The following is a 71,661-nucleotide window of genomic DNA, read 5'->3' as shown; positions in this document are numbered from 1 at the left end:
ACGTGTCTTTTGTAAATGCCAGTTTAACTAAATATCACAATTAGGACTCAAGTGTCAAGTGAGAATGTTCCCCATATCAGTCAAAACAAATGCCTTAGAAAGTTTTCTATCTTTGAGACATCTTACTGGGTACAGCAGCACACACCTAAAACCCCAGCTGTAGGAGGATTCCTGAGTCCAGGAGTTTGAGGCCAGTTTGAATGATATAGTGAGATTCCCATTTCAAAAAAGTGCCTTTCATTTCGTGAATATGACTTAAAATTAATCTGATTATACTTAAATGGGCTTGTTCAGGACTTAAACCAGTACTTGGAGTGCTTCATTTTATAACTTCCGAGTCTGGGGTACCTACCTACAATACAATATTAGTGTATTTTTAATAGGTCCTTTTCCTTTGAGGTAGCTTTTTACAATGTGTAATGTGGGCCAGAAGTTACAATATTTCCTATATGAAGAAAATAAGTAAATTTTATGTGCCACAAATACATCACTTTTTTTGGAGGCAATACTCTGAGATAGTATCTGATTCTATAGTTCATGTTGCCCTTGAACTCATTGTGTAGTCAGACTGGCCTCAATCTCACAGTGATCCTCCTGCCTCATTCTCCTGAGTGCTGGAATTACAGCCATGTGCTGCCATACCTGGCCAGTTTTCATTTTTAACTGAAAGTAAATGTAGATAGAAAATCAGAAGTTAGATATTACATTAAATCTTCAAATGCTGCTTGTGACATTGATATGTTGAACTGAATTTGTTACCGAGTGCACACATTTCTCAGTGACCATCCTGGTATGTTCTGTTTACATAGTTGGTGGAATTATCTAAGGCTCAAGATATAGAGGCAGGAGATGGCACCACATCAGTGGTCATCATTGCTGGCTCTCTCTTAGATTCCTGTACTAAGCTTCTTCAGAAAGGTGAGTAGGAAATGCTTTATTGCTGAATAAAAGGGCAGAAAAATTGTGTTTTATTTTTAAGACAAGCATTAGAAAAAGCAAAATTATTCTTAATGAGATGGTATGGTATGAGATTTAATGTAGAATAACTTTATTATGGGGGCTGTGGATTTAGTTCAGTGGTATAAGTGCCTGCCTTGTAAGCAGGCAGTCGTGAATTTAATCCCTGGCACCGATTTAAAAAAAAAAAAAAAGAATAAATTCATTATGAATTAATTTTGCTGTTTGACTTCTAATTTTTGCTAGGCTTCTTTTTATTCTTTGGTTCTTTTTGTGTTTTTTTGGTTCTTTTTGTTCTTTGGTTCTCTTTGTGTTTTCAGAAATAAATGATGATGTTTTCCTTAGACTGATTACTTGGGAAAGTAAGGATTTTGGTTTAGCAAATAATATGCATTTACTTATAAATGCATGATGTTTTGAAAAGTATAAAAAATGATTTTGATCTTAAGTATCATACATATCTAATTGATCTGTTGCAAAGTGAAAGTAAATTACAAGGCTAAATTAGCAGTTAAGGTTACTTAAGCCTTTATTTTTATGACTAATGCATAAATTAGTTTCATTGAGTGTTTATGGGCTAGGGATGTAGCTCAGTTAATATGGCATTTGTCTTACATGCACAAGGCCCTGGAATCTATCCCCAGTACACACAGACAAAAAAGGAAAGTGTGATGGCTTTGACATTTTTCATGAGAAGAACATTTAAATTGTGACAAATAGTTCATCTGTTATAATTAAATGACTAAGCTTTTATAAATAACAGGTATTCATCCAACCATCATTTCCGAGTCATTCCAGAAGGCTTTGGAAAAGGGTCTTGAAATCTTGACTGACATGTCTCGGCCTGTGGAACTGAGTGACAGAGAAACTTTGTTAAATAGTGCAACCACTTCATTGAACTCAAAGGTGAGAAAAGTGCTAAGACACAATAGTTAACACAATTTAAGGTGTGTTGCTTTTATTGCTATGATTCTTAATCAGCATATAAACATTATTGTCAGTATGTAAACAATGTCTCAAGTGACAGAGTGACTAAATGTATAACACATTAGTTGTGGTGCTGGGGATTTAGCTCAATAGCATAAATTCCTGCCTGGCAAGTGCAAGGTTGTGAGTTCAATCCCTGGTACCAAAAAAAACATTAGTTGTGATGTGATATGAAAGATCCATAAGACTAATACAAAGGTTAGACTATTTCATTACCTTTTTCTAGTATTTCATTTTAACAGTGCTTTAATCTGGCTAAATAATTTGCCAGGCTTGAACTTGCCTGTTAGAAACATTTGTGCCTCCCTTAAGGACTGCCATAGAATTTCTCTTTTAAGTACAGGATGTTTGTTTGTTTATCAGTACTAGGGGTTGAACCCTCACAGGATATAGTACCTAGCTACATCCTCAGCTCATTTTGTTTTGTTTTTTGAGGTAAGATCAAGTTAGCTAGGGATTTAACTCAGCAGCATAAGCGCCTGCCTGGCAAACAAGGTTGTGAGTTCAATCTCCAGTTACCCCCCCAAAAAAAACATATCAAGTTGCCAAGGTGGACTAGAACTTCAAATCCTTCTTGCTGTGCCTTCTAAACAATGGGAATTACAGGCATGCACCGCCGCACCCAGCTACATTTTACTGAATATATTAAGTGTGCTAAGCATTGTCCTAAGTGTTATACTCTTCAGTACTTTAAGATTTGGTAGTCATTTTCCAATTTACAGGACAGTAGATCTGAAAAAATAATATATGTAAGGTCTGTTAATAAAGAGGTACACTGAATTTGAACCCAAGATGGACTGCGTATCCAAGGTCTGTCTCTTAACTAATACTTTCGGTGCTTTTCTCAGTTATGAGACTAAAGCAGTGATAAACTTTAAATTTCTTAGAAAATTTAAAATGAAATAAATTCAAAAAAATTGAATAATTAAAAATGTTATGTCACCATCTGTTTCTGTTCTTTGTCTTCACTTACCCTTACTTGTTTTCCCTTTATTTTGGAATACTATACATTAAACTTGGGCCTCTCCCAGACTAGGCAAATCAGCATTAAATCTATATGTTGAGGGGCTGGGGATTTAGCTCAGCGGCATAAGCGCCTGCCTTGCAAGCAAGCAGTCGTGAGTTCAATCCCCGGTACCGATAAAAAGGAAAAAGACAAAAAAAAGAATTAAGAAAAAAAAAAATCTATATGTTGATTTCCTTAAATATTAAGAAGACAGATATTTTAAGTGACACTAAACGATACTTGTTTAATGTCCTTAGAACTTTATATATATAGTATGATAATTACTAGCACTAATCAGAGACTTTATATTTAGTGCTGGTTCCACCACTTGAGTTGTATGAGGTTGAATAAGTTAGTGTGTAGGAAGTGTTAAAACCATTGTCTGACATAAATAAATTGTCAACAGATGTTAGCCTTTTACTTCATTAGCCCCTCATGTCTCCTGAGCACTTACTCATTTTAGGCAGAAAAGCTAATTGGATGTTTTTGGATTTTTTTGTAAAACTACAAGTTTATACAACCCCAAAAGTAAGAGCTAAAAGAAGGCATACACACATATTTTTATTTTGTGCCTCTGATCACAATCTGAGTAGGAAAGGTATCTTCATGTGGTTCCTTCTCCCTGCTCAGAAAAAGTGATTAGAGCTTGTGAATATCTTTGTCTTTGAAACTTAACAGCATTTTCTATTGTGAAGGTAACTTTTTTTCCCCTCTTAATCTAGGTGGTCTCCCAATATTCAAGTCTACTTTCTCCAATGAGTGTAAATGCGGTAATGAGAGTGATTGACCCTGCCACAGCTACTAGTGTAGATCTCAGAGATATTAAAATAGTTAAGAAGCTTGGGTAAGCATCTCTAATTACAACTTCAGTATTGTCAGAAGTAAATAGGTTAAATGTGTGTTAGCTACCCACAATGAGTGTAATTATTAATGTACTGCAAACATGTGCTAATGAGTTTTTGTCGCAGGGGGGTGTTGGGGGTTTTTTTGTTGTTGGTTGGTTGGTTTTTGTTTTTATTGAGACAAGGTCTTGCTATGTAGTTCAGGCTTGCCCTTAAACCCACTATGTAACCTAGGCTGACCTTGAATTCACAGAGATCCTCCTGACTATCTGAAGTGCAAGTATATGAATACACCCAACTAGAATTTTAAGAATTTTTAAAAATGTAAAAATCTCAAGATGGGGGCTGGGGATTTAGCTCAGCGGCATAAGCGCCTGCCTTGCAAGCAGGCAGTCGCGAGTTCGACCCCTGGTACCGATAAAAAGGAAAAAGACAAAAAAAAAACAACAACAACAAAAATCCCAAGATAAAACTCATAGTTTTTGGAGTGGGGTGGTAGTTCTTTTTATTTTTTTGTAGGGTTATTTTGTTGTTTTTGAGATAAGAGTTTTGCTATACAATTCAGTCTAGTCTTGAACTCACCTTGTAGCCCAGGCTGGCCTCACACTACAGCAAACCTCTTGCCTCAACTTTCCGAGTGCTGGGCTTACAGGTATCACCACCATGCCCAGCTTCCCCCCCGCCCCTTTGGTACTGAGAATTGAACTCATGACTACAGGCTTGCAAGGCAGGTGCTTACACCACTGAGCTAAATCCCCAGCCCCATGCCTGGCATTTTTTAATGGGTTTATTTTCTTGGAAGTTTTGTTAGTATGGCAATCTCCAGGTTCTTTGTATGGTCCCTTACAACAGTGATGGATCTATAAGGTTTAGGAGTTACGTACTAATAAAATGTGAGACTGAAGCACATTTTATTGGATTGATAATTTCTGTTAAACTCTTAACTACCTTTTAATTGTCCCTTGCTTGTTTTTTTCTCTTAGGGGGACGATTGATGACTGTGAGTTGGTGGAAGGGCTAGTTCTTACCCAAAAAGTGGCAAATTCCGGCATAACCAGAGTTGAAAAGGCCAAGATTGGGCTCATTCAGTTTTGCTTATCTGCTCCCAAAACAGATGTAAGTACAATCCAGACAAAATTGGTTTTTCTGTTTACTATCTAACTTGTAATATGTTCATTAAAATAAAAATAGAAAATGGTGATAGTAGTGATTTGAAAAAATGAGCCTGGCAAGGTGGCACAGCACTTGGGAGACTGAGGCAGGAGGATTGCTGTGAGTTTGGGGGTGACCTGGGCTACATAGTGATAACTGTGTCTCAAAAAATCAAAAAGAAAAAAACTAAAAATAAGTATCAGTCAAACTTGACCAAAAGTAGAAAGTGTTGGTACCACAATGGATAAGCTTAAAGACTATTGGATATTCATTGAAATTGTGATTTACTTCACAAATGACTTCACAGAATAAGGGACATTTATGAAACTAAAAGATAAGTGTTCATGGACTTTTCAGGTTCTTTATAGCTTGCAGATGTTTTATGTTTGTACGAAAGGAAACTTAAACCAAATTTTCTGTCTATACCATGCAGGAAACAGCTTTTACTTAATGTATTCCTGTGTCTTATTATATAAATGCTGTTATTTAAAGGGGATTGCTAGTACTTCAGATTTGTTCTCATAACTGCCTGAAGTGCCCTACAAGTTTTCTGTTAACTATTTTGTTTCTCAGACGTTTAGTCCATACAAAAATTATTGTTATTTGCTGGACACAGTGGCCCAAACACAGCCCATGATGGACAACTCAGACTTAGTGACACCCTGCCTCAAAAGGGGACAAGGATGTTATTCAATCCAAAGGTTTTGGGTTCAGTCTCTAGTACTACCCCCCAAATGTTTAAGGATGCAACTGTAATAAATATATTTGTTTGAGGTGGGTACCAACAATCAAACTCAGAACATTCCACTTGTCAGGCAGGCACTTGTGCCACTGAACTAACCCTTTACCTTTTTATATTTTTAATCAAAAAACTTGTACAAAGTTCAGATAGGTTGGGCATGGTGATGTACACCTGTAATCCCAGCATGAGGAAGGTACCACGGTGAGTTTGACACCAGCCTAGGCTGGATAGTGAGTTCAAGGACAGTTGCTACATAACTGGACACTGTTTCCACCAAAAAAAAAGTCCAAATAAAGATAGCAATGAATAAATTTGAAAGCAAAAGTCTCAAGATGATGTGAATGTATATTGTTGCAAACATTTTTCCTGTGTCTATATAGTTTAATTTTTAGTATTTTGTTTTAAAAATACACATAGTATTTTCATTTAAGAATTTTTCAATTTTATTTCCTTAAAAAAGTAAACATAAAACTCTTCACTTTTCATCCAAAAACTCTTGTTCTAGGAATTAAATCTAAGACTGAAAATGCTTGAGTGTGTAGCTACCGTTTTGAGCTTAACAATGCAAATTGTTATTATGTTCTTTTCCTAAACAGATGGATAATCAGATAGTAGTTTCTGACTATGCACAGATGGATCGAGTACTGCGAGAAGAGAGAGCCTATATTTTAAATTTAGTGAAGCAAATTAAAAAAACAGGATGTAACGTCCTTCTCATACAGAAATCTATCCTAAGGTACCAGAGTATTTGTTTTGTTCGGCCTTAAGATTTGGGATACCAGTGAACAGTTGAGGTGGCTAGAGTCACTAGAAGAAATTCATTGAAGCTTAGTTTTATAGCATCATTCTATTTTGATTAATAGTGGATTGTATTTCCTTTGTAATCATAGAAATGTGAGATCCTATGAACTTTGTAGACCAAGATTTAAATATAAAGTTAAGTGGAAAGCCTTATTTTTTTTTTCTAATCGGTACAAGGGATCGAACTCATGACTGCCTGCTTGCAAGGCAGGTGCTTATGCCACTGAGCTAAATCCCCAGCCCCGGAAAGCCTTATTTTTAAAAAACTAATTTTAATCTAAAATTAGTAAGTTAAAGAAGCATTTATCTAAAGACTCATGATTGATTGCTTTAAAATTTTGAAGTTCTTTGAGGGAATGCTTTTGCTGGTTCACAGATTGAAAGAATTCTCAAATTTGAAATAATTTTTTCCCCTTTCAGTGTTTTCCTCTAATAATTAGACACATTCCTCTTCATGGGTATTTTGTGCCAAAAGTACTAATGATGTTTGTTTTTAACTTTTTTTATATTATTGAGAAAAGATAAAACAATTTTATAACAATAATAGAATAACAGTAGTTTAAACATTGCATATTATCATCTTAAGAGTATTTACTCAGAGTACAAGATATAGGTATTAAAAAATTCTCCCAGTCAATAAGAGTATGAACCTATCTTTTTCAGTAAACTCTTAATGGACACTAATAGTATAACTGACTTGTGTTTTTTCCCTTTTTCCCCTTTCACCCACCCTAGTTCCTTTCTCCTTTTGAACATTTCACAGTATCTGTTATACATTTTACTCTTTCAATTTCTCATACAAGGGACACAATACGATGTTAATCCGTGTGAGTCAGATTTCACTTATGAGTACGGTCTCATGTTGTGTCCATTTACCTATACAAAGTTTTGAGGTTTATCCTTATGACTGAGTACTACTCTGTTGTATAAAAATACATCTTTTTTGATCCATTCCTTGGTTGTTAAGCATTTCGATTGTTTCTGAGATTAGCTATTACAAGTTGTGCTGCTTTAAATGGGTGCATATATCACTGTGGTGTAATGTTTTTAATTCTTCTGAGAAGATACCCAGAAGAGAAATAGCTGAGTCAAATGGGACCTCTAATCCTAACTTTTGGAGGCATCTCCATATTGATTTCCTCAGTGGTTGAACCAGTGTGCCTCCTACCAAAAGTGGAGAAGGGTTTGTTTTTTCCCACAATCCGGCCAGCATTTCTTGATGATAACCATTCTTTGTGGAGTGGATACAGTCTGTTTTAATTTGCATCTCTCGAATGACCAATGGTGTTGAATTTTTCTTATGTATTTATTTGCCATTTGTATTTCTTCATCTGAGAAGTACATATTTGTCTCAGATGCCTTTTATTTATTTTTTTATTTTTTTGGTGCAAGGGATCGAACTCACAACTGCACGCTTGCAAGGCAGGCGCTTATGCCACTAAGCTAAATCCCCAGCCCCTCAGATGCCCATTTTAAATTTTGTTGCCAGGAATCAAACTCATGACCTCACGCTCACCAGGCAGGTACTGTGCTGCTGAGCCAATCACTGGTCTCATATCCATTTTTGGATTGCTTGTTTTTTTGTTTGGGGTGTTTTTGGTACTGGGCATCGAACTCATGACTGCACACTTGCAAGGCAGGCGCTTATGCTGCTGAGCTAAATCCGCAGCCTGGTGATTTCTTTTGATGTACAAAAGCTTTTTAATAAGATGAAATCCCAGTTGTTGACTCATTGAAGTATTTCCCGTGCAGTTTGGATTTTGTTCATGAACTCTGCCTACACCTATGTCTTCAAGATTTTTTAATGTTTAAGTTTGATCCATTTGGCTTTACTTTAGTAGTGCATGGTGATAGACATGGGTCTAGTTTTTGTCTTCAGTATGTAGAGAGCAGGTTTTCCCAACACTGTTAATTAGAAGCTGTCTTTCTTTCATTGAACATTTTTGGCCTTTTTGTCAAAGATAAGGTGGCTGAGTATGTTTATACTTGTGTCTGCATCTTCTAATCTTTTCCACGGATCCTCAAGTATGTTTTGTGCCAGTACCATGCTGATTTTATTTTGTTCATTTATTTATTCCTGATTTTATCAGTAGCTTTTGTTGTGTGATTTCAAGTCAGGAATTTTTTTTTTCCTCAAGGATAAAAATTAAAAAGAGAAAAATCTACAACAAAATCTCAAAACACATCGATCAGGAGACACCAGTGGTACATGCATTGTGCATTGTCATCCCCAAATCATTCACCCAGAGCACAAGATATCTGCGTTAATTGTTGCAACAGTACCAGCACGAATCTTTCTCTTTAGTGAACTCAGAGAGATAATTGTATAACTATTCTTAACTATTTTTTATATACATGTTTTTTTCTTTCAGCTTCTCACACTAATGAAATAATACATGTGTGTCTTATTTCACTAATGAGTATATTCTCAAGTTGCATACATTTACCTATAAAAGTTCTTGTTTATCCTTCTTTATGAAGTATTACTCCATTGTATAAAAAATACCGTATCTTTTTTTATCCATTCCTCAGTCAGTGGGCATTTAGGTTGTTTCTAAGATCTGGGTATTACAAACTGCTACTATGAACATTGGTGCACATATATTGCATGGTATGATACTTTCATTTCTTTTGGGAAGATACTCAAAAGGGAAATAGCTAGGTTGAATGGAACTTCTAGTCCTAGTTTTTTGAGGAATCTCCACACCACTTTCCATAGCAGTTGTGCGAGTCTGCTTGCCCACCAGCAATGGAAAAGGATTCCTTTTTCCCACAGTGCCTCCAACATTTGTAATTGCTTGACTTCTTGATAGTAGCCATTCTTTGTGGAGTAAGGTGAAATCTCATTGTTTTAATTTGCATCTCTTGAATGACCAGTGATGTTGAACATTTTTCACGTACTTATTTGTTGTTTGTATTTCTTCATCAAGAAATGTGTATTATTCTCCGATGCCCACTTTTGGATTGCGTCTTTACATCTAGAAGGATGTAAAGTGTTGTGTTTTTTTAGTTCTTTATACGTTTTTGATGGTGATCCTTTATTTGAGGAACAGCTGGCAAACATTTTCTCCCCTGTGTGAGTTGTCTCTTCACTCTGTTAATAGTTTCTCTTACTGTGCATAAGCTTTTCAGTAGGGTGAGATCCCAGTTGTTGATTCTTTGTGACATTCTGGTGTAATCAGGGGTTTGTTCATGAAGTCTTGGCTTTCACCAGTGTCTTCAAGACTTTTACCTACCCTGCCTCCTAACAACAGATTTAATGTTACTTAAGATCTTTAATCCAGGGCTGGGGATTTAGCTCAGCGGCATAAGCGCCTGCCTTGCAAGCAGGCAGTCATGAGTTCGATCCCTGGTACTGATAAAAAGGAAAAAGACCAAAAAAAAAAAAAAAAAAAAGATAAGGTGGCTTAGTGTGTCTGGAGCTATTTCTCCATCTTCTAATCTGTTCCATTCATCTTCAGGTCTGTTTTTTGTTTTGTTTTGCTTTTTGCCGGTACCACATTGTTTTTATCACAGTACCTTTACAGTATAACTTCACATCAGGGACAGTGCTGCCCCCTCTCTTGTCTTTGTTGCTCAGGATTGCCTTTGCTATTGTAGGACTCTTCTTTTTCCAAATGGATTTTAGTGTTTTCTCTAGTTCTCTGAGATATACCAATGGTATTTTGATTGGGATTGCATGAAACCTGTAGAACAGTTTGGGGAGTATGGCCATTTTCACAATGTTGGTTCTTCCTATCCATGAGCAAGGGATATCATTCCATTTTCTGAGATCCTCTTCAATCTCCTTTTTGAAAATACCATAATTTTCAATATATAGGTCTTTTACTTCCTTTGTTAAGAGTGATTCCTAGGTATTTCTTTTTTTTTTTTGGATGCTGTTACAAAGGGTATAGTGTCACTAATTTCTCTCAGTTTGTTGTTTATATACAGAAGACTATTGACTTTTTTTTGAGTGTTGACTTTATATCCATCTATGTTACTGAATTTGGTTATTAAGTATAGAAGTCTTTTGGTGGAATTTTGGGATGTGCATGTAGGGTTTGTATAGGTAAAGTGCTTAGTGAACAATTGGAAGACTGAATTTTGATCTCAACTTGTGTATTTCCTTGAGTAAATTGTCTCCAGAACACAATCTGATTATCTTTCAGGAGATTATAATATGTACTTTCCATCATCAAGCTGTTAGAAAAATCATTCCAGATAATCTGTGGGAAGGTATAAATTTGTAAAGTCTGAATCACACTTCTAAATTTACAAAATATCAATAAACTTTTGGTTTACCACAGTATTTATTAGGAAAAATATATAGGTACAGTTATATTTTGTATGTTTGATAGTGATGGAGGGGTTACATGTTTCAGAATTTCAATAAAATTCCTTGTAGATTTAAAAATCTTATTTTAAGAATTTTGAGCTTATAAACTTAGACTAATATTAAAACATTTTCCTTTATATTTTAGAGATGCTCTTAGTGATCTTGCATTACATTTTCTGAACAAGATGAAGATTATGGTGGTTAAAGATATTGAAAGAGAAGACATTGAATTCATTTGTAAGGTAAAATATTAATATCTATCATATATCAAACAATAAAAATATTAAGCAGATAAATCTTAGTTTTGGGGTTTATTTTTTCTTAGACAATTGGAACCAAACCAGTTGCTCATATTGACCAGTTCACTGCTGACATGCTGGGTTCTGCTGAGTTAGCTGAAGAGGTCAATTTAAATGGTTCTGGCAAACTGCTCAAGGTAACAGTAGTATAATTAAGCTTTGTTTTCCTGGGTTTTTGTTTTTGTTTAACCTTTACCACAAATACCTAATTGAAAATGTAATTATTAAAGATTACAGGCTGTGCAAGCAGTGGAAAAACAGTTACAATTGTTGTTCGTGGTTCTAACAAACTGGTGATTGAAGAAGCTGAACGTTCCATTCATGATGCCCTGTGTGTTATTCGCTGCTTAGTGAAGAAGAGGTGATGTAAACTTTAGATCACTAAATAATATTTTGAACATTAAACCTTAGGTAGTTTTATCTTTAGAGCATAAAGAATTTGTACAGTTATCTGTTGGATAAAATAATCTAAAAATATTTGTATGTCTCAGAGCTCTTATTGCAGGAGGTGGTGCTCCAGAAATAGAGTTGGCCCTACGATTGACTGAATACTCAAGAACTCTGAGTGGTATGGAATCCTACTGTGTCCGTGCTTTTGCAGATGCAATGGAAGTCATTCCATCTACACTAGCTGAAAATGCTGGCCTGAATCCCATTTCTACAGTAACAGAACTAAGAAACAGGCATGCCCAAGGAGAAAAAACTACAGGCATTAATGTCCGAAAGGTACTAATTTATTGGAACTACTGCAAATTAATATATGCTTTTGAGAACAAAGATGATGCCTTAGTGGAAAATACTGTTCATTAACTCTACTTATTGACTATAACTTTTAGCAAGTTCTGTTTACATTCCTCAGTTGTAATAATAGATAATTAGTAGTTAGATCTGTTGTGGGGGCCAAATTCTTAGCGATTAACACTGTAAATATTAACCATTGCTCCTGTTGTAAGCAATACCTGGTATAGGGATGTAACATAAACACATAGAACAATGACAACATTCTCAGGTTTGTTAATGTTTTATTGAGAAAATACAAGTGGGAGAGGTGATAATAGTTTTTTTTATTTTAATCATGTGGACCTCCAAAGGATGGCACTACCTAGTTAGGGAAAACTATATATGAAGATGCAACTTTGGTTTATAGGAAATTACATACAAAGAAGCAGTGGTTTAAGGTAGGGGGGCCAAGAAGTGGTTCTGCTTGTGTAGAGAGGGACTGTATGTTGGTAATACGGTGGATTTTTAAGGTTGGAAGGATAGGTGAAAGCTAGGATGAAGGTGCCCTTGAGACAGGTATTTGTTTTTCCTCCAATAGCTGGGGCCTACTAATTTTTTTCAAGCAAGAGGTAAGGCAGGTTTTTGTTTTGTTTTTTTGACACTGGGCTCTGTGCTTGCCAGACAGGTGATGTGCTGGGAAAAACATTTTTAAACATACCATACTGAGCCAAGGAGCCATTAACCATGTTGCTGGGATAAGGGGACAAGTAGTAGTGCAGTGAAAAATGTGCCGTAGGAAATGTGAGAGGTGTAAAGGAAGAGTAGGTGAGAGTTAGAAGTTGTTTCAGGGTTAGGGTTAGGGAAACCTAGCATTTAGTTTTTCCAGATTAAAGTTGGAGTACAACCCACAGTGTAGGAAAGAATTAGTAGACTTATTTTATCTTACTGTGCCTAGACAAGGGAAAACTTCTGTTTGAAAAAGTCTTGGGGCTTACTGATGACAAAAGCAGTTGTTGATATGTGTAATTACAGCGCTAAAAGTTATCTGTGCTGATTTGCAGGGTGGTATTTCCAACATTTTGGAGGAAATGGTGGTTCAGCCTTTGTTGGTTTCAGTCAGTGCTCTGACCCTAGCGACTGAAACTGTCCGGAGCATTTTGAAAATTGACGATGTGGTAAGTATATATAGGTTGCAAATTTCCCTACAAGGCCAAACTGCATTTTTTTTTTTAAGGTTTGTGACTGGTGTTTTTAATAAATGTTTGCTAACCATCAAAATAATAACAGATCGTAGTATTTTGCCATCTATAAAAATGAGGGAAAATTTGGATAATTGCCCTGAACACCTTCCAATCTTAAGATTCTAAAAGTAAAACCTATGTTTTTCTCTTATTAGGTAAACACTCGATAATCTGAGTACACTGACTGACTGGCAGCATTTATACTGCCAGTACTGCAACTCAAGTGGAAGATGATCTTGGTATTCCTTGTTGTTCGGAAGATTGCTTCCTCTATGAATTCCTGGGCTTGGTCTTCCGGGTACTGTTTGCTTGAAATTGTATTGGAATAACTAACTATTAAATATCTGATTTCAAATGACTGATTGGTTTATCCCCTCCCAACACTGTATTTGTGATACTTTTGAAAAACTGCATAAGAAATACCACACACACAAAGACATGTGTGTTGGCATTTTAGTGTCTTAATTCTGTTTCTTTTCCTCATACGTATTCTACTTAACCACTTTCCCATTCTGTTTTAAGGATTTTTTAATGCAGAAGGAAAAAAAATAGTACTGATAAATGCTTGTTAGCATTAAAAAGGGTAATAAATGTACATGCTGTGTTTTAAGAACTGAAAATACAGAAAAATTAATTAAAAGGCCTTCCACTACTATCAAAATCCCTTTCTCTAAGAGTACAATGTTTCTTGGGATCCTATAAGTTAATGGTGGGGTAGGGCTGTAGCTTAGTGATAGTTTTTGCTTAGCGCGCTGGAAGGCCTAGATTCAATCCCTAGTACTGTACACTAACAACAAAAAACAAGTGCTCATGTAGCAAATCTTTTTTGTATAAAAGGTATGTCTCATCCAGGAGTCAACTCTTTATAGTATAAAATAACATAACTACCCTTTTCCCTTGCTTTAGCTACCATCTAAACTATTCTGTACACACTTCAGGTTTTTGTTGTTTCTTGCTGTGTGGTTCAGTCTGGCCTCAAAACTCTTGGCTCACACCTCTCCAGTTCAGATTATAAGCATATGTCATCATGCCAAGCAAATTAGTGATCATTTTAAAAGACTTGTAAACTACAAATTTGGTCCATACTATTTTGGGGGTTTTTGTTTTGGCTTTGTTTTTGTGATACTTTGAGACAAGGTCTACAATTCAGGGTGGCCTGGGTTTAACTCATGGCAATCCTGTGTCAGTCTCCCAGAAGCTGGAATTATAGGTATGTGCCATTGCTCTCAGCTCCACAGTATTTTATTTCATAAAATACAACTAACTTTTGACACAGTTAAAACTTGCAAAGAAAAATGTTTCTTAATTGGTTTTGTTAAAATTTGCATTGGTATAAATTAAACCACTGCCAACCTAAAGATCTCAGTTTTATAGAAATTTACTGTATGTAATCTAAGCCAGTTCTGTTTCTGGGAATGGAGGAACATGAGAAAGTTTGTCCAAATACAATTTAAGGAAGGGCAGAGGAAGGTTTTTTGTTTTCCTGTTTGCTCCAGTGCTATTTATTCCTCACAGCTTTTTAAAAAGTTGTCAAGTATGTAGGAAAGTTTTAAATAGTATGAACATTGAATGTGCTCCACTTAAGATTCAACAGTGACTAACATTTTGCCATTTAGTTCTGAAGCATATTTATGTCAGTCACTGTAGTGTGAAAATGTACATAGAAATCTGGGCTGGGGCTGGAACTTGCCAGGAAGCATGCTGTTGATGTAAATCGACCTCACTTTGAGCTTCCTCTTCATACATAAGGCTTTTGTAAGAAGATTGGATAATGCAGGGTTGTGAGTTTGTTGGGGGAGGCAGGTTACTGTGGGTATGATCTGAAGGGTGTATTCCTTAGCTCCTACGTTCAGTTCAGTCTGCTGCTTGGCCTGTATGAAAGTAGCAACTCTTTCCATGCCATTCTCCCCTGAAGACTGTCAACCAAGGACTTGTAATAGTCAAACTAAACCTCTTGAAGTTGGGTCAGGTGGTATCCCAGCAGTGAGAAAGTGACACATGGCAAGCTTGCACAAGTCCTTGAATTTGATCTCCAGCACCACCATCAAAAAGTCAGGGAAGATGGTTAGGGTGTAAAACAAAAGGGACCTAGTAAGACTAGTAAGTTACATGTTTTGTTTGTTTTTACTATAAAGGGTACAGTTAACAAAACTGCATAAGAAAGCAGTGTAAGATACAAATTTCAAAGTTGACCTGAGATCTTCACTATCATATTGTCTCTTGTTTTCTTCCAAATAGTTGTCCATGCATTCCCATACAGCGAATTCATATAAAACAACATAGCATAAAACTGATCAGAACATAATGAGGAAGGCGAATTGCCTGGTTTGAAACCAGGCAATAGGAAAGTCACTAATGGCTGTCATAGACTAGCTCGTTCTCTTAAAAATAGCTGTCCATGTATATTGAAGTTCAACAAAACAAAACAGGCTAAAATAACACCATCAATTAGAATAAAGCAAAAGTATTTGCCTTCAAAGTGATGGTAGAAGGAAATGCCCCCTATTTGGTACATTGCCTATGGTCAGCCTCTCAAGGGATGTCCAGATCACTGGCTCCCACTTGCTGGGGCACAGGGGTGGGGGGGTGGGGGAGGATGTGATACTTGATTCTCAATCAGTACCCAGCAGGCTCACAGACACTCACCAGAGTGGAGGTGTTGCTTGGTTTCTCAGTGCTCCAGGTCCCAGCATAGCATGCAGGTGGCTCCTGTCCTGGGCCGCAGCAGCCTGCCACACTCACAGCTGCTCACCAGGAGGGGAGAGGTTGCTTCAAGCTGTTTCTAATGAATTGACCATTTCACTGCCCAAGTTCTGAAATGGCCAACAGACTACAGAAAGACATCTAAAGGTTCCTGCTTGAAACCAACAGCATCAGGAAGCTGCCGGCCTTGATTTAGGGCCAGAAGTTTTCCATGTTAAGTGGGTAAGAATTACTATATTAAATATGGCACTTAAGCTTGATAAACACCTAAGAATTGTTCTTGAAGTGTCACTTGTAGAGTAACAATTTGTAGAACTAGCTGAAGGTGGGAATAACACCAGGTGTGGAAGAATGGAGTTTTTAATGATGAATTGATCTGTGTGTTTTAAGTTGTATGTATGTGTTGTGTTGTGTGAGCTTTATATGTTTTAGATTTTTGGCTTTTTTTGTCTTGGTTTTATGAGGGTCCGTTTGGTACTCGGGGTTGAGCCCTGGGGTTTCACACTGCTCTACATGCTGCATGCCCAGCTCCTTTTTGATTTTGAGACAGGATCTTACTACCAGGCTCCACTTGAACTTGTGATGCTTCCAGAATGCTGGACTCACAAGTGTGTACCATCACACCTAGCTAAGAATTTTTTTACAATTACAACTCACATTTCATGCCTAAGAAAACAAATACCAAGTACCCAGTCCATATTCAGATTTTTCAACTCATCCCGAGTGTCTTGCTTTTTCCTTTACAATCTGTTTGGTTTACACATGACATTTATGCCTTCCCAGTGTAACTTAGATTCATTTCCACCTTTTTAGTAGTATTGACTCCCGAAGAGTCTGGGCCTATTTCACTGTGTGTTTACTAATTTTGTTTGTTCTTCCAACTCTAAATAGGCTTAGATTAAAATTAAACTACCTTTTTTTTTCCTTTTTTGTACCAGGGACCAAACTTGCCAGGCAGATGCTGTGCCATTGAGCTATATCCCCGGCCCCTAAATAAAACTTTTGTAAGAATATGTCATAGGGTATGCTGGTTTATATGTTGTATTACAGCATAGCTATATTGAAAGGGATCTTCAGAGAAATCTCTAGAAGAGATAATTGGTTCTTGTACAATTATGAAGGCCAAAACCCCCAGTCTGTCATTTCTGAGCTAAAAAAGAAGCCAATGGTGGAGATGTAGTTCAGTTCTGAGGACTGGGAATTTGCAATATAGATGATCTATAGCGTGTAAAAAAACAAACACTATTTGGGCTCTTGATGGATTGAATGATGCCTGCCAACACTGGAGAGGGCTGTCAACCCATCATATCAATTTCAAGTGTCATTTTCTGGAAGCATCCTCATAGATGACCTCAGAAATGGTTAACCCAACCATGATCGCTTAGTCCAGTCAATTTGACACAAAATTAAACCTAAGTTTTTTTAACCTTTTTGAGACAGGGTCTCACTATGCAGTTCAGGCTGGCCTTGAACTTACTTTGCAGCCCAGGCTGGTCTTGGACTCCTAACGATCCTCCTGCCTCAGCCTCCTGAGTGCTAGGATTACAGGCATGAGCCACCGCGCCTGGCTATTCTATCCATTTTTTTTTTTTTTTTTGTCTTTTTCATCGGTACTGGGGATCGAACTCACGACTGCCTGCTTTCAAGGCAGGCGCTTACGCCGCTGAGCTAAACCCCCAGCCCCTATTCTATCATTTTTAACGATACTCATGTACATCTTACTACCTAGATCCCCCAATAAAGACATAATATTCATAATTCTGCCGAATGTGGAGGATCGTTGCACGTTTGAGACCAGACTGGGCTACAAAGTGAGGTCAAAGCCAACCTGAAGAACATAGCAAGACCCTGTCTCAAGAAGAACAACAACAAAAAAGGGGGCATGATTCTACATAATGTGGTGTAACCTGCATATAACTAAAAACAGCCATTTTTCAGAGTTAAAGCTCTTCAGTGATGTTTACTCTGGCTGTCCCCTAACTTAAACTGTATGAAGTAAAGTTAATATTGAATACTGTAACAAAGTTAATATGTATATGATAGGATTGTGCACGTGTGCACATAACCATAACAAAATGAGAAATTGGCTGTGGGAATTACAGTCTGTGCATCTATAACAGTATCTGATATTCATAACTTCCACCTTTCACTTTTTTTTATTTTTCCATTTACTAGAAATTAAACCCAGGGCTTGGACTCTGAGCTACTTCCCAGCCTTCCCGCCCTTTATAAAATTTTTAATATTTTTGTCTTCTACCTCCTTTTTAAAATTAATACTAGTTTTGAGGCAGATTCTCTCTGAGTTGCCCAAGTTGGGCGGAAACTTGCAGTCCTCCTGCCTTGCCTCCCAGAGTGCTGGATTACCGGGCTTTACCACCACAGCTACCCCAGCCTCCACTCTTCCTTTTAACAAGCCCCTCAGGGAGTTGTGGCTTTACAAATTAATGTAACTCGAACCTTTATGAAGGGTTTCAGCTATGAGTCCTACCTGAATTGGGTTGTGAGACATACTAAGGACTGTTCAGTCGCATTTGTCCCCGGAATAGTTTCTCACTGGTCATTCAGTCATCCCATTCAGCAATGTGACTTCTTTGCCTATTGATTTTTTTTTTCTTTTTTATCGGTACCGGGGATCAAACTCAGGACCACAAACTTGCAAAGCAGGCCCTTATGCCACTGAGCTAAATCCCCAGCCCCTGCCTATTGATTCTGAGGCATGAAGAGTCAAAAGCAGCTGGATCATTTTAACCTTATATGAAATTGATCTCCTGGTGTAAGCTTTTTTTCCAGAACTAAAACTTCTAGGCCAACAGATCATAAAGTCACAAGAATAGGAAACAATTGTTGCTAGTGGGTCACTGAGCATATTGGTGAGTAGCACTCCCATTTCTACTGTGGATTTGTAGACCCACAAATTCTGTTAGTGGAGAAATAACTGACTCGGTCTACAACCTTTTATATAACTTTGGCCCAACCCTCTAAGGGATTGCCTCCTACATAGTACTTTGAGTGTTAAAAAGGCATTTCACTGTTACATCAAACTTTCATGATGGTGGGGAACATGGTAAGACTAGGGAGTTCTATGGGCTTAGTCCTACTACTGCAGTGAATTCCTTGATCAGAACCAGTACTATGACCCTTCATAAAGCATTCTTAAACCAAGTGCTGTGGCCCATGTAATCCCAGCTACTCTTGGTGCTGAAGCAATAGATTCACAAGTTTGAGCCCAGCCTGGGCAATTTACACCTTGTTTTAGAAAGTGAAGTGTTGGGCATGTAGCTCAGTGGTAGTATCCCCAGTACCACAACCAGTTGAGCAGTCTAAAGCACTGGAAATGTGGTAGTGCTTACTTAGCATGTATGAGGCCCTGGGTTCAATGCCTGGTACCAAAAATTTTTTTTCCTTTTTGGATTTTTATTGGTACAAGGGATCGAACTCATGACCATGCACTTACAAGGTAGACACTCATGCCGCTGAGCTAAATTCCCAGCCCCCACCAAAAAAATTTTTTAAAAGTGCTTTTAAATATTGTTTAAGTCCACAGATGTTAGTTATGGAAGAAATGTGGAAGGATTACAAGAACAGTCCAGAGCCTATCCTCCTAAGGACAAAATTACCCCTTCCAAGATGAAAGTACAGTATAATCAATATGTCACCAGGTAGCTGGAACATGGTGCTATTTCAGGCGCTCAATATTGGTCTCTGCTGCTGGCAGGATGGGAACTCAGCCGTTGGCCATCTAGATCAGCTTAGGTAAGTGGAAGTTCATGTTGTAGCCCTGTGCATAATCTGTGTTGCTGCCACTACTTGAGTTCATTGGGCAATGACTGGGTGGCTGGGGCAAGAAGCTGACTGGTCTCCACTTGATTATTAAAATCCTCTGCTGAGGTCACAGTTTAGTGAGCATTCACATGGGATGCAAATATCCTTTTTTTTTTTTTTTTCTTTTTTCTTTTTTTTTTCTTTTTTGTTTTTTATCGGTACCAGGGATTGAACTCATGACCGCACACTTGCAAGGCAGGCGCTTAAGCTGCTGAGCTAAATCCCCAGCCCCTGGGATGCAAATATCTTAATTTTTGCCAAGGTGTTCACAAACCACTTCCTATTTCTTTTTACCAATTTTCCAGTCATGTTCCAAGTCCTTGACTTTTCAGCCAAACCTTTGGCTTCAACCCATGAATCTATATACCTGTCTTAGTCATTTTGTCATTGCTGACACACAATATCCAATATACACAACTGAGAAGAGGGTGTTTTGGCTCACGTTTTAGTCCATGACTGTCTGGCTCCAAGGCAGGAGGGCATGGTGGAAGGATCTAGCAAAGGAAGTTGCTCACCTTATGGCAGCCAGGAACCAGAGAATCAAGGAAGGGAGATAGACCTTCCAGGTCATGTCCATAGTGACCTGCCTCTTCCTACCACTCCCCATGGCCTAACAGCAAGTCAGCTGTAATATCCCTACAATGTAATCACCTTACAAAAACTTAAGGCTTTGGGGACTATTTTAGCCCTAAACCATGACAATTCCATTTTACTCTACATCTGGCCATTTCTCCCTCCAAAGTACAGTCTGAAATTCCACCCATAGGAAGATTTCCTTGGGCTGAGGATGAGGAGTTGTAACACTGCCACTGCCTACTACTGCCTGTATGTAATGCGGATCCATCTGTAAGCCAAGTTTGAGGCTCTTTGCCTTCTTTGTGTAGGTAATAACTATGAAGCCATATGCACATAGAAGGAGATATTTTAAAGCAGAAGTGGGGACTGTAGACATTTGGGCCATTTTTTTTGTGACCTCAGGCTCTGTTCAGGCTCAAATATATATATATATATAATTTTTATTTTTATTTTGAGACAGTCTCACTGTCATTCAGGCTCACTTTGAGCTCACTATGAAGCCTAGGCTGGCTTTGAACTCATGGCAAGTCTCCTACCTCAGGTTCCTGAGTGCTGAGATTACAGGGATGTACCACCACACCCAGTTTATGTCACTTACTTGGTGATACTGTGCTGCTCTGCATGTGTTTTGGCTAGTGGGTCAAATAACACCCAGTTCATGACAGACAGCATGGCATGGCAATTTCATTGCCCTTGATTAAGTAGTTAGTCTTTACTAGTGCTGAGTAACAGGTCAAAGCTTTTTCTCAAAATGAGAAATGGATGGCACAACTTTGCTCCAAATTCTAATGGCCTATGCTATTTAGTTCACTACTAGGAGCCTGCCAAAGTGTCCAAACAGTAGTCAACCCTCTCTGCCATTGCCACTGCATGTGCATGCGGCGCTGAATCTGCTGAATCATACGCCCAGGCAGTGGAACAGCTCATAGAGCAGTCTGGACCTGTTATAGAGCCTTCTGTTCCAGCACCTACTCAAAACTAGCAGTACTTTGAGTCATTCATTATATGGGTCAGAATAACACATTCAAGTGAGGAACAAGTTACCTCTAAAATCCAGAGGCCCGCTGGATGCACCTCTTTTTGGCTGCAAAAAATACTAGACATATTGTGCACCTTAGAAAAGATATCTTTTTTTTTGGTCTTTTTCCTTTTTATCAGTACCGGGGATCGAGCTCACGACTGCCTGCTTGCAAGGCAGGCGCTTACACCACTGAGCTAAATCCCCAGCCCCATCTTTTCTTTCTTCAGCTCTAGGAAAGTAGAATAGAGCCCAATCATGTTTCCTTACATATTTAACAACAAGGCCACTATCCACCCACAAATTTGTCACAGTGCAACTGTAGGCAGTGTGGAGGATGAAAAGTTACCCAGAGATGAGGCTGAGCTCAGTCACTGAGTGGCCCCGAGAGGGGCTATTTCTCCCCTGAGGGCGCCCAGCCATCACAGACACTTTGGGAAAAGAAAAAAGCCGCCATGTGAGAACTCTGTGGATTTTATTTAGAATATTATTGTGAAAAGTTTAAACATGAGAAAAGCAGTTTGCACCAGGAGTTAACTAAACTTGGGGAGTTTTTCTTGGGAAAAGGGAAGGACATGGCCAAACTCAACATGCTTTACTAAGCTAAACTTATTCAACCATATGATTCTCACACAGCTTGTGTGTTTTACCCTATAGTTGATTTTCACAGAGCCTGTGTGCTTTTGCCTTGCATTTCAATTATTTGTGTGCTTTTGCCCCACATTTTAAACATTCACTCCTCTAGAGCCTGAGCACTTCGGTCTCACAGTTCAATCGCTCAGTTTAACCATTCTCTCCTGGCCAGGTCCGCCACATAAACGCTCTAGCGTTTTTCCATTCGAAAACCCCATCAGGTTTCTTTGCACTGTTTTGGATCCTGGATTCCCTAAAACACACAAAGGAACTGTGTCAGAGTGGCATTGAGACCTTCTGTGGTGATCTAACTAAGAGATGATGTTATGCTTCCGATGCAAGGAATCACTTCCATTTTGGTTCAGAGCTCACTCCAGTTTGTTGAATAGAAACTCAGTGATGACATCCTTTTCATTGTTTATTTTTTTCATTTTTTTTATTTAGAAAAAAAGCAAAACAAAAAAGGATGGAAATAATACAGAATTTCAAAAGATAATAGTAAGAAATGACTAGTGAAAAAAATAACAGTAAGAAATCACTAATTGATAAATTATATGTTATCTTAGAAGCAATTGTTTGAGTTACAAAATTGAAGCATAAAAAGTGAACAGACAATAAGACAATGACAGTTTGATGAAGTAACAAAAACTTGGTAGTATGGTTATCTACCTTGCACACTTAAGCATATATACAGTTATATCATTTAGAGTACTTTCTTTCCCTTTCATTATTACAATATACATTTTGGGTCTTATTACTCCTGCAGTTTATTATTATTATTTTTATACTAGAGAGACAACATGATGCTTATAAGTGTAAGTCTGATTTATTTCACTTATGAGGATAATCTCAACTTGCCTCCATTTACCTATAAAAGCCTCAAGATCATCCTTTTATAGAGCTGAGTAATATTCCATTGTATAAAAATACCACATCTTTTTCATCTATTCTGCGGCTGATGGGCATTTTGATTGTCTCCACAATTTAGCTATTACAGGGGCTGGGGATTTAGCTCAGCGGCATAAGCGCCTGCCTTGCAAGCAGGCAGTCATGAGTTCGATCCCCAGTACCGATGAAAAGGAAAAAGACAAAAAACAAAACAAAAAAAAAAGATTTAGCTATTATAAATTGCACTGCTATAGACATGGGTTCACATATATCGCTGTGACATGACTTTTTCAATTTTTCTGAGAAAATACCCAGGAGGGGAATAGCTGGATTGAATGTAACTTCCAATCTACTTTTTTGAGGAATCTTCATACTGATTTCCACAGTGGCTGCACCAGTCTACACTCCCACCAACAGTGGAGCAGTGTTCCTTTTTCCCCCGCATCCTTGCCAACATTTGTTATCAGTTGATTTCTGGATGGCGGCCATTCTTCCTGGAGTGAGATGAAATCTCAATGCTGCTTTAATTTGCATTTCTTGAATGACCAGTGATGGTGAACATTTCTTCATGTATTTATTTTTTTTTTAATTTTAATTTTTAATTTTTTGTCTTTTTCCTTTTTATCGGTACCGGGGATCGAACTCACGACTGCCTGCTTGCAAGGCAGGCAATTATGCCACTGAGCTAAATCCCCAGCCCCTTCATGTATTTATTTGCCATTTGTATATCTTCATCTGAGAAATGTGTGTTTATCTCAGATGCCCATTTTTGAAGATGGTCTTTGAATTTGGGAGGGCCTTGATGTTTTTCAATTCTTTATATGTTCTGGACTTATTCCTTTGTCTGAGGGACTGCTGGCTAAAATTATTTCCCATTCTGTGGGTTTTCTTTTCACTGTGTTGGCGATTTGTTTTGAAGTGTAAAAATTTTTTAATAAGATGAGATCCCAGTTGTTGAAGTACAACCCATGCGGTTTGCGTTTTGTTCATGAACTCTTTGCCTACCTCTATGTCTCCAAGATCTCTACCTTCCTTGTCTTCTAGTAAATTTAGTGTTTTTTTTTTAAATTTTTAAATTTTTATTTATTTATTTTTTTGGTCTTTTTCATTTTTATTGGTACCAGGGATCGAACTCACGACTGCCTGCTTGCAAGGCAGGTGCTTATGCCGCTGAGCTAAATCCCCAGCCCCAGTGTTTCTGTTTTAATATTAGATATTTGATCCATTTTGACTTTAGTTTAGGGCATGGTGATAGACATGGGTCTAGATTCAGTCTTTGGCATGTGGAAAGCCAGTTTTTCCAATGCCATGTATTAAAGAGGCTCTCCTTCTTCCAGTGAACATATTTAGCCCCTTTGTCAAATATACAGTGGCTGAGTGTCTTTGTAGTTGTATTTTCATCTTCTAATCTTTTCCATTGATCCTCAGGTCTGTTTCTTTGCCAGTACCATATTGATTTTATCACTGTAGCTTTGTAGTATAATTTGAAGTCAAGAATTGAGATGCCTCTTGCCTTGCCTTTGTTGCCCAGGTTTGCTATTCTAGGTTTCTTCAGTTTCCAAATGAATTTTAGGAGTGTTTTCTCTAGATCTGTAAGGTAGGTTAATGGTATTTTGATTGAGATTGCATTGAATCTGTATAACAGTTTTGGGAGTATGGCCATTTTCACAATGTTCATTCTTTGTAACCAAGTGCAAGGGATATCTTTCCATTTTCTAATATCCTCTTCAATCTCTTCTTTTGGAGTAGTATAATTTTCAGCATATAGATCTTTTACATTCTTGGTTAGATTGATTCCTAAGTATTTCATTTTTTTAGATGCTATTGTGAAAGGTGATATTTTCATAATTTTTCTCTAGGTGAGTTTTTTGTTTGTGTACAGGAGTGCTATTGATTTTTGAGTGTTGACTTTGTATCCAGCCACACTGCTGAATTTGTTTATTACCTCTAAGAGTCTTTTAATGGAGTTTTTGGGATCTTCTACGTAGAGTATCATGTCCTTTGCAAATAGTGATAATTTAAGTTCTTTTCCCATCTTTATTCCTTTTATTTCTCTCTCTTCTCTGATTGCTCTGGCTAATGTTTCCAGAATTACATTGAATAGGAATGGTGATAGTGGACATCTTTGTCTTGTTCCTGATTTTAGAGTGAAAGTTTTCAATTTTTGTCCATTTAGTATGATGTTGGCTGTTGGTTTTTCATAGCTGGCCTTTATCAGATTAAGGTGGATACCATCTATTCTGAGTTTCTATATGGTTTTTATCATGAACAAGTGTTGAACTTTATCAAAAGCTTTTCCTGCATCTATTCAGATGATCATGTTACTTTTGTTTTTGGCTCTGTTGATGTGGTGTATTACATTTATTGATTTGTATATGTTAACCATATGTTAAACCATGTTCTTGTGATAAATCCCCCTTGGTCATGATGTATAATCTTCTTCATGATTTTCTGCATTCTATTTGCCAGTATTTTATTGAAAATCTTTGCATCAATGTTCATAGTGAGATTGGCCTATAGTTCTCCTTTTTTGTTGGGTCTTTCTCTGGTTTTGGGATCAGCATAATACTTGCCTCCAGGAATGAGTTAGGATTGCTTCCCTGTCAATTGCTTTAAAGAGTTTGAGTAGCATTGGCATTAAATCTTCTCTAAATTTCTTGTAGAATTCAGCTGTGCATCCATCAGGACCTGGGCTTTTCTTTGTTGGTTTCAATTTCAATAGCTGATATTGGGTTATTTGAAGTTGTTCTATCTTCTTGATTGAGCTTTGGTAGTTCATATGCTTCTAGAAACCTATTCATTTCCTTTGTGATTTCCACCCTATGTGAGTAAAGATTTTCAAAATAGGTGTTCATGATCTTTTGAATTTCCATGGGATCAGTAGTAATTTCTGTTTTTAGTCTGAATTGTGTGAATTTGAGTTTTTTCCTTTCTTTTTCTTGACAAGATTGGCTAGAAGTTTATCAATTTTGTTTGTTCTCTCAAAAGACCAGCTCTTTGATTCATTAGTTCTTTGTGTTGTTGTTTTAATCTCAATTGCATTAATTTCTGCTCTGATTTTTTTTTTTTTTTTTTTTTTTTTTTTTTTTTTTTTGTCCCAGGGATTGAACTCATGATCTTGCATTTGCCAAGCAGGTGCTTACACCACTGAGCTAAACCCTCAACTCTGCTCTGATCTTTATAATTTCCTCTCTTCTATGAGCTTTGGGTTTGACTTACTCTTCTTTTTCAAGAAGCTTGAAATGTAGCAATTGATTTTTTATTTGTATTCATTTTGTTTTCTTAATATGACAATTTATTGCTATATATTTCTCTCTTAGGATTGCTTTCATTGCATCCCACAGGTTTTGGTATGTTTTATCTTCATTTTCATTGAATTGTAGGTATTATGTAATTTCTCCTTTAATTTCACCTGAAACCCACTGATTGTTCAGGAAGTTGTTATTTAGTTTCCATGTATTTATGCAGGTTTTGCAACTTCTTTTGCCATTAATTTCCAATTTCGGTGCAATATGGTCACATAATATGCATGGGATAATTTCAATCCCTTTATATTTACTTAAGAATGCTTTATGGGCTAATGTGTGGTCTATTTTGGAGAATGTCCCATGTGCAGCTGAGAAGAATGTGCATTCTGATGTGGTTGGGTGGAGCCCTCAGTAAACATCTACTAAGTCCATTTGCTCACAGGTTTGATTCAGTTCTGTTATTCCTTTGCTGACTTTTTGTCTAATTGATCTATCTCTTTGTGACAATGGGGTATTATGGACTTCTATTACAATTGTGTTGCTTATTTGGTTTTTCACATTTATTAGTATTTGTCTTACATAGTTGTGTGCTCCTGTATTTGGTGCATATATGTTTATGATTGTTAGCTCTTCTTCTTGAATTATTCCCTTAATGAGTATGTGGTAACTTTCTGTATCTCTTTTGATCATTTTTGGTTTGAAGTTCACATTGTCTGCAAATAAAACAGCTACCCCTGCTTTTTTCTGGGTTCCTGTTGCATGAATACTATTTTCAAATCTATGAGTTTCCTTTTGGGTCAGATGTGTTTCTTGTATACAGCATATTATGGGATCCTGTTTCTTGATCCATTCTGTAAATCTATTTCTTTTAATAGTGAGTTGAGGCCATTTACATTGATGGATATGACTGATATGTACTGGCTACACTTTGTCATGTTATTTTCCTGCTGTTGGTTTTCTGCTTTTCCCCCTTGTTTAATTGCTTGCCCTGCCCGGTGATTTCTTTCTGTTGTTGTTCTAGAAATTGTAGTCATTTTTATCTCTATCTTGTATGTTTTTCTTTCTAGGGTTGGTTTGGTGGAGATGAATTTCTTCAGTTGTTCTTTGTCATGGAAGTATCTTATTTCCCCATTAAATTTCAAAGAAAGTTTCTGGGCTGAAAGTTGTTTTCTTTCAGGCATTGAAATACTTCACTCCAGGATCATCTTAACTTGAGGGTTTTTACTGAAAAGTGTGCTGTGAGTCTAATGGGCTTTCCTTGATAGGTGAGTTATGTCTTTTTCCCCAACAGCTTTTAGTATTCTTTTTTTATGCTGTATGTCTGGGATCTTAATTAATATATGTCTGGGTGTAGATTTATGTTGGTTGTGACTGTTTGGCATTCTATATGCTTCACTTATCTGAGTATCATATTCTTTCCCCATGTGTGGGAAATTTTCTGCTATTACTTCTGTGAATAGTTTACTGATGTCATTTGCATTGACTCCTGCATCTTCACAGATGCTCATTAGTTTTATATTGTTTCTTTTTGCATCATCTTGAAGCTGTTGAATTGTCAATTCATGCTACCTTGTTATTTTTAAAAGTTCTATCCTTTTGTGATCACTAGCTGCAATCCTGTCCTAAAGGTCTGAAATTCTATCCTCAGCATCATTTAAATGGTTTTGTCAGCTTTCAATAGAATTTATTTCTTATATGTCTCTTTGAATTTGTTTCATGCATTATACCTGTTTTATATATTTTTCCATTCAAGGTTTCAATCAGTTTCCCATGCTCCTGTACTTTTTTATCTATGTCTTCTCTAGCTACACTGAGCAACTCCTTTACTAAGCTTGTCATTTCTGTCTTTACATGAGAGATTATTTCTAATTTGATTTCCTTTATAACCTCATGGATTTGTTTCCTTATTTCACTTGCTATCTTTTCAGGTGTATGACTTTTAAAGTCCTCTATTTCAGTGTCTCCTATACTTGCTTCTGATGGCCTAGACGTTTGAGATTACATTTTGGTTTTTTGTTTTGTCATTTTCACCTCTTGGACTAATATTTTGTCTTTCAATCCCACCAGTCTCAACTGTCAATAGTGTGTATCTTACGGTCTTGCTGTGTAATTGATGCTTATCCAATAGCGGGGCCCCACAATAAAGAGGAAGGCCGGTCACCTGAATTCCTCCTGCAGAGCCTGTTAGGTGGGTCCTAGAGTCTTCCTGAGCTGACTAGGCTAGCAGTACTGATGTAAATCAGCCCTTAGTTCCACTGTTACTATGTCTTCAGCTTGTTCCAGGCCACCTATTTCAAAGTGTTTGTATCAGCTGGGAACCTACTGTGTCACTGGGTGTCTCATAAGCCCTTTTAATTTTCTCCATGTTGAGGGAAGCCTTCTTGGCACACTCCTCACCCCACCTGATGTTCTCTGTCTGGAGGAAGGACTCACCCACACTCTTTCCAGGTTTGCCATGGTCCTGCAGCTGGAGGGGACTTCGGTACTACTCCTGTTACCCACTGACGTGCTCTATTTTAGGGTCAAACTCACCACACTGATGGAAGCCTGCTGAGGTCCTCTGTCTGGCTGAGGGGTCACTGAGTCTCCCATCAACCCAGCAAGGTTAATCCACAGCAGAGGATGCACTGCCAAGGACTTGTGGAGGGAAAGCCCAGTGCAGAGCAGCAGCCAAGTCCCCTCTTTGTCACGTCCCAGTAACATTCTCTGTGTAACACACCACACTTCGTTCATTCACCGGCTGATGGACATGTGGGATGTTTCCACTTTTTGGCTGCTTTTAATGCTGCAATGAAAAAATTTGTGTACAAGTTTTTTGGGGAACATACGCTTTCAGTTCTCTTGGATAATATACCTAGGAGTGAGTCATATAGCAATTGCATGCTCAACTTTCAGAGAAACCTATTTCAAAGTTGCTGTACATTTTATATCAAGACATTTTGACACAATATTTTTACTATTATTTGGATCTGCGTATTTTAGAATTTACTTTTATAATTATGACTTTGTAAGCCCAACAATTGTTTTTAGAAGTGGTTTATAATATCCAAACTAAGAAGGCTTTCCTAGTTACTCTTCTTTTATTAGTGACTTCCTTAATTGGATTACATGATCAGGGAAAGTTGATTGAAACATTTGAAATCCGTTGATAGCTTTATGACTTATTACTATGGTTACTGATCAGAAGGTTCTACACGTGCTTGATATTATAGACAGCTAAGTTAGGTAGAAATACTACAGGCAGTTGGATAGGGCTGGGCCCTTGAAAGAGTCAGTGCAAGATGAAAACTAATTACCACTGTGTCTGGAGGCACATCTACTGGAGGCCAGGCCTACAATAAAATTTTTTTTTTGAGACAACGTCTCATTATGCAGGTCAGGCTGCCTTAAGCTCGTTTTGTAGTCCAGGCTGGTCTCAAACTTGCAACAATCTTCCTGCTTCAGCCTCCTAAGTGCTGGGATTACAAGCATGAGTCATCATGCCTGGCAAACTAAATAAATTGTAACACCTGGTCTAATAAAGTCTATATAGACCAGGGATTTAGCGCAGTGGCACAAGAGCCTGCCTGGCAAGTGCAAGGTTGTGAATTCGATCCCTAGTACAGAAAGAAAAGAAAGAAAAGAAAAGAAAAATCTACATAGACATCAGTCACCTTGGTGGTCACCAAAACCCTTGGACTCATTACTTCCTAAAAAGCTCTTTGTTCTTTCCATTTCCATGTACACTTGCTAGATGACTTGCTCACTGGATCAATATGATCTGAGCAACTATACTTGATCACACTCTTAACCCACATTTTACCTATGTGGTTGTGCTCCATAAAACTTTCTCTGAAAAGTGGGGTTCTTGAGAACCTACTTAGGTCCCCTCCTGCCTCTCAGGACCTGAGGATCATTTTAAGTTTGAGACTAGCCTGGACTGTATAACAAGTTCAAGGCTAGCCTGAACTACACAGCAAGACCCTGTCTGAAAAAAAAATTAAATTTGGTAAAATTACAATATTAAAAACAAAGATAATCTCAAAACTTTTCACTTCTGCTTATGTTACTTACACCCGCTGTATCCGTATGGCAGAAGTACTATATAATGGTGTGCTACTAGATACCTTTTTCCAAATTCCTGTTCAGTGATATCCTATTGGTAGCTTGAAATCAGTAGTGACAGGAGTATTGACAAAGAAGCCAGCATATACCAAAATATGATCTTTACATTTAAGAAACTGATGGGTAAACCGGGTGTGGTGGTGCCTGTAGTTTTAGTACTCTGGAAAGCTGAGGTGGAAGGATAACAAATTCAAACAGCCTAGGGTATTTAGTGACTTAGTGAGACACAGACTCAAACAGTAAAAACAATAAAAAAGGTCTGAGAATGTAGCTCAGCATAAAGGCACTCAGCTCAGTCCCTAGTACAAAAAAGAGAGAGACCAAAGAGAGAGAGAGAGAGAGAGAGAGAGAGAGAGAGAGAGAGAGACAGAGAGAGAGAGACAGAGAGAGACAGAGACAGAGAGAGAGAGAGATAATAATGCAGAACTGTATGTTTTGTCTTTAGTCTCTACATTGTGAATTTAAAAATTAAGGAAAATTCTCCTAGTATTAGAAAAGTATTATCTGTTTCAGCAAAATAAATTGGTCACAACAGGAAAGTGGAATTTTAACATACATCTTGGATATTTTTACTTTTATCTTACTCATAAATATAAACAAAAATATAAACCAATATTCTTGGTTGGAACCACAATCATAGACTGGCTACAGAGCTAGAGTTCAGCAGAAACTAGTGAAAGTATTCTGGAAGAATCTGTTATCCATGAAGAATTTATGGTAAAGAGCATATTCAATATAAGTGTGTGTTACAGTTGATGTCAGTAAAATTTAAAATATATAATAAGCTTAATCACACGCATTTACCCCCAAGAGCAGATTCACTGTTTATTGTACAGGACTGGCAGACAGAATTCCAGTCACAAGACCAGTAAGACCCTCTGCAAGGTCCTTCCCAAGGAAGGATAGCCGGTGATTGGGAAGGCCAGCAGTGGCTGGTTGCTGATCCTTGAAGAACTCTTCTACAAGCAGTCTTGTGTTGGAGCTCTCTTTTAAATCGGCTGAGACTTTCTCAAAGATGCACTGAAGTTTGAACCTTTCTTTACAAACTGTTTTCCATTCCTTCTCGTTTCTAACATGTTTAACGGTGTCTTGCCCTGAAGATTTTTTCTACTGTTCTTTTCCAACAACAAACCTCCTGTACTTTTAATTCCTTCTTGGTGTTGGCTTTGGGGGAGACCCAAACTGACAGTCAAGAATATAATAAAATTAAAAGAAAAAACTCAAATGTCCATGGCAGATTAATAGATAAACAAATAGATATATTTAAGAAAATAGATACTAGCCAGGTGTGGTGGTGCATGCCTGTAATCTCAGCATTTTGGGGGGTTGAGGTAGGAGGATCATTACAAATTCAAGACCAGCCTGAGCTACAAAGTGAGTTCAAGACCAGCCTGAACTGCATAGTGAGACCCTGTCTCAAAAAACAAAACAACAACAAAAAACCAAATGACAACAAAAAAGAAAATAGATATTTAAAACATGTAAAGAAAATAACAGTACAGAATAAATTTAAAAGTATTTCTCATCTTTAAAAAAAGTATTTCTCATCTCTATTATAGTATCAATAACATAAAAAATGAGCAAATTCTTCCAGTATTAAAAATTATTTCAGCAAAGTACTATTGAGTTGAACAGGAAAGATTATAGGGATGAACCTTTTTTGTTTGTTTTTTGACATAGGGTCTCGCCTTATAGTTTTGGCTGGATTTGAACTCACCATATAACCCAGGCTGGCAGCCATCCTCTGCCTCCTACCTAATTATAATGTGGTGAATTAAAAAGAAAAAAAGAGGCAGGAATGGTGGCACACATCTGTAATAAGCCGCGCAAAGGAAACAGTATGGGGCTGTGGATGTGGCTTATTAGCAAACCCTAGAGTGTGTGAGTCCCTCGTTTTGAAACGAAATAAAACACTGAAAAGAAAGAAAGGCAAAAAGTGCTGAGAACAAAAAGAGTATTCTACATGTTTCTATTTATATAAATTGTAGAACAATTGGGGTAGAATGGAACAGATTGGGAAAGGAGTATAAGGAATCTTTCTGAGACTGGAATTGTTCTATATCTTAAGGGTATGATTTCATGGTTGGACACAATTTCAGAATCCCCTGAAGTGTGTATCAAGATTAATTCACTGTCCTATATAAATTTCTATCTCAATACGAAAATGCAAAAACAATTCTTCCTATGACTATGCCAGATGTTACTTTCTCTTACCGCTCTGCCCATGCCTGCTACATATACTTAAAGGCTATCTTATTGCATCTTTGCAAGTTTAGAATACTCCTGGTGAACTGAAACTTTCTAGTTCTACATACACGTGTCCTGCATACTCATTTCCCTTATTTGACTGTTTCATTTTAATCTAACTTATTTGCAGTGTTCCAGCATGTGGACTTGTTTTGCAGAAATTTTTTGCGTTGGGCTTGCATTAAACCCCAGCAGCGGCACATGCAACCACAGAACTAGCTGTATGTTACTGACTCCAATTTGATACCCGGTCACTAGGATGTCTATATCTCTTGGGCTTCAGCTCAGAATCAACCAGCTTCTGAAAAGCAATTGTTTGGTCAAAACAAACAGCAGCCTGGAGGAGATGGAGAATTTCATAGATGCTCAAGTTCCAGACAGATGAACAAGAAAGACTTGTTAAGAAGGGCTCAGACCTCAGGGAGGGTTCTATAGGAGACTCACCACATAACGCAGAAAATACTGTAACTTTTCATTGGTGACAAGAAAAGGCAGCTTCGGCCTTAGGAAGTAGAGGCTTAGCTTAAATAGCAGGTGGTCGACTTTACAAAGTCAGCTATTTCGAGTGTGGGTCTTTCATACGGGCAGGTACAAAGGGAAAGCACTGTTTGAAGCACATGAATCCCAAGTGGGCATTCGTGATGGTGAGGTGGAGGATGTTGCATCTGTGGTCAGCATTGGGTTCTCGTGGCTCTACTCCTGCCATCCCCACAGTGATGAACCCAAGGCAAAAGCCGCCTTCTTATCGCCTGCACTCACTGAAGCGAGCGCCAGGCACCACCCAACTGTGGGCGTTTTTTAGTCACGTCCCAAAAAACGCGGGAGGGATAACTAGTATCTTCTTTCTGATTGGTTGACTCCTGCAAGTTCCCAAGTCCATAGGAAGCGACCGTGTCACACTTCCGGTGTCACGGGACACAAACGCTGCCACTTTTTCAGAAGCTGTCACGCAGCACCACCTACTTCTCGCCACCTCCGCTGCGTCTCTTAACATGTTATTTCAGTTAATAAACATGCACCGTTTCTTAAAAAAAAAATGAGTTTTATTTGTATAATATAAGAGGTCTGTGTTTAGGGCGCTAAACGTGGAGAAGGGAAAGAAGGTTCTTGTTCGGCCCGCCAGTCTTCTAAATCAGCAAAAAGACTCAGTACCAATTCGCATTATCCAGTAAATTGGATATCAATTTGTATACTGGTAATAATTACAACAGTTGCTAATAGGACTGTCATTTCAGCGACTAGCTTGAAGATGGAAGTATTCTTTGGCTGTCTTGGTAGTCATTTGTATAGCTACAATCATATTCCTAGAATGCCACGTTGAGCTGCAGTTTTCTATTATAAAGTCTTATTACTTTGACAACTTTTTTTAAAGACAGTCTTGCTAATGAAAATAAGTTAAATGGATAACTTTGGTTTCTGATCGCGTTTGAGGCTTTGGTATGCCTTTTGGTCTCTCGCGGCTCCTGTAGCATCCCTAGTAACCGCGACCCTGGTAACCGCCCGCCAGGAGCTGCCAGGTCGCCTGAGGCCGAGCCAGCTCACCTGCCCCGGGCCAGCGCTGGCGCTTTGGCCTCGGAGGTGGGGTGATGGCCGCCTCACACCGGCAGGCCAAACTGGCAGCCGCTAGTCTCCACCTGCCGGTAAACCCCAAGACCGGAGCGCGGGTCGCCCAGTACGAACGTGAAGATCTCTTAGAGGCCCTGGCGGCGGCAGCCTCGCAGGAGGAGGATGAGGTGTTGCGACCGGGGCGTCTGTAGTGCGAGGGCGGGACGTGGGCTGGGGCTGGGACTGGTCGCCGGATGAGTGCGGTTTAGAGGTGGTCCAGGTTACCGCCCAGCGAGGACAAACTAGAGACGTGGTGCTTTGTGCAGACCCTCCCTACCTTGTGATCCTGGTTCTACCGCCTTGTCTTTGCCCCTTCGCGCCTCCGAAAAAATACTCAAACCGAGAAAGTTTGGTTTGCTTGCTCTTTCTTTCTCTTTCTCTTTCTCTTTCTCTTTCTCTTTCTCTTTCTCTTTCTCTTTTTCTTTCTTTCTTTCTTTCTTTCTTTCTTTCTTTCTTTCTTTCTTCCTTCCTTCCTTCCTTCCTTCCTTCCTTCCTTTGTGGTACTGGAAATCAAACAAAAGTTTTCTTTACTAAACAGATTGTAGTGAAACTTTGTTGGAGAGGATTTTTTTTGCTGTTTCTAGAGTGCAACGTGCGGAACCCTTACTCTCCACCCACCGGCATCTGTTGGGAACAATTTTTTTTCCACATTAAGGAAGACTGGTCTATCCCACAGTAAATAATGTAAAAATTCAGGTAAATCAACTGGGCCCTCCGGGGTTGTTTTAAACTTTGTGGTTATCAGCAGATTTTTAGCACAGTACATTAGGGTTAGATGTTTAAAACCATGGAGAATCCAGTGGATGGATCAGATGCAGATACAGATAAGCATCTAGGCAAGCAAATTACTGAGATCCCAGTGTTTCCTAGGGGTCTTCAGGGACTTTTTGCAAAAATCAATTTTTCAGTGTCAGATGTGTTTTGCACACCTGTACAGCAGGTGGAGACCAGAGTCTGCCATCTGGTCTATTCATTTAGAAGATGAGAAGCTTGAATTTTGCAGTGTAAGTCTCTTTATGCCCACTTAATCAATACCATATGTCCATATGTTTTGCTTAAATACAAAACACTGTAGTTCAATGTGCTGGGTGTGGTAGCACACGCCTCTAATCCTAGCACTTGGGAGGCTGAGATAGGAAGGTCTCTGAGAGTTCGAGGCCAACCTGGGCTACAAAGTGAGTTCAAGGCCAGCCTGAACTGTATAGTGAGACCCTGTCTCAAAAAGATAAAAAACAACACCAAAAATACCCAAAGCATTATGATTCAGAGTTTTTAAAAATCACCGACTACTTTGAAATTCTAGACTCTGTAATCTATACTAAAATTGTCAAGGAGAATATCTGTAGCAAGTCTTTTATGGCCAGTATTTTACCAACAGGCAGACAACTTGAGGGTATATAGAATAAAGCAGATTTGAGACCCTGAATGTGAATCAGAATTGGAGTTCTAGAACCACTTGCACACATGAGAAAGCTACATTTCACATAATTTGTAGTAGGTGCGTGGCAAGTGTGAGGTCCTGAATTGGATTCCCGGTCCCTACGAAACAAAACAAAACAAAACACAGGTAGCAAAAGAGACAAAATGATAATGGAAAAAGATTTAAATGAAAGAATTTGGAATCCTGGATTAGAATCTATTTTTCTTTTTTTAGGATGTATTTTTTGCTACTTGCTAGGTGCGATTAGGATGTGACTTTCTTAGAACTCAGTTTCCTTATCTGTAAAAGTACTATAATAATTGTTTCTCTTTCATGTCTCACTCATCTGTTAGAACCGAATGAAAGAATGTATGCCGTATCTAGAGAGCACTTTATATAAATTAGCACTAATTATAGTAACTGCCAATGGGACAACTTGCTAGAAAATCAATTTTTACTTTGGTCTGTGGTGATAGTTGTTTGTATAGTTGTAATTATATTTCCAGATAAGGAGACTGGTTTGGAGGCTGTTGTGATAATTTAGGTGCCAGAGGCAGTGATTTGGACTTCAGGGGCCTGGGATGAGGGCAAGACATGGAAGATCGTTCTCGAATGTTAGGACATACTTTGGTTCAATGTAAAGGCCAACTAGAAGGAAAAAATCAAGGAGGCTTATTCCCAGGTTTCTGGTTTGAACAGCTGTGTGGAAGGTACATATTGCTGAATTAGAGACTACTGGGAGAGGAGTAGATCTGAGGGATGAGTGGAAATCAAGGTTTTAGTTTTAAAAATGGTAAACTTGAGATGTCTGTGGAACCATGTAGAAATGTCTAGGAAGAAGTTAGGCCTATGGAGATCTATGGGGCCGGGGCTGAAAAAGTACCGGGATCAAACAACCTCACGCTTGCCAGGCAGATCCTTATGTCACTGAGCTAAACCCCCAGCCCTGGAAATTTATGTTTTCAGCATTTTTAAAACTGTAGCAATGAATAAAGTCACTTAGGGAGAGCACTGAGGAGGCAGAAAAGGCTGCTATAGAGTTCTTAAGAACCACAACATTTAGGCTGGCTGTGCAGCCTAAATCCCAGCACTCAGAAAATCACAAGTTTCAAGGCTAGCCTGGACTACATAGCAAGACCCTGTCTCAAAGAATAGAAAACAAAACAAAACCCTCCACATTTAACAGGCAGGTAGAGCAGCCAGGCGGAGGAGCAGCCACGGTGGTGGGGTAAATATGCAAGAGTGTGGAGGGTCCCTCATTCATTGTAGCAATAAGGGGGAGTGTCGCATGCTGCGTTTCATCCCTGGGGATAAGAAGCCCAAGCAGGAAAGTTCGGTAGATAAGGTGAAAGGACGTCCTTCTGATGGTTTCTGTTTTCCTAAGAAATAAAAATCAAGGATTACAAAGCATTTGGATGGTGGAGGTGGGTGCAGTTAGAGGAGCGAGGGAAAGGTGAACAGAATTGCTGGAGAGGTGGCAGCGTGCCTGCTGGTTAGGTCAGGTGTCCACTAGACATTACTCAGTGTTTAGTGCAGGATTTATATCCACAAAACATCTTTTGTCTTTTTGCAAACTTACAAAACCAGCCTGAGCAACATTGCTGAGACAGTTGTTTCTTAAAAAAAAAAAAAAATCAGATGTTACATAAAGGCTTTAAGTCCTGCTTCTCCCAAAAAGAAAATGTGGATACCCACTCTGTCCCCAGTGGTAGCGGCTGTTTGAAATTGTTATATTGTTTATTCTTCTGAGCTTTTTTCCTATTTTAATATATGGTAACATGTTATAAAAATATAGATGTACCATTCTGCAGCTGAGTTTTTCTCTTTTTATTATTGGGGCCAGGGGTGGGGTAGCCATGTTAGTACGTGTAGGTCTGCCTCATCGCTAACAAATCCTTTCCAAAGGAAAAAAATTTAAGTAAAAATTTCAGAGTTGCAGATACAACTCAGAACATTCCTATGGGTACTGCTACTAATGAAGCAACAGATGCCAGAAGCTTCATTATCTAAGTGGGTCAAGCCATTCTCAGGAAGATTATCTTCTGATCAAGTGACAGCATTTACAGTGCTCCACAAAACCCAAGATGATTAAAAGGAGAAAAAGTTATATCCATGCCTATGTTGATATACTACATGCTTTCTGAGTGTGGACAATTTAAGATGAAATTAGAATTGGAAGTCTTTTTTTTTTTTGTCTTTGGAAGCCAGTCTCTCACTATGCAGTTCAGGCTGGCCTTGAACTCACTTTGTCGCCCACACTGGCCTCAAACTTCCAGAGACCTTCCTGCCTTAGCCTCCCAGGGCTGGGATGACAGGCATGCGCCACCTCGCCTGGTTTGGAAGTCATTTCTTAGTTGTGTTTGTTTTAGGTAAAACTCTGTGACATCAGTTTATCTGGAAAGCTCTATCTTGTGTTAACATTATTAAGCTGAACATGGAATTAGGTATTATGCAAATGTATTATTTATCAGATCGGCCATGTCTCTTTAAAAGCTATTCATCTTTCTCGGTCTTTTTCAAATATAGTGGTACCTCAATTCACAAACTTAATTCGTTCCACAGTTCTGGAAAAGATGGCCATGGCCATAGTCATCACCTGATGCAGTTTAGAAACAAAAACAAAATTTTACCAAATGCTTCAAAAAGTGTTCTTGAATCGAGGCACCACTGTAATTTTTCCAGGTCAAAAGTACATTTGATCATTTTTGTTTCACTGATTGAGATAAAACTTTAAGAAATATTCTGTAAGAATAAATGAGAACACATGGAGGCTTTTGCCTAAAATAGTTCTTTGAAATAACCTTCCGAGTTTTAAGTACAGTTTTCAGTCTTTTCCTTAATATTCAGTGGAATGAATGCAGCTCTTTAATTAGTATTCTCTGCATGATTCAGTCACATGTAACTATTCTCTTCATATGGAGAAACCTGTATTTTTTTAATTGTACATTTATTCATTCAACAACTACTTATTGGACATTTGCCACTGATCAGAGCCTTTTCGAGACACTGGGAACACATGAGTGAAGCAGACAAATCTCGTGTTTGCAAGACCTGCCTTGTGGGAGGGCAGGCGTTCAACACATGGTAGTTGAATACTCCTGGGAAAATAAAGCAGAGGAGGGAGGACAGCGAGGGGAGGGAGACGTCGTGATTTCAAATAGGATAGTAAATGAAGACATGTTGAGAAGCTGACATTTGGGCAAAGACCTGAAGGGGTGAGTTCAGTCTGCTGTGCAGATTTCTGGGGACCAGCATCCTAGCGAGAAGAAGCAACAAGTGCTGATTCTTCAGGCTGCAAACTGGACCCACCAGCAATGGTGAGGAACACATTACAGAAATAGCAGAAGACATCAGAGTTCTCTTACATGATTTATATAACATACATTAATCAACTTTTTTATCATAGACTTGTTTGTCTAACAAATTTGGACATATCAATTCTTTTGAAGATAATGTTTCCTTTTATTTGTTTTCTCCAAATTCCCCCAAATAGTGCAACACTGGCCTCTTGTACGCTGTTATTATTCCATAAAGAAACTCACGTCAATAGCTACTTTTTTTGTGGTACCGGAAATTGAACTCAGGACCTCACGCTTGCCAGGCAGGCACTGGGCCACTGAGCCATATCTCTCGCCCAATGGCTATTATTTATAATTGACTTTTCTGAATTTTCATATTGAGAGAAGGTAAACATTTGTTTTTCTAGAGTCTTGCCTGATTGAATCTGTAATTTTCTATCACACATATACTTTTTAAAATTTGAGTTTATTCCAAACAGCAGGCTAAATTTACAACCGTGGTTAACAGTCTTTTATACATAGTGTCATAGGTAACTTCAAGTTTCTCAGTTGAGAACACATTAAAGTTTTATAAAGAAACAGGTTTTATCTCAGTTGTATATGCACTTTTTCTGTACAATATATACATACATACAACTATGTATATACATACAACTATGTATATGCAAAACCGTCTTTCCTCTGTTCTCACTCTCAAAGTCTGTGTCACCTATGGGAATTACTACTCTTATTGTCCCCCAGGGAAGATTGCTCTAAAGCCAAGCATGGTGACACATGGCTATAATTTCAGCACTCAGGAGGCAGAGGCAGGAGGATTGCCTTGAGTTTGGCGAGTTCATGAGTTCAGGCCAGCCTGAACTGTGTAGCAAGATCCTATCTCAGAAAACCAAACCAAACAAACAAAGACTGTCCTGAAAATTCCCTCAACTCCCCTCATGGCCTCTTAGTCCCTTCTGAGGTCTCATCCGACACACTTTCTTAAAAATCCATGGAGAATTTTGTCCCTGACTCTCATCCCCTGCTCTGGCATACCTTGGGAGTCACTGCAGAATTCCAGCTCAAGGAATGGCACTGGCCCTGCGGTTTATAGCAGGAGGAACTGTGTCCCTCTTCATCTCAGAAGGAGGCTCATTGTAGAAACTACAAGGTGATCTGTACCAGGTGAGCTGGTACGTGCTTGTAACCCCAGCCACTCAGGAGGCTGAGGCAGGAAGATCAGAAGTCTGGCAGCCTGGGCAGCTTAGCAAGACTCTGTCTCAAAACAAAGTTTTTAAAAGGGTGTGGAAATGTGGTTTAGAGTAGAGTGCTTGCTTGCTCAGTGTGTACAAGGCCCCTGTCCTCTATACCAGTATCAAAGACATAAAAAGTAGTCTGGTTCCATTCTCCTATAATGTAAATAATTCTTGTTGGTTCATTCAGGAACTCAACTACCCATGATAAAATTAAGTATCATTTTCTGGCAATTTGATCTCACTTTCCCTTGTTCTTAAAGAAGAGGAGAGGAAAGTGTACACAGCCCTCAGGTAACACCTAACAAGGTGCAGACCCTTTGTGAATCAGCACCTGGATCAGTGCCAGTTTAACGTCTTTGATTCCAAACACCGTGTAACAGGTTTTTCTCCTGACAGGATGATTCTGACACCGACTCTTCTCTGGAAATAAGTATAAACTATGATGACATCATGAGCTTTTCTGACATGTGTCACTCCAATAAAGAGTATTTCAAGAAGCTGGAAGAGCTGAAGGCGGCTCACATAAAAACTATGGCAAAATTAGAGAAAATGTACTGGAATAAATTAAACTTAAAGGACGTTCAGCCAGTGACTGTCAGGGAAGATGTTCCTAGCAACTCTTCCAGGTAAGTTTTCTGTGTCATTGTGGACCATAAAATCAAATGTGCACTAAAAATGTGGAACAAAATTACTTTAGAATATTTTCTCTTAAATAACCTTTCGTGCTTTTAATAATACACAAAAGTATAATTTTATTCAACATGTTTTAATGACTTACTGGTTTACTAGGTGACTTCTTTCTTTGAGGTCATTTGGTGGCCATTTGGTTTTTCCTTTTTTTTTTTTGGTCTTTTTCGTTTTTTATCGGTACCAGGGATCGAACTCACGACTGCCTGCTTGCAAGGCAGGCGCTTATGCCGCTGAGCTAAATCCCCAGCCCCGGTTTTTCCTTTTTGATGAACTACTCACAGACCTGTAGATATGTGTCAAAAAATTCCTGAGGATTTAGCTCGATGGCATAAGGCCTGCCGAGCAAGTGTGAGGCCATGAGTTCCATCCCGGGTACCAAAAAAAAAAAAAGTGTAGATTGTGTCATTTTAAATGATATATACCAAAGTTTAATTTTTTTTTTTTTTTTGTCTTTTTCGTTTTTATTGGTACCAGAGATTGAACTCACGACTGCACACTTGCAAGGCAGGTGCTTATGCCTCTGAGTTAAATCCCCAGCCCCCAAAGTTTAATTTTAAAAGCCCATTCTGATATGTGGGTTAACGTGAACTCATTAAACTTATAGTCTAAAGATGCTGGTTTCAGTGGTACAGGCCTATAATTCCAGCTACTTGGGAGGCTGAGGCAGAAAGGTCTCAAGTTCAAGGCCAACCCAGACAACTTAGCAAGTTGTTTTAAAAATTAAAAATAGCTGGAAGTATAGCTCAGTGATAGACCCTCATATATCTATATATATCTATAATATATATATTTATAAAATATGTGTTATAGATAAATATTTTATATATTTACATATCTATATATATTCTATATATATTGAGAGAGCAACAGAGAGAGAGATACATACCAGTATAGTATAGCTGATACCGGTACCATATCAGGTATAGTATATACTGTGTGTGTATTCAATAATACCTAGGTTCATGAACACATCTATTCACAATTTAGTTCCCCAACAAAAGCTTTCAATAAAGTTTTCTGTTCAAAAACTCCACATTGGATGACAAACACAACTGCAGCCATCTTCCCCAGAAACATAAAACAAATTAAGTTCATGAACCGAATAAATTAAGTTCAGTTCACTCAACAGTTCTGGTTGCAAACCGAACTGAATGATAACCAAATCATATTCAAGATTAGGTTCAGTGTTCACCTTATAGGGGAATTTTTTTGCAGAATTATGGAAAAAACCAAGTTTGTGAACATATATGTATATATATAAACTTTGTATATATATATACACACACTAACATTTAATTTTGATATGTGGATTAACATGAACTCATTAAACATATATGTATAAGTTTATATATAATACATATTTACTGAAATATATATACATCTACTAAACTTTAATTTTACAAGCCCATTCTAATTGTGGTTTAACATATTAGATATATGTTATGAGCCAGGCATGGTAGCACATGCCTATAGTCCCAGCACTTAGAAGGCTGAGGCAGGAGGATCATTGTGAGTTTGAGACCAGCCTGAGCAACAAAGTGAGCTTAAGGTTAACCTGAACTGCCTAGTGAGACCTTGTCTAAAAAAAAGATACATGTTATGTATGTGTGTGTGTGTCTGTGTGTGTGTGTGTGTCTGTGTGTGTGTGTGTGTGTATATATATATATATATATATACACATACATGTATATATCAGTAAATATGTATATACTATATAGTACATATATGCATACAAACATATTCTACAAATAGAAACAGTACAAAGTGTTTAGGACTAGGAGACATGAATCTGACTTATGCTTTCAGAATAATCTGTAATTTCAAGAACTGTTTTTGCTGTGAACTCACTTGTGTTGAAACTTGAGGCTAGTCTCTATTCAGTTCACTCAGCTGGTCAGTGGCAATTGTGCATTTCCTGTTTGCTACGCTTTGCCTGGGCACCGAGAGTCAAAACTAAGGTGCCCTCAAGGACTCCAAAGGGTGGTTGAGAAGCAAAAATTGCACTACAGCATGTGAGAGCTGTTAATAAGTGGAAGAAGAGCCTGATGTGTTGCACACCTGTAATTCCAGCTATTTGGGAGACCAAAGCAGGAGAATCTCAAATTCAAGTCTAGCCTGGGCAACTTAGTGAGATACTGTCCCAAATACTAAAACAGATTTTTAAAGGGCGTGTAGCTCCGTGGTACTGGTAGAGTGCTTGCTTAGCATGCATGAGTCCTTGGGTTCAATCCCAGCACTGCCAAAAGAGAAGAAAGGAAACAAAGGATGGCGGGAGGAAAGAGGGAGGGGTAGTGGAGTACATGGTGTGTGCCTGTAATCCCAGCGCTCTGGGAGACTGAGGGAGGGAGGAGAATTGCAAATTCTGGTACAACCTGGGCAGCTTTGCGATTCAGCAACACCGTGTCTGAAAATTAAAAAATGGGCTGGGTAATGTAGCTTACTGTGAAGACCACGGGTGTAATCCTCTGTACTACAAAAAAGAAAAGGGAGGAAGAAGCAGTTGATCATGCTAACTTGGTGAACGGATATAGGAAAGAGTTTTACCCAAAGTATCACAGTTCAGTCTTGAAAAAGAAATACAAAGATTAAAAAAGAAACAAACTGTATTATGTACATATACCTACTTCTCAAGTTGAATGTAAACTTCGTGTACTCTTAAGCGTATACTTGTAATGTAAAAATTTAAATTTTAAAAAAAGTTGCACACTCGGGAGGCTGAGGTAGGAGGATTGTTGCAAGTTTGAGACTAGCCTAGGCTAGAAAGTGAGCTGAAGGCCATCCTGAATTGTATAGTGAGACCCTATCTCAAAAAAAAAAAAAAAAGGTGCAGCAGATTCGGGAAGCAAGGAGTGGCCCAGGAGGCAGCAGAAGTCATGTGTGCAAAGGCATGATGGCATGAGAAATCCTGGTGTGTGCGAGGAACATCCCATGATTGGGTATAACTTAAGACCAGCGAGCTAGGTCAAAAGTAGAGAGAGGTTAGACTGGAAAGGTAAACAGAGACCAGTCCTAAAGAGCTTTATGGTCTAGTCATTACAGCAATCAGAAGTCATTGAAAAGTTTCAAGCAGGGAAATGACATGATCAGATACATGGTTTAGTATGTGAATACTAAAAAGTATGGCACATTTAACAGAAGTTAGACAGAGATCCTCTGACATGTCAGGTTCCTTCTCTGGAAAATGAGGGCATTAACAGATATCTCTCTGCTCAGTTCTAAGTAAAAGTAATAATTTTTACAAATCCTGTTCAGTTCCTCTCTCCCAGTTGGTTATATTCTCATCTTAAAAAAATACATAACTCTGGAGCCAGGTACAGTGGCCTGTAATCTGAGCACTTTGAGAGACTGATGCAGGAAGACCACAGGCTTGAGTTCTGCCTGGGCAATTTAGTAAGACCCTATCTCAAAATAGAAATAAGAAAGGGCTGGGATGTGTGTCAGTGCTAAGGGCCTGTGTTTAATCCCCATTACCAAAAAAAAAAAGTGGCTCCAGCTTAATTTTTATGTTTGTCACATACAACTTTGTCTCTTCTTCTCACTTAGTTCTGAATCGGAAAATAATTCCTGTTGCCCTGTTGTGTCAATGACATCACTTTCGGAGCCAGACTTAGTGCCGTCTTCCTCTTTCTATACTTCCTCTGAAGAAGAGCTGGCCAACCCAGAAAAAGAGCATCCTAAGAAAAATAAAAAGATGACCTATGCTAAGGAGCTCATCAACAACATGTGGAAAAACTTTTGCGTTGAAGATTATATTCAGGGTAAAGATACTGACTTGCAAGTACCTGAAAAAACAAGGAAGAAACCAAAAGAATGGGTGTCCAGAATTACAATACCTGTACCTTTCCAAATGATGATTAGAGAACAGAAGAAAAAAGAAGAGGCCAAGAAATCTAAGTCAGATATTGAAACAGGACAGAAACTGCTCAAAAACGAAGATGATTCAGAGTGTAAGAAGAAATTCCGAGCCAATCCAGTCCCTTTGAGTGTCCTCCTTCCCCTCTATCATGAGCTAGTTAAGCAAAATGAAGAACAGAGGAGGGCCAGGAAGGAGAAAAACAAACAAACACTTTTGGCCTTGCAAAAGCCATTTACGTTTATTGCAAGGGAGGAACAGAAGCAAGCAGCCCGGGAAAAGCAGCTGAGAGACTATTTGAAGACTAAAAAGAAAACCCACCAGTTTAAAGCCCGACCCATACCTCTGTCTAATTATGGTTCAGCTACCAGCAACAAATTAAAAGAAGAAGAGCACCTTAGAAACATTAGAGCACAGCTGAGAGCCCAGAAGTCAGCCGCTCCATCTTGTAGACCAGGTCACAAACATAGCAGGAGACCCAAGTATCCTGAACAGGCTGGAAAATCAAGGAGCAGACACAAGGCCAGGTCCCAGACTCCTGACGCTGAAGACCTTCCTAAGGAGTCCAAGAAACAGTCCTCAGAACACAAGTGGCCAAAACCCTCAGCAGCTCAAAGACCACCTGTATCCTCGAGTAAATCTGCTGAGAGGCAGAACGTTCTGTCAGATGAAGAAAATTTGAAACAAACGCGTTGGTGTTCTCTGTCACCAAGGCACAAGTCACCAGGCAGAAGTGCAAGTACAAAGCCCGCGTCCTACAGCTGCACACCCCCAGCGCCCACAGCGTCCTCCAGGGGACGGGAAGAAGCCATCAGGTAGGGGCTCGGACTGACTGACTTGTGCTTGCTAGGCTAGTGAGTGTCGCCCTATTGCTTTTATATTGGTGACTGAAAATATTAAGAAACTATTGTATTTGTAACATATTTTACTATATCATGAACATTTTGCTCAGGGTGTTCTTTAAAGAAATGAATATATTTTCCATCTTGTGACTCTTTAGGGAGAGAAAAGGCTACAGTTACCCTTGACTGAATTTTCAGTTTCACAAGTCAGATCCTTCCCAAAAGATTGATTTTTGACCCCCAACCTTTGAATCATCTCGTGTTAAATGTTTGTTAAGCAACTTTCTCCTTGGCATAAGGTGAATTAAGCCTTAGTTTATTGCCCTCAGGAGATCACTTGAGGAAAAGAAAATGTTGGAAGAAGAAAGAAATCGGATCTTAATTAAGCAGAAGCAAAGAATGAAAGAATGGCAGAAACTCCTGACAACCCGGGCTAAGGCTTATGACCCACACCAAAGTTTAGCTCAAATGTCTAAATCCAAAGTAAAATATCTCAGGTATCCTGAAAGAATTCGGGACACTGGTTTCCAAAGTTTCTCTCCCTACCCCTTTCCCTCCTTCCTTCCAATCTTTTTTTTTTTTTTGTCTTTTTGGGACTGGGCCTAACGGTGTATTTCAAGTTAGTCTTGAACTCACTTTATAGCCCAGGTTGGCCTCAAATTCACAGCGTTCCTCCTGCCTCAGCCTCCCGAGTGCTGGCTTTACAGGCACGTGCCACCTACCCAGCTGCATCGTTTTTTCTGTATGGAGAATGGAACTCACAACCTTGCGCTTGCCAGTTGGGCATTTGTGCTACTGACTAAATCCCCAGCCCCTCCGTCTGTTCTTTTACAAGGTCTTACTCTGTGGTCCAGGCTAGGCTGGACTTGCACTGTGTAGATCAGACTGGCCTCACACTGCTCTGTGTCAGCCTGCTGAGTAGCTGAGGTTACATGCATGCTCCACCATGCCTTATTTTGTTTTTTAAAATCAGTGGATACCAAGGCATGAACAGATTGAAAATGATAATGGTATTTTAGTTTATAGATTCAAATTATGCTTATATTCAACGTGTTCATTGTATACAAACATATGCACACATCCTCACGGTGAGAACCAATGTAAACACTCACCTCTGAGAACCATGAAGCTATGTTGATGAACAAAAACTTTTTTTGTGGCCATAGTATATGTAATCTTATATTGGCATGTAACCTTTTTTCATGTATATATCTATCATCTATCTATCTACCTACCTATCATGTATGTATCTACTTTGGTGGTGGTTACTGGCGAAAGAATCCAGGCCTAACCTCTACCCTTGAGCTATATCTCCAGCTCTCTTCATATTATATTTGATTGTACTATAAAATAGTGAGAAAAATCTTAATTCCCATAGTTAAAGCACTTTAAAAAGCTTTCCACATAATCTCATCATTTTTTTTTTTTTTGTCTTTTTCCTTTTTATCGGTACTGGGGATCGAACTCAGGACTGCCTGCTTGCAAGGCAGGTGCTTATGCCACTGAGCTAAATCCCCAGCCCTCCACATAATCTCAATACTAGGATTGAACCCAGGCCTTAAGCATACTAAACCCACTCTCTGCACTGAACTATACTCCTAGCCCAGAACATTTTTTCAGTAAACAGGTATGACAAGTTTTATTCTAGATATGCATAAAATCTGATAGCAAATATTAACACATTTTTGTTAATTAACACCAATCATGTGATGTGTTGATTAACATGCATGTCAGTATTACACGATATATGTTGCTTTTTAAGGTTTTTTTCAGCACTTTAGATTAAACCCAGAACCTTCACACTGAGCTATATCCCCAGCCCTTTAAAAACAATTTTTTTTACTCTTTTTTTTTTTTTTGTCTTTTTCATTTTTTTATCAGTACCAGGGATCGAACTCACGACCACACACTTGCAAGGAAGGTGCTTATGCCGCTGAGAGCTAAATCCCCAGCCCCTAAAAACAATTTTTTAAAAAATTTTTGTTTGTCTGTTTGTTGAAGACAGGGTCTTGCTATGTAGTTCAAGCTGACCTTGAACTTAGTGTGTAGTCTAGCTGGCCTCGAACTCTCAGTGATCTTCCTGCCTCAGCCTCCCAAGTGCTGGGATTATAGACGTGTGCCAGTACCCCCGGTATATATTTTTCATTTTGATACAGGATTTTGTAAATCATTAAATTACCCACCTTGAGCTCAAATTTAGTCTTATTGCCTCACCCTTATATTAAAAATAAAGATATCCATATAGTACTTAGAACCCCTTCACAGAATTCTAGAATTCTGGAGTACAGAGTTTGAAAACCAGTGTTCCAGGTGTTGCACATGAAAATATTCATGTTTAAGTAAGAAAATACCTCCCCAAAACTAGGTAAGTAATATGATTTACTAATTTTTAATTTGGTTTATAAGAATTAAAGATATATATATATATATATATATATGTATTTGCTTTTAATTACAATGAGTATACCTTTATACTGTAGCACTGATTTATTGATAGGAACTTAATTTTGTGAATGAGAACAGAAATTTCCTTAGATGTTATTTATATATAAGAAGTAAACTAATTTTAGCTGGATATGGTGGTGCATGCTTATGCTCTCAGCATTTGGGATGCTGAGGCAGGAGGATTACGGTGAGTTCCACACCTGCTTGGGCTGCATAGTGAGTTCAAGGCCAACCTGAACTATATAGCAAGACCCTGTGTCAAAAAAAAAATTTTTTTTTTCATTACACCAACTTGTTTATAATTAATAAGAATGATAATTTTAAAATATAATTATTTTCTATAGGCTATGAAATACTATCTTGTTTTAATATTTCTTACATAGAGAAAAGCACCATAGTTTAATTCATTATAGACATAGACAGTTGTCCAAAGAGATTTCTGTTCATTCATATTCCTTTCAGTGCTATGACCTCATGCTCCCCAATTCCTTCTGACCTGCTTCCATTTAATTCACTTCCACTAATCTTTAAGAGATCTCATTTATGGGAAAAAATAAGAACAAGATCCTATTTTTCCAAGAAATTCTTTAAAGATAATATATCTGATTTGGATCAATTGTTTTATATGATACTTTTTTTTTTTTTTTTTTTGGTACTGGGGATCAAACTCATGAGCAAGCAGGCGCTTATTCCACAGAGCAAATTTCCAGCCCTTTGTTCTTGGCTTTGTACACTTACAAATGATGTAATCAACAGTCATTCATCTCTTCAGGCCAGTTTTAAGCCTCTGAGGACATTAGGCCTTGAAGATTTCAGAAGTCAAAATATGCAAACTGTTTCCTGGGCAATAAAATAGGTACTTTCAGAATCTAGGATTTTTACTCATGAGTTTAAAACACTAATTAAGATAAACTATGCTCACACCTTTTTTTTTTTTTTTTTTTTTTTGGTACTGGGGATCGAACACATGACCTTATGCTTGCCAGGCAGGTGCTTAGGCCACTGTATGCTCATAATTTCTGATTGGTCCTCTAAGCAAAGTGCTATATATTTGAGTTTATTTTCTTACATGGCCTTTTACAAGTCTACTTCTTTTATCTGATTTTAGAAAGAATGAAAAGGAAAGAATGAAAGAATACCGAAGAGAACTAGAAGAAAGAGAAGAAAAATTAAAAATGAGGCCACTACTATTTGAAAGAGTTTCTCAGGTTGTGTTTATTGGAATTTAAGAGCTAATGTCAGCCTTTTGCCTTGTTTTGTTTTAAAATCTTTAGCTCCCAAATTTACTGTCCACTTTTCTTGTGTCATGTAATTATTGAGATATGTTGTTTCTGGGACAGCTTCTTCAGATTAGCCAAGGAAGTGATTTTGCTTAAATTTTGAGCATAAATCTTCATAATGAGGCACATAACCTTGATAAAGAACATGCTGATAATCCAGTTCTCAAAATATTATTCACAACCTGTTTTTCTTAATGACTGGCCTTTAAGTAGCAATTTGGTTATCTATTAAAGTGAAGCTTCATTAAATGACTTGGAGATCCTTGAAGAATTAAAAAGTGAAACAAATGACTAATTGAATCAGATTTATTTCTGCCAATTAAAAATGAGTCTATTTTATGTATAATTATTAAAAAGACTTCCTTGTTATTCAGAAAACAAATTGGTCATATAGGCAGTGAATCCTGATTTGTTTTCTGAATGCAGACTCATTTTTACAATCTTTCTCTTCAGGGAGATTTATCAATTTCAGTTCATGTTCTCCTTTGATCTTGTAGGTAAAGGGTTTGTTTGAGTGACATTGCTTAATAACAGAAAAGCACTGGGGGTTATAGCTATTACATTATGAATTTCAAGCTGTTACAGTTAGACAGTGGACAGCTGCAGCACTTACCTGTGACAGATGAGCACAGCTGCAGGATTGCACTTGTCAGTGACTCACCTGTGATGATGGACGTGTAATGTAGGTGAATCTACACAGTAGAATCTCTCAAAATTGTGTAATCTTTTACTTATTTGGATATAATTTTATGCAGTGGCTTTTTAAGCATGGACTTTAAAGAAAGTTTCAAGTTTAGGAAGAAGAAATCATTTTAAACTCTTCTATGTTGTATCGCATAGTGATTACTTTTTTAACTCAAAGAAGCTATCCCTATTTTCCGTCTGCAAATGCCTCAACACCTACCCTCCTACCCAGCAGTATTGAGCATTAAACCCAGGGCCTCACACATGCTATGCAAGTGCTCTACCTCTGAGTCGTATCTCCAGCTCTATTTATTTATCTATTTATTTATTCAACAGCATTTTACTAAGTTGCCCAGGCTGGCATTGATTTTTTTTTATAGTCCTACTTTTGCCCTCCGAGTAGGATGATAGGCACATGCCACCTCGTCTACGCAGACTGCATGTTCTATTCACTGCTCTGTTGATCTCTACCCAGATTTTCCATATAAATCTTGCTTTTATCTTCACTCCACTTGAGTCTTCCTGGAGGTTATAATTTAGATGGCTGAGAGCTTCATATTTCTTTCCCAACTGAGTTGGTCAGAAAGACCTGTCGAGTTTTTCACTAAGTAGTCTTCCCTGCTGGTGAAATGCAAGGGTAACAACTATTAACTCTTTTCTCAGTTATAATTTAACTATAATTTGAATTATAATCTGACTAGTCTTTCTGCCTTCAGTTTTGCAAAGCCACCTATTATACCTTTCCCTTGCCACTGATGTTCTTCTGCCAAACGTTAGCCTGTAGAGGCCTTTAGGAACCTTGGTAATAGTGACAGTCCTCCATTCTCACTGATTCCATCTATCCTCGTTGTCACTAAGTGGTATCAAGGGGCCTTGTCACTAACTTCTTTAAGCAATGCAATAAGGTAAGTGTCAAAATATTACTGATGAAGAAACTAAAGTTCAAAGAAAGTAACTGATAAGCTTATAGTTAGTAAATGATAGATCTAGAATTGGAACCCAAGTTGATTTGCTTCCAGTCCCTTAACCCTGACCTGTGCTGCTCCCAGAAGATGAATTCAGTCTCGCCCTGGTATCCGTACAGAATCACCGGTGATTGGCCTCTTTGTCTCTCACTGCACTTTCCTGTCCACTTTATGTTTCCTCCATGTTTACTCTGTAGTTTCGGGTCACACCATACCACTAGGCTACATTTAAACGTCGAGTCTTTGTGTTGTTTTCTAAACACCCTTAAAGTCTATTTTTACAGTACTCCCCCTCACTGAAGTCAGTGTAGTACAGTCAGAAACAGTGGAGCTCCCTTCCAGCCCTTTAGTTTTAAACAGCACCATATGGCCGTTCTTCCTTCCAGTGTCCTAAGCGAGGAGAAAATAAAGTAACAGTAATCCAGGAGATCTAAAAACGCGTGTGTACTGCATCTCCCAGTCTAGCCCTTGGCCACCTTTACCCTACTCCCACCTCGTGTCATGCATGCAGTTAAGATCCGAGTGAATTCTGGGACAAGCGTGCCTGCTGAGATCCCCTGAGACACTGCAGCTTCCTGTCAGTCACTCCTGGAGAGTCAGGTGACATACCTGGGCAGAGGTGCGCATCCTTGAAATTCTGAAAGCCTGGTGTAACTGGGGATTGCGGCTGCTCCTGTGTGCTATGGCCTCGGCAGTGCCCCTGCTTTCCGGTCACCCCAACCCCATTTTCTGTCTCTGCCATATCTTTTATCAGCACAGATGTGCCCTTAGCACAGCTTCCCATGATCTTCAGTGAATTGTAGCTGCTTGCCACCTGCTCCTGGGGGTATTCTTGGCAATTCTTGGCTCATCACACCCAAGGCCTGGACTGGACCTGCCCGTTATGCAGTGTGGAGTACACAGACTCTTCCTGCGCTGTTTCCCAGGCGGAATGGGTGCCCCTTCCTCTGTGTTGTTTTACCCGCCTGGTGCACATCTTTCTTTGCCCCTCCCCACAGTGTTGGAAGTTATCTGTGTAATGGGCCCTCCTCCCTTTTAGGCAGTCCATTTTAAGGACAGTAGCCCAGTCTTTGCATTCATAGTAATGAGTGCCTAAGACAGTGTCTGGCCTGGTAGGATTGTCAGGGAGCATCAATAATTCTGATCACCTTACACAAACAGGGACCTTGTGTTTTCTTTTGGGGTTAGTTGGGCCTGAGAGTGCTACTCTGATGTATTAGGGACAAGTCAGCATTAATAAACAGTTCTGTCATGCTGTGAGTCCCCAGTCCCTAGGCACCAGAGACAATGTGAGCAAATAAATGTGTATATGTATATATATATTTTTATATCCATAAAAAATGTAAATGTGGAAAAGCATAGATTGGTTTTATACTTGATATTTTGTCTTCCTCTTTTGGCCCTCATATATGATGTTCCCTTCACTCAAAAAGCTTTTCTCCATACTGTCCCAAAGTCATGTGAGAGCTTGTTATAAGGTAAGTATTCTGTTATTGTTAAATACATGGAAGATTTACCACAAACTAAACTTCTAATGAAGTTTCCCGTCAAACTAGGGGCAGACTTTCATCAGCTTTTATTTTAGTTTTTGGAAGGAACAAAGGTAATCCTTCTTTGCAGTTATTGATAGTGAAAGAAAATAACCATACAACTGTTTTAACAGTTCCATTTATGTCATAGTCTTAATAGTTTTTCTCAGGAATGCATGGGAGAAGTATTTCTTGCAATTAGAAGTAGTTTACATTGTTTAGCTTGATGTAAAATGTTAAAAGATAATTCTATATATAGAGTGATTTTGGCAGTGAATCACCTTTATTTTGGCTTTTCAAAAATCTAAATAGTTGTATCCTTTAAGCCTGTTTTGCTGTGATGGTTTCTTTTTCTTTTTCTTTTTTTTTTTTTTTTTTTTGTCTTTTTGGGACAGGGTCTCCCTATGCAGTTTAGTCTGGCCTTGGGCTCACTTTGTAGTTTAGGCTGGTCTGAAATTTACAGTGATTGTCCTGCCTCAACCTCTCAAATTTGGGGATACAGGCGTGAGCCACCATGCTCTGCTTGCTATGATGATTTCTGCTAACAGCTGCTATTCAAAAATATTCACTTACAATTTTTGCTTTGCTCATTTATAAGTTAATTGTGGAATCCTAGCTGTCAAGTTACTGTAGTGGAATATGCCTGTGACTCACTATAAAACAAGCTATGTCATCCGTTTCTTGGAAATCACAGGATTTATTAACTAAGTAAATATTAAATTGAATTTTAAACCAAATTCAAATGAAGACTTAATAGCATCAACTTTCATTAGCATCTTTTTAATGCCTTTTACATTTACTGCTTAAATAATGTAATATTCTTAGTGTTCAGAGTTAGGTTTGGGGTTTCTTTATTTTTTCCCCTGGTCTTTGGGCAGAGTTCTCATGTTTCACTTCTAGTCTGCCAAGGCTTGACAGTTGCAATTCATACTTTAAAAAAAAAAGCAAAAAACAAAACTATTACTGTGGTTGCAGAAGTTCAAGGGCTTTTTTTTTTTTTTTTTTTTTCATTTCCCAGCATGCCAGGAAATTTATGCACTGTAACCAGTCTATTTTGGTTTCTCCTATTTATCACTAGACTCCATGGGGCCTTATTATGCTAGAATCCATGGGCAAGGCTCATATCTGACAATTGCATTGGTGATGTCAGGCTTTGGGCCACCTTCAAACTTCAAAGTGACCACTGTCACTTAGAGAACAGTGTAATAGAGTAGAAAAGGCCAGTAAAGTCAAGACAATTGATTCTATTACCCTTGTGACCTCTGGAGAGGAATCTTCATTTCTTGATGTTTTTTATTTTGGTTTGGTTTGGCTTTCTTTTTCTTTTTTTTTCTTTTTTGACAAGGTCTTGCTATGCAGTTCAGACTGGCCTTGAACTAATTTTGTAGCCCAAGCTGACTTCAAACTCACCAGTAGTCCTCCTATCTCAGCCTCCAGAGTGCTGGGATCACAGGTGTGTGCCACCATGTCCAGCTGGTTTGGCTTTTGAAATAGGTATTGCTGTGTAGTTCAGGCTGGCCTTGAACTCACTAGAGTCCAGACTGGCCTCAAACTTGCAGTGATCATCCTGCCTCAGCCTCCTGAGTGCTGTCAGTACTGCTTGCTTGACAATGTCTGAATAGTGGAGTTAAGTTGAGTACTAGCCTTTATCCTTTGCAGTGTGGGGTACTGTTGGTCCATTAGAACCAGGGCATTCTTTAGGTGAAAATCCAAAGGACAACTCTTGGCCCTATACTAACTAGTTCACATTCACCTATAAAAGCTAAAATGTATAAAAGCTGAGGCACTAATATGAACACAGTCACTTTATAGTTCCATAAAGCCTGTGGTCGCAGAAACTGTGATGCTTTCAACTTGATAGAGCTATCATGAGTCCACAACCCCAACAGATCCTCACACTGAGAAGGGACAGTCCAGCGCTTTGAACCCAGTTCTAAACCCATGTCCACTTTATTATAGTGTTTGCTTTCTACATGGGGTAGGGATAGCAACATTGATGATTTTATTATCTTTGGTAGATTTGGGATATGGCTTACAAAGAGTAAAAATTACAGTAGGCACAAGAAGAGCAGTTCACTATCACATGATCTTATTTTCTTATTTTTCTCAGTACTTTTATATAGTCATAAAGATAATATACAACCTAAGTATGATGTGAAGAATAATTGCAAGTCCATCCCCATTGCAGTTACCACTTAGGTTAACAAATAAAGCCAGAACACCAGCACCCCAGAAACCCCTGTGTGTCCGCCCAGATCACAGCCCTGTACTGCTTCCCTAGAGGTAAACACCGTTCTTACTTGTTTATGTGTTGGTTATTTTTGCAGTGCTGGAGTCAAACCCATAGTCTTAGGCATGCTAGAGAAGTGCTCTGCCACTGAGCTGCATCCTAGCCGCTGTTCTGTTTTTTCAGATAAGCACTTTCGTGTTTTTCTGTGCAGTTTTGCCGCCTATGTGCCTGTGCCCAAATAATGTAGCTCAGTTCTTCCTGATTCCAAATTTTAGGTAAATGAATGATACTATATGTAGTATTTTGTGACTTCCTTCTTTCTTTGTATTTTATTTATGGTGCCTACCAATGATATGATAGATAACTATAGTTATTTTCATTGCTTTCTGTTGTATAAATAGGTCCTGGTACATTTACCCACCAACGGTTGACAGATATCGGGCTCTTTACAATTTTAAGTTATCACAGACAGAACTATTCTGAACATTCTTGTATGTGTCTCCGGGGGCACATGTATGGTATTTTTTATAGGTACATACCTAAAATTATCATTGGAGGTCGTAGCATGATGTGTATTTCAATCACTTTTGATGTCAGACTTAATTTTCACTGGAGCTTTTAACTCATACATTTCTAATGAAAGTTTAAAGTCTTTGTTTTCATCTAAAAAGATTTGTCTTTCCTATAGAACAATGCGAGAATGGCAGCAGAAAAGCATTATTCTAACAAACTAAAAGCACTAGGAATATCTGATGAGTTTGTTTCAAAGAAAGGCAAAAGTGGAAAAGTATTTGAGTACTTCAGCAATCAAGAGATGAAAAGTTTCACTGGAGATAAAGAAAGGTAACATATATAAGATATCTGAATGGTTTACCTTTGAAAAAATTGTTACTTACAGGAAACTGTACTCGTCTCATATTTAAAAGAAAAACAAAACAGCTATCACCTAAGGGAATGCATACAAACTGTCGTAAAACATTCTGATATTTTACCGTGTTTGACACAAATTATTACGTGGTGATGAAGTACTTTGTTTTTAAACAAAGTAGGTTTCTGGCTGACATAAATAATGAAAATAATAGCATGATTTCAAATGAAGTTTAAAGAGTCAGTCATTCAAGTTTCAAAATAAGGTGGTTCTCAGAGGAATATTTAATTTCCCAATTGGCACTTTATTTCATAGTTTTCTTTGATAACAAGTTGGAATTTGTGGAAGACTGGCTACACGATGGTACACACTGCAGAGGGTCTGTATGCCTTTTAAACCATTCCTTTTTCCTTTGAAAGATTGATGAATTTCTTCCTCTAGCTTTAATGAAGAGGAAAAAGTAGAAGAGCGAGAAAATGGGGAAGAAAATTATTTTATTGATACCAGCAGTCAAGACTCTTGCAAAGAGAACGCTGAAGACGATGAAGAGAGTGGAGAGGTGTCTGCGGAAGGGTAGAATCGCTCAGCGGGCTCCTCTCCGTGCCCTGGCAGCAGCTGGCAGCAGCTGCGCCTGTGACGTGAGGACGTCCGCCGGGACATCTCCATGTGTGCATGTGTGCGGTGCTGTGCACAGAGACGTTACAGCCCAGAGGCTGGATTCAGATGATGGTGATTCGGTCAGTGAAAGCTCCCCCCTCCTTTCTTCTGAGAATTGCAACCTGTGGTCTGTTTGCTATGATGATCTTGTATTTTAAAAGTGTTTGGAAAAAAGATTTGAGAATCACAGCTGTCACAAACTGATTAATTAAAAAAATAGGCATTATGTTTGGTGGGGAAAGGGATTTGGATAGAGAGGAAAGCTGGGCGTAAGCCCAGCATTTGAAAGTTTGAGGCCAGAGGATTGCTGTGAGTCCAAGACCAGCCGGAGCTACATCACTACACCTGTCCCAAACGGCAAAACAAGGCAGAAAAAGAACTGGGAGGAGACAGAAGTATCTGGCCCTGGTGGTTTATTTTAAAATACAGGATTTCTCGAAAACTTGAATGAATAAAGATTTTAAATTATACTGTTTTCATACTCTTTTTCTTTGTAATACAGTTCACAAAATTAATCCACAAATTCAACTGCTGGGTTTTTGAAGTTTCTTTTTCTTCTTCTTCTTATTTTTTTTTTTTTTTTTTTTTTTTTTTTTTTTTGGTACCAAGTGTCCAACTCACGACCTCACACTTGCCAGGCAGACGCTTACGCCACTGAGCTAAATCCCTGGCCTTGATTTTGAAGTCTCTTATCTGGGCCATTTTTTACAAAGTACATTGGTAACTCATCTCACGCATTTAATTCGTTCCGTGATTGTGGGGAACATGGCTGGGGCTGTGATCATCACCCAGTCTGAAATTTGTGACTAGAAGCAAAATTTTGCCAAATGCTTCAGTTCATGAACTGAACTGAGGCATTACGGTAATTAAATGGGAAAAAATAGATACAAATTTATATTGTTTTCCACACTGACAATTTATGTTTTACTGTCATCACTTTTTCCTTTTATCCTTAGTTTTAGTCATTTTATTTTATTTTTACTTTATTTACGTGTGGAGGATTGAGCCAGGGCTCATGTATGCTAAGCATATACTGTGTCACTGGGTTACACCCTTAATATTTCCAACTTATTTTTGATATGTACAGTATTGAAAAAGTTTTTATACGATTTATAAGATTTTTTTTTTCGGTACCGGGGATCAAACTCATGATCACGTGCTTGCAAGGCAGGTGTTTATGCCACTGAGCTAAATCCTCAGCCCCCATTTATACTGATTTTTGAACCTTCTGAGCCAGATGTAAATAAATACAGCATTCTGAGTTACCTTAATTATAGGTAAACAACCACCTCTCTCTCTCTCTTTTTTTTTTTTTTTTTTTTTTTTTTTTTGAGCACAGTCTCCCTATGCAGTTCAGGCTGGCCTTGAGCTCATTTTGTAGCCCTTGCTGGACTTGAATTCACAATGATCCTTCTGCCTCAGCCTCCCTACTGCTGGGATTACAGGTGTGTGTCACTACCCCCAGCTTTTTAATATTGTCATTCTAAATATACTAAAATTGGGCATAATAACTCACCTAAGGCAAAGTCTTCAAAATTATTCAGATTTTTTTTAAAGAGGCCTAAAGAGACAAACAAATATACATTCATTAAAGAGTATGGGCCCCCAAGAAAGAGGCACATTATAGTTTGAAACTGGAAATATTTATTTATGTGTTTTTGGTGGTGAAAATCTGTGAATTCACAAACCTATAGAGGGTTTGGGCTTGGTTCATGGAAGGAAAGTGGTAGCAACACAGAATGATGGCTCATTTTACAGGAAAAGGCACCGGTCTAGGCTTTTTTTAAATCAATGATCTGAGATGTTTTACGTAAAACATCCTTTGTAACCATTTGTTTGTTTGAGACAGGGTCTTGCTATGTAGGTCAGGCTGGCTTGAACTCACTAGCCCAGAATAGTGATCCCCCTGCCTCAGCCTCCTGAGTTCTCGAGCTACAGTGATACAAAATCATGCCTTGGTCAGAATCTGTTCTTCTTAAATCAATTTTCTAACCTCTTTAAATTTACCAACTAAGCTAATTTATAAACTTAAAGGGATTTGGGGTGTGATGAGCCTGGAAGAAAAGAAGCAGAAACAAACCTAAGAACCATAGATATGGAGGGGGGAGTACACATATGAATAACTGGGTAATTTTATATTTTGAAGTCTCAGTCCTTTTAAAAGTACAATTGAGCCAGGTCTGATGGTGCTCACTTGTAATCCCAGCATTTAGGAGGCTGAGGCAGGAGGACTGCCATGAGTTCAAGGCCAGCCTGGGCTACATAGTGAGTTTAAGACCATCCTAGAATACAAAGCAAAACCCTGTCTCAAAAAAAAAAAAGTACAATTGATAAACTATGTTATTCCTTATCTTCTTCCTACCTCATTTCTTCTGTACTAACACACACACACACACACACACACACACACACACACAGACTCCAACTTTGATCCCTTATCCTTAAGCAGAAGGGCTGATGGTCTTTCTTCTTATGACTGCTCAGGCCATAAGAAGACCCTGCACAGCCAGGATTGAAAGTCTCATTCTTGGGCTGGGGATTTAGCTCAGCGGCATAAGCGCCTGCCTTGCAAGCAGGCAGTCGTGAGTTCGATCCCTGGTACCGATAAAAACAAAAAAAGACAAAAAAAAAAGGATGTCACAGGATAAGGCATTCACTTTTCTAGAAACAATAATCATCTGCTAAAAAGGATGAACTGAGGGCTCGGGATATAGCTCAGTGTCATAAGCATCTGCCTGGCAAGCACAAGGTCCTGAATTCAATTCCTGGTGCCAAAAAAACCCCAGACAAAACCAAAAAATGATGAACTAATAAGAGTGTACGTAATAGCAGTGTTTCATGATGGGCAATTTATGCTTCAGTTATTATGATGCTTTTTCTCAGGTTTGAGAATATTTATAATTCCCTGATTATAATTTCTTTCCTACAGTTTATGTTAAACTACTTGTCCCTGTCATTAGATTGTATCATAGTTTGTGCCTTGCCTCATGTGGTCTGGGGTGGGGCTTTTTCAGGATGTAATGTGTGTGACGCTGGGATTAAGGATGTGTGATTACTGAATCAGTCCACCGATTGGTGTGGCGCCCGCCCTAGTCCCAGTAGCCTACCTAGAGTATAAAGAGGCAGGAAGAAGCTAAGCCCCCTTGCTTGCTTTACTAACCTCTGCCTGGCATGAACTCTCTCCTCTGCGATCTTTGTCTGCTGTGCCACCTGCCTTAGATCCAGGTCACTGTGGACTGAAACCTTTACAAACTGTGAGCCAAATAAACCTTTCCTGCCTTAACTTTGATTGTTGGGCATTTTGTCTCAGCAATGAGCAAAGGAACTATGACAGATTTTAGACTTGGCACCAGTTAAAACATTAATCTTTGTACAATGGTACCTCACAACTTTTTGCAAACAGAAGTGTTTTTGCAACATTCTGTTTTTGTTTGCAAACTGCATTGGATGACAAACAACTGCGGCCGCCTTTGTGGCATAACTAACAGATGTGGTCACCATACCCAGAATTGTGGAACGAGTTAAGTTTGTGAATGGAGCTACTACTTACTGTGGTAAGTGTGCTGGTTATTTTTCTCACTCCATACCCAACACCTAAAGTTAAGGAAGGGAAGATTTATTTAGTTCACAGGTTGTGAACTTTTTAGTCCATAACCAGCTGGCTCCAAGGCAGGGTAGCAGGCACAGGTGTAACACTTTAAGGCGGCAGAAGCTGGCACAGCAACAAGAGTAAAAAGTTGGGGGTTGGGGCAGCGAGCCTCTTTTCCACCCTTATAAATTGTGAGCACACTGCCCCCCTCAGGTTGGTGTAGCACTCAATCATCTCCAAGTCCTCTTGCACAGGATGAGGATGTTTAAAAAGCGAGGACCCTGGCCCCTGCTGAGTCGTTTGTTAAATTTCTGACTCTCAAATTGACACAATGAACAACATCCTAGAAGGGTAAAGGCTTGCGCTCCACACCCCAGGATGTAGAGCTGCCGAGTTAGTTAAGCTCCTAGACGTCTCAGGTTGACACCATGAGCTGAATAGGTGACTGTGATTTTAATTACACTTGTGATTACTTGGAAATGAGCACACATGGGTTTAAAAACATTTCCCTTCCTGCTGGGCCACGGGGCGCACACCTGTGATCCCAGGAGGCTAAGGCAGGTGGACTTGCCTGGAGTTTGAGGCCAGTCTGAACTATATAGTGAAACCCTGTCTCAAAAAACCAACCAACATACCAAACAAAAAACATTTCCACTTTACTGAGACTGTCTGGAATACAATTTACAAATGGTTATATTTAAACTTTTCCCAAGAATACTTTCCATACTCTGCCCTTTCTCAGTGTCATGAGACAGAGTGAGCTTTGGCCATAAAAGACTTGGCTTCGGGACCAGGCTTCAATTTTCTTGTCCTTTAAAAATAAGGATACTACCTATCTTTGGTAGTTGTAGGAAGGGTTGGATGAAATCGTATATGGAAAAACTCTTTGCAAAATACGATGTGATAATGTCAGAGAACAGAACTATCCCAAGAAACCTTTTGGGGTAGGTTGGGAGGCAGGGTGCAGGCAACTGAACCCAGGGCATTGGTATTGGATAGTGTATTAAGCATACACACTGAACTAGATTACCAGCCTCCCCTCTCCTTTCCTTTCCTTTCCTTTCCTTTCCTTTCCTTTCCTTTCCTTTCCTTTCCCTTTCCCTTTCCCTTTCCCTTTCCTCTTTCCTCCTCCCCAACCCCTTCTTGAGACAGGATCTCCCCATATAGTTCAGGCTGTCCTTGAACTCACTATAGCTCAGGCTGGCCTCTAACTTGCAATAATCCTCCTGCCTCAGCCTTCTGAGTGCTAGAATTACTGGCATGCTCTCCCATGGATCTTTTTTCTTACAATAAAAAATCAACACTGGATTAGGGGCTGGGGATTTAGCTCAGCGGCATAAGTGTCTGCCTTGCAAGCAGGCAGTCATGAGTTCAATCCCCGGTACCAATAAAAAGGAAAAAGACCAAAAAAAGAAAATTACCACTGGATTGCAGACATAATCTTGAAATAAAGTGATAATTTTCTAAGAAAAGGATGTGTGAGTACTATTGTTTGGCCAGCAATTATTTCCTTCCTTAGATTTAGTTCTGTGTTTTCCTAGAGGTGGCACCTTGGACAGCTAAAAACAAGCCCTCTATTCCCCAACTTTCCCTATAGTGAGGTGGCCATATTTATACCATTTTATACCATATTTATACCAGAGAGAAGTGGAATTTTCAGGAAAACCTTCAAGAAAGAAAAGACCTGGCCAACTTGGGTCTTTGACCTTTGCCTTTCCTCCTTTCCTCCTGCTTTCTTCCTGAAACTCACGTGATCATGAGAACCAGAGGAATGGCATTGCATTCATTCATGAGGAAAAGACAAGAGAAATCTGAGAAATTTTGGCCCTCATAACTCGGAGCCACAAAATTTGGCAACTGCCAACTTCTAGATTCTGTTACTTTAATTGTCAGCCATTTGGATTTTTTAAAAAATGCAACAACACAATTCAAGAGTATGCTCAGTTTGTCATTAATGCACTGCTGTATCGTTTCCACATTTCCACAAGCTGTGTGTCTGTGATGGTAAATGTGTGGCCAGGTCAGCTGTTTACTTCTCTTTGAAGATATGCACATTTTTTCCAAGAAGAAAAATATTACTATTTATCTATGAGAAAAGCAAAATAGGATATTAATGTTGTAAAGAAAAACAGTGAAGCCTTTCTGAAAGAAATAATAGTTGTTTGTGAAATTATTCCAAAACAGCATAGTTTATTTTGATATGTATATATATATATATATATTTTTAAAGCCATCTTGCCACATCATTATAATGCTTAGAGGTAGTGAATACAGTACAATATCCATTTGCCAACTCTGAAAGTTAGTGTTCCTGAAAACCAGGCCAAGAAAGATGTGTAGCTGAAAAACTAAACACTGCATGGGAACACAGAACCAGGGGCCAAAAGAGAGCAGGCAGAACGTAACAAGCTCAGAGATGTTCGGGGTTGCTGGCTGTTGGAACCAGGGCCTTGAGCTTGTCAGACAAATGCATGCCACTCCTAAGTTGTCTAAGTTGGCCTCAAACTTGTGATCCTCTGCTTCAGCCTGTAAGTAGCCAGGGTTACAGGCATGTACCACCATATCTGGCTGCAAAGTACAGACTGTATATTTTTGTAAAAAATGTTTACTAATATAAAACAACCCATTAAATATCAATATATATATATATATCACAATTTTCTTTATGTAAAAAGGTATAAATCTGACAAAATGGTGAATAATTGGTCAAAATATGGAGTGCTTGCCCACTGAGAAATTTTCAGGACTTTCTCCTAGAGTTTGAGGTTTTGTAAATGTGTTTTACTCTCAGGGTAGTAGAGAAGAATCGTATGCTGCCTTAGGTTTTCTTTTTTCTCACAAGGAGACTCTGAACTAATACTCTTTGCCACCGTCCTGTTTAGTTCGGCCTCTCTCCAACCCTTCCAGTTTCTGCCTCGGCCCAAGGAGGTGAGCTGGACTAGCTTGGCAGGGTCCTCAGCCCACATGGCTTCTGGAGCTTGGGGAGCTATGACTACAAAGAAAGGGGACAGACAGAAAGTTTAAAGGCAGCAGATATATAAGGGGAGAAGGTATCTTCTCCATAAATAAGAACCTCTATTTTGTTTGTATAACTGCAGTTTCTAAGGTACAGTGTTTCACATAGTATTTCTGAAATACCACATCCAACCTGTGAGGCAGGTAGCGTGTCCTTCCCACACTACTGAGAGAAAATGCACTAGCGTGGGCAGCGTCATGCCACTCACGATGACAGAATCTGGACCAAAATCCCTGCCGATTCAAGTGCCCCAAACTACACCCTGAGATCAGCTCAAGTTTACGCTGACCCAGAAACAAAACAGTAAATATCTTGTCTGAAGTGTCACAATGTAAATTTATTTATAATCCTTAGTAGAAGTACATTGGATCGAAAAGAATTGCAGGGATGGGATGTATGTAACTCGGTGATAAAGTGCTTGTCTAGTGTGGGGGAAGTGCTGGGTTTGAATCCCAGCCCCACGCAGAAAGAAAAAAAGAATGGAAAAGTTTATACCCTTGAGTCAAATAGTAAACACTCTCTTGTTTGTTGTAAATAATATGCAGTAACAATCCACCTGAGAAAGCACTTTACACACCGTTTCACATTCACAATTTTTTGGTTTCCATGAGGTCCAAGGATATGTGTCTTATTCTAGAAAATAATACGTACATGAGCCCCAGCACCACAATGTAGCAGTTTAATCACTCTGTACACAGAACTGCTTTCTTTTTCACTCTTGATTTTGAAATATTTTAAATCTATACAAAAACCGAAGGAGCACATTCATCATCATGTACTTTTCACCTAGATTCACCAATTCACCATTTTGCCAAATTGACACTTTATTACATATATATAGTACACATAAATTATTATATATATGCACAATATTTTTTCCTGAATCATTTCAAAATCAGTAGTAGACATGGCATTTTAGCCCAAATACTTCAGTACCTATCTCCTAAAAACTAAGACTTTTATAATCACATTTCATTAAAATTCCTGAGAAATCATACATACGAATATATTATTTATATATATTCATATATATATATATATATATATATATATATTTTCTCTCCTATGACCTCAAGCATGGTGTGTGCCCTAGTATTGAGCTACACTCCCCACCAAGAAATCTAATGTTGATACAGTAATATTATGTAGTATACAGTCCATATTCCAATTTACCCAGTTGTCCCAATACCTTTTTTAAAAAATTTTTATATTATGAATTTTTTGAGACAGAGTCGCTAGCTGGTCTTGAACTCACTGCGCATCCCAGAATCAAACGCCTCCTGCCTTACCCTCTAAAATGTCACATCTTTTTGTTCATTCCTCAGTCAATGGGCTTTTAAGTTGTTTTCAAGATCTGGCTATTACAAATTCTGCTTCTATAAACTTGGGTGCACATATATCACTGAGGTATGGTGTTTTTAATTCTTTTTTTTTTTTTTTTGGTATCGAGGATTGAACTCACGACCTCACACTTGCCAAGCAGGTGCTTATGCCACTGAGCTAAATCCCCAGCTCCAATGTCTTTTATAGTTGATTTTTATCCAGTATCCATCAGATACTGCATTAAGTTATAACGTCCTTTTAGTATCCTTTGTGTATGCAGGAAGGTCCTGGGCATTGAACTCAGGCCTTTCACACTAAGCTACGTCCATAACGCTTTTAAATTTTTATTTTGATACAGGATCTCACTAACTTGCTAAATTACCCAGGCTGGACTTGAATTTTCAGTCCTCCTGCCTCAGCCTCATAGAGTGCTGAGATTACAAGCATGTGCCACCACTTCCTACTTAAGTCTCCTTTTATCTAAAAGCCTGCTGCCAGATTGACACACAATTTGCAGCTTGAAAGGTAGAATTCAGATTTCTACCTTTTTTTTTTAGGTACTGGGAATTAAACTAGTGACCTTGTGCTTTCCAGGCAGGCACTTGTGCTGCTGAGCTAAATTCCCAGCCAATTTAGATTTCCATAATGATTCCCTTTAATTTGAATAATGTTAAAACATCTTGGGCATCAACTGGCGAATGGATAGAGATGATGTGGGTTTTTTTATACAGTGTAGAACTACTCTGCCATAAAGCATAAGCTTGACGCATTCCTAGGTAAATAGATGCACCTTGACACCATACTCTTGTGATTTTTTTTGGTCTTTTTGAAACGGGGTCTTGCTATGCAGTGCAGGCTGGTCTTGGGCTCACTTTGTAGCTCAGGCTGGTCTCAAACTTGCAATGATTCTCCTGCCTCAGCCTCCCAAGGGCTGGGATTACAGGAGTGTGCCACCATGCCCTGCTGGACACCACACTCTTAAATGAAAAATAAACTGGACACAAATGTAAATACCACATTGTTACCCTGGGCAAGAAACCCAAAGTGTAAATAAGGACCAAAATGTATATTAGGTATTATGAAATAGAAAATGTTCAAATGGGGAAAGAAACAAGGGATTGAGGAGGAGGAAAGTAAAATAAAAAGTGAGAAAAGATGAAAAAAACGGCCAGGGATTTAGCTCAGGGCATAAGCGCCTGCCTGGCAAACGTGAGGTCGTGCATTTGATCCCTGGTACCAAAAAAAAAAGAAAGAAAGAAAGAAAGAAAGAAAGAAAGAAAGAAAGAAAGAAAGAAAGAAAAGAAAAGAAAAGAAAATGGAAACAAAACTCTTGTAGGGGGAGGGAGGAGGGTTTGAAGGGAGGGTAGAGGGATGGGAAAAAAGAGTCAAGTTATATCATATATTAGGTTAATGTGATTATTATGTACATCTAAAATATACCAGTAAAAAAATGATTGGTAAAGAGTAAAATACAAAAATAAATCTTGATCTTCAAAAAGAAAGCCTTGGTGGGGGCTGGGGATTTAGCTCAGCAGCATAAGCACCTGCCTTGCAAGCAGGCAGTTGTGAGTTCGATTCCTGGTACGAGGAAGGGGGGGAACCTTGGGCAAAAGTAATAGACAGTTTGTGTAATGACATTATTTGAGAAGTAACAAAATGTCAGTTTATACCATTATTATTGATATGACTTGAGCACAGCCAGGTATGGTTGGCTCAAACCTATAATCCCAGCACTTGGGAGACTGAGGCAGCAGGATTGCCATGAGTTTATGGACAGCCTCAGCCTCAGTGAGCCTAAAATCAACCTAAAAAAAAAAAAAAGCTGGGTATGGTGGCTCATGCCTGTAATCCTAGCACTCAGGAGGCTGAGGCAGGAGGATCATTGTGAATTCAAGACCAGTTTGGGCTACAAAGTGAGCTCAAGGCCAGCCTGAACTGCGTAGTGCGACCCTGTCTCAAAAAGACGAGAGAGACAGAGAGACAGAGAGAGAGAGAGACAGAGAGAGAGAGAGAGAGAGAGAGAGTTGGATCTGGTGCCAGGTACGCTCATTGTTAGGTGGCTGTCATTGCTTCTAGCTCATGTTAGTGGACAGAAATACACATATACATAAACATAGATTCATGCCGCTAGGTCCACAGCAAATCTAACATTGCAGAGTTCTTCATCTTTCTTTGATCGCATGTTTGTACCTCTTTTGTCCCACAGTGTAAACCCTGACTTCCTATAACATCAATGTGTTTTCTTATATGCATTTGCCCTGTATCATACTGAATTCCTGTCTCAATACTACCTCTTTATTTGCTTGTTGGAGTCAGGGTTGTGCTGTGTTGCCTGGGCTGGCCTCAAACTCCCCGGCTCAATGATCTTCCTGCCTCGGCAGGTGGAACTTGCAGGCCACTGTGCCAGACTCACCCACACTGCTGCCAGCAGCAAACCTGGGGAGTAAAGGTCAAGGGAAGCAGCCGTGTTCTTTTCTTTTTAATCCTTAGAATAGACCCCAGTAAACATGTACAGTCACTTTTGTATTGAAAGCTTTAAAACCTAGAAAATACCCCGATGTAATGTGTACCTAAGGAAGACATCACAGGACGTGGAATGCAGACCACTGTAGAGCTGGCCTACCATGTGTGGGACCCTAAGTTTGATTTTATACAAAACTCACCATGAGAAATTAATGGAAATTTTTTTCCATACTGAGGATTAAATCCAAGAGCTGCTCACTGAGCTACACCCCAGCTCTCTCTCTCTCTTTTGAGAAGGGGGTCTCACTAAGTTACTAAGTTGCTCAGGCTGGGCTCAAACTTAAAATCCCACTGTTCGGCCTTCCAGAGTTAGGGTTATAGGCATTCGCCACCATGCTGCAGCTGAAAAACTTTTATTTTAAAGTATGCTGTAGTAGTGAGTTTGATCCCTGGTACCAAAAAAAAAAAAAAAAAAAAAAAAAAAAAGCATCCTGTGGTGTGCGGTGGTACGTGCCTATATTGCCAGCTTCTTGAGAAATTAGGCGGCGGGACTGATTGTAAGTTTGAAATCAGCCAGGGGACTTAGCCAGACTGTCTTGTGTCTCAAAATAAAAAAATTAAAAGGACTGAAAAATGAAAAAAAAAATACATGTGTTATATGAAATATATAATAAAATAATATAGCCTATAATGTATAAAGCCGATACTATGACCTACGGTATAAATCTCTATCCCATGGACGGAGCCACCGATGTCACGCATACCTGCTACTTCCTGCAGCATTCTCCGAGGTATTCCTCCTCGTGGCAACTTGTCGTTTCCTAGACCTCTTAACACTGTCTCACCTGCAGCCACGCCTTCCCTTCCACCTCAGAACACCCACCCGGGGACTCCAGAGTCACTCATTTGCAATCTACATTCTGGTGTAGCTGCTGGAGACTCCAAGTTTGATGCTATGTTTTACATTGTACCAAATATTATCAAACTCTCCATCATACACTTGGCTTGTTCTTTTGCTTTTCTTTCTTTCTTGTGGCTTTTAACTGGTTTTGCTCCTTTACTGTCGAGCTTCAGAAGGAGCTTTCCTCCTCTCATATTTTCTCTTCTGAGTATTTCCTGGTTTTTTGCCTTCTTTGCCAACAGCTTTTACTCTTTACCCTTTAAATGTTCCTCAGGGGGCTGGGGAGTTAGCTCAGTGGTGTAAGCACCTGCCTGGCAAGCATGAGATCATGAGTTTGATCCCTGGTACCAATAAATAAATGAACAAATGTTCCTCAGGGCTCCCGTCCTGTGAGTGTCTTTCACAGGTGATGCCATCCTCTTCTAACCCATCTATGTTGAAAATTCTCAATTTTTTAAAATTTATTTTTATTTTTATTTAAGGGAGTAAAATTGAACACAACAAAACAGAATAAAATAGAACATAAGAAAGCAATGTAAGAGATACAAATTTTAAAGCTAGATGACATGAGATCTTCACTATCATATTGTCTCTTGTTTTCTTCCAAATAGTTGTCCATGTCTTCGCATACAGAGAATTCATACAAAACAACATAGTATAAAACTGATCCAAACAGAATGAGGAAGGTGTTTTAGGTCTTCAGAACCAGACAACAGGGAAGTCACCAATGGCTGTCATAGAGTCTCTCATTCTCTTCAAAATAGCTGTCCATACTTTCATATATATTGAAGTTCAACAAAACAAAACAGGTGGTGGAGAGGGGTTGCTTGGTTTCCCAGCGCTCCAGGTCCCAGCATGGCGTGGGTCCCACTAAACGCCAGTGGCTCCTGTCCTGGGCCACCACAGCCTACCACACTCACAGCCGCTCACGGGGGGAGGGGCTTCTTTCTAATGAATTGACTATTTCACTGCCCAAGTTCTGAAATGGCCAACAGACCATAGAAAGACATCTCAGGAAGCTGCCAGCCTTGATTCAGGGCCAGGAAAATTCTCAGTTGCATCTTTTAGTCTCAATACCCCAGAGCATTACCTTTAAAGGACAAACATACCTCACGTGCAACATGCCCAAACCCAACCTTCAATTTTATTGCTTCCTCATTGAGCAGCAGTGTTATCTTCCTCTTGGCTCAAGCCAGATACCTGGAAGATGTCCTTCTTGGTTTCAGCTTCCTCCTGTATCCAAGTCATCAGCAAGTCCTACTGTAAATCCTTCTGTAAGTATCACAAGCTCCCTCTAGAGTGGATCACTGGTAACTATCACCTGGCTCAGCGGATTCAGCCTTAATGTTCATGAACCTCAGAGAAAAAGACACTTGATCATGTACCTCCAAAGTATTTTTATAATATACATACATTTGGGGCTGGGGGTTTAGCTCAGCAGCATAAGTGCCTGCCTTGCAAGCAGGCAGTCATGAGTTCGATCTCCGGTACCGATAAAAAAAGAAAAAGACAAAAAAAAAATATGTATATTTAATATATCTATTGTATTGTTACATTTCAGAAATATTTCAGTAATGTTCATTTACATCATTTAATCTAATGTTTATGTTTTTGTATAATGTTTATGATCTGGCTCTGTTACTGTGCTAACATGTACCACCATGAAACATTTACAAAAAGTTATCTAAAATATTAGAATGATATCTTTTTAAAATCCATTTTATTCAAAGAAAAAAGAAGATAGAGGGGCTGGGGATTAGCTCAGCGGCATAAGCGCCTGCCTTGAAAGCAGGCGGTCGTGAGTTCGATCCCTGGTACCGATAAAAACGAAAAAGCCAAAAAAAAAAAAAATTAAAAAAGAAAAAAAAAGAAGAAGATAGAAAAAAAAAACTTCAACAAAATTTCAAAGCATATTAATGGGGGTAACAATGGTACATACACTGCACACTGTCATCTCCAGGTCATACACCCAGAGTACAAGACATCTGCCTTCAATCATCCAAACAAACCAGTGCAAATCTTTCTCTTCAGCAAATCAGTAGTATAACCATATTTTATTTTTTTGGTATAGGGGATCAAATTCATGACCTAGTGCTTGCCAGGCAGGCACTTATGCCACTGAGCTAAATCCCTAGCCCAGTAGTATAACTATCTTAACTATTTTTATATACATAATACAAAAACATATACATATATTTTTTCATTCAGCTTGTCACACTAATGAAACTATGATGTTTACAAATGTGTCTTATTTATTTCACCAAGGAGTATGTTCTCAAGGTGCATATATTTACCTATAAAAGTGTCTAGCTTATCATTCATTATGGCTGAGTAGTACTCCATTGTATAAAAATACATCTTTTTTATTCTAGAATGATGTTATCTTAAAAGTAATTTCAGAAATATAGTAAGTATATGAAAGCACCTTCTCCATGAGGGGAATGGTTATAGATGCTTTTTTTTAAAATTAGTACCCGGGATTGAACTCACAACTGCCTGCTTGCAAGGCAGGTGCTTATGCTGCTGAGCTAAATCCTCAGCCTCATAGATGCTTATTTTTAAAAATATTAGTTTGTAATGAAGCAAAGAGAAGAACTGGTTGTGAGCTGAGCATGAGTCTTCTTGCTGGGCTCGAATATTGTCAGGCAAAGGAAGAGACTCTCTGAAGTTCAGTGGTCAGGATCTGATATTCATAAGTAGTGAGGTTACAAATGATAGCAAATGTAAATCCTAATAGTCTTATTGATGATTTCGAAAATTTGGCTTACTCCACAGTTAGACCTGTTTACATCCCCATTGTCTTTGTTGTTTAATGTGCTTGTACCGATATATGTGAAATAAATGTAACACTTAACCTGCTAGATGTCAAATACAAGCTTGTGTTTCCCAAAACTGAAGAATGAATTCTAAGAAACCACGGAGGTTAAGAGTAGGAAATATTTATTGAGAGAGAGATAGCTTTGAGAGACAGAAGGAGACCTAAAAAATGGATTGCCATGGACCCTGCTTTACACAAGTTTATGGAGCAAAATTATGTGGTGGTTATAAAATCACGAGAGGAGTACAATGAGGGACAAAACTATAATCAACCAATAAGATTGTAAGTTTAGATAATATTGATCTGCTTAGGTAATATTTATCCAATGGGAAAGCAGGTCATGTAGCAAGTGTGTATGGAAAGAACAAGGACCTTTTTAGAAAGAGATGAATCGAAGGGTTTTGATCACCTGCTGGGGTGACTGATGTTAACATATTGTTTATCCATCAGGGAGGCACATAGGTCTATAATTTTGCCTCTGTCTTGAGATCTCTAGCTATAATGTATTTTTATGTCCCGTACTGACTCCCTCAAGGGTCTCACCCTGCCTGACTCCTGTGATGCTTTTACCTGGCTTAGCTGCCTATAATATTCCTCTCTCTGAAGAGGTAGCCCTATCTGCCAGGAGGAAGCAAGATCATTCTGGCTACTTCTGGTGGAAGAGAGTTGTAGTTGTGATCACAGAGAGTCAATGTAAAGGCCCTCAACTGGTGCGAGGCATTCTTGTCTTGAGCAGGGTATAGCTATAAGTTTAGAGGAGATAAGGCCAAAGAAACTGTTCAGTATGCATGGACCAGTCAGACTATTACGAATATAACCAACAAATGTTTCTACCAGGAAGGGTCAGTAATAGCCTCCTACAAAGAGAGTAAGGAGAAAGTCCAGGGAATTTGAGAATCTGCCATGGCATTTACCTGTTGTTTAATATCTTCAATGGCCATTGAGATATTAGTGAAAGGATCAGGAATGTAGCTTTGACAGTTGCACGAGGACCCCCTTGTTCTGCTGTTAGAATGTTTAATGGCATCTGATTTTGGAAACCAGCTTGCCTCATTCACTTATTTTGGAGAGAGAGACCAGTTAAGGTGTTGTTTAATATCTGTTAAGTATAGTTAGCCAAGGCCTTGATATGGTACATGACATCTTCTAATCCTAGGGAAGGGGCAAAAACAAATGCCAAATGATCATAGTGAACACTCTTCAAGTTCATCAATGGGTTAAGTTCACAGATTGGTCCATAATTTTGACACTCCTGCCTTGTAATCATGTAAGTCCCAGATGCAACCCTATCTACTCAGGCAGTCGCCAGGGCCCAGGTTGGTTCCACAGGACCAGTGAGTGCCACTGGGGGCTTCTCATCTGATTCAGGGTGATTAAACCAGTCTGTGGTAAACCAGTCTTTGACCTTCCTGGCATCCCCCCTTAGGGGGATTAGTAGGGTTAGATCAATGAGAATAAGAGTGACTTTTTTGTTCTCAGCCTCAGGGAGACTTTCTACTAAGTTGTTCTATAATTGAAATCAACCATATATCTGAAAGTGGCCATCTTTTTATCTATGATTATTGACTCTCATGATAAGATCATTACTCTTATTTGATAGGAGTTCTACTAAAGGCTGTAGACAGGCATCTGTGACTTTGTTAGAAAA

The 71,661-nt window shown here is 38.8% G+C and overlaps 2 protein-coding genes, 1 non-coding gene and 1 pseudogene across 5 annotated transcripts in view; 2 read left to right on the top strand and 2 right to left on the bottom strand.

Moving 5' to 3' along the window:
* The window catches only part of Cct4 (chaperonin containing TCP1 subunit 4), a 20,967-nt gene extending 7,547 nt beyond the window's left edge, over positions 1 to 13,420 (top strand). Inside the window, exons 4-14 of the mRNA XM_003467486.5 lie at positions 810 to 918; positions 1,721 to 1,863; positions 3,673 to 3,794; positions 4,776 to 4,908; positions 6,283 to 6,422; positions 10,951 to 11,047; positions 11,131 to 11,241; positions 11,335 to 11,465; positions 11,596 to 11,830; positions 12,886 to 12,999; positions 13,221 to 13,420. Of these exons, the coding sequence (XP_003467534.2) occupies positions 810 to 918; positions 1,721 to 1,863; positions 3,673 to 3,794; positions 4,776 to 4,908; positions 6,283 to 6,422; positions 10,951 to 11,047; positions 11,131 to 11,241; positions 11,335 to 11,465; positions 11,596 to 11,830; positions 12,886 to 12,999; positions 13,221 to 13,235 (1,350 nt within the window). The 3' untranslated portion in view covers positions 13,236 to 13,420. The remainder of the gene's footprint in view (positions 1 to 809; positions 919 to 1,720; positions 1,864 to 3,672; positions 3,795 to 4,775; positions 4,909 to 6,282; positions 6,423 to 10,950; positions 11,048 to 11,130; positions 11,242 to 11,334; positions 11,466 to 11,595; positions 11,831 to 12,885; positions 13,000 to 13,220) is intronic.
* A 2,416-nt stretch (positions 13,421 to 15,836) lies between these two features.
* On the bottom strand, positions 15,837 to 15,970 carry LOC111756086 (small nucleolar RNA SNORA2/SNORA34 family). Its single transcript, XR_002790581.1, has one exon. It is a non-coding gene; the product is annotated as a small nucleolar RNA SNORA2/SNORA34 family (small nucleolar RNA).
* A 17,800-nt stretch (positions 15,971 to 33,770) lies between these two features.
* Positions 33,771 to 56,373, top strand: Fam161a (FAM161 centrosomal protein A). 3 transcript variants are annotated; one of them, XM_013150062.2, is made up of 8 exons: positions 33,885 to 34,037; positions 34,494 to 34,605; positions 40,257 to 40,486; positions 44,094 to 45,218; positions 45,575 to 45,742; positions 48,799 to 48,898; positions 55,067 to 55,221; positions 55,688 to 56,373. In XM_013150062.2, exons 3-8 carry the CDS (start codon positions 40,311 to 40,313, stop codon positions 55,821 to 55,823), a joined length of 1,860 nt encoding a protein of 619 aa, XP_013005516.1. In that variant the 5' UTR covers positions 33,885 to 34,037; positions 34,494 to 34,605; positions 40,257 to 40,310; the 3' UTR covers positions 55,824 to 56,373. The 3 variants fall into 3 exon arrangements, with proteins under 3 accessions (XP_013005514.1, XP_013005515.1, XP_013005516.1); XM_013150060.3 differs by lacking the exon at positions 34,494 to 34,605 and having other exon boundaries at positions 33,771 to 34,037; XM_013150061.3 differs by lacking the exons at positions 34,494 to 34,605; positions 45,575 to 45,742 and having other exon boundaries at positions 33,774 to 34,037.
* An 11,758-nt stretch (positions 56,374 to 68,131) lies between these two features.
* LOC111756087 (small nucleolar RNA SNORA2/SNORA34 family) lies at positions 68,132 to 68,238 on the bottom strand (annotated as a pseudogene).
* Between the last annotated feature and the right edge of the window lie 3,423 nt (positions 68,239 to 71,661).

This window comes from Cavia porcellus, unplaced genomic scaffold, assembly GCF_034190915.1.
Source record: "Cavia porcellus strain 051 isolate PalLab524CR breed Dunkin Hartley unplaced genomic scaffold, mCavPor4.1 scaffold_18, whole genome shotgun sequence".
In the NCBI taxonomy this organism is placed as follows: Eukaryota; Metazoa; Chordata; class Mammalia; order Rodentia; family Caviidae; genus Cavia; species Cavia porcellus.
The sequence above is the reverse complement of the archived record's forward strand: the minus strand, read 5'-3'. Positions and strand labels throughout refer to the sequence as shown.

Coding starts and splice junctions, on each gene's coding strand:
- Fam161a (XM_013150060.3), top strand. CDS start 33,891: ATGGCCGCCTCACACCGGCAGGCCAAACTGGCAGCCGCTAGTCTCCAC. Junction 45,743..48,798: donor TCCAAAGTAAAATATCTCAG/GTATCCTGAAAG, acceptor ATCTGATTTTAG/AAAGAATGAAAAGGAAAGAA. Junction 48,899..55,066: donor TATTTGAAAGAGTTTCTCAG/GTTGTGTTTATT, acceptor TCTTTCCTATAG/AACAATGCGAGAATGGCAGC.